Here is a 60,948-nt window from a genome sequence, read left to right as displayed (position 1 = left end):
TTCGGTCTGTCCTCGGCCCATCACCACATGCTCCTCCTGAGAAGCAGTCGCAGAGCTGCAGTCTGCGGCGAGAGGCCAGTCTTTGTTTTAAAAACAGTCGGATATATTTTAAATGTTTTCCTTTGGATAGTTAACATTAGGCCATTATTTAATAGGCCTATATACATAATATATTTCCAAATTGCCATATATATTCCTTTGTATTACAAAAATACACATTTTTAAGTTGCAGATATTCACTACAATACACAATCTTTGAAAAAAGTACAAATGCACTATTCCAGACAGAGAGCACTATAATGTTGTGACACCATTGAACAAATGGAGTGTACGAAGCGTCTAAAATGTCATTTGACCACATATAATAATGCTGTTGGCAGTATTGCTACAAAATAACTATAATCAGACTAATATTTCTTTTTTTTGTCCAAATCAAAACACTGAATACAATATATCGCAATTTTAAGCAATATTATTCAATTAAATAATCAATTAGGCTGATAAAACTTTTAAAATGTTTAAAAAATCTTCTAAAGTATTTCAACTAATCAGACATTTTAAACGTATCTTTCGTAAACTCATCTTTCTGAGGAGGGTTTCGGGTGGTTGTCCAGAGTGCTGGGGCTAGAGGTTACCCAGAATGCATAGAGAGGTTTATAGCCAAGTGTTCTTTTTGTTGCGCGCGTGAGCGAGCGCGCGTGGAAATTATTTTACAAAACATCCTGGCACATTCCAGCAGCTTGTTATGAGATATTTTATAAAAAGCTTATCATAACAAACAAAAAACTCCAAGCAGTGAACTTGACAAATCAAGTAAATATGATCAGGTATTTGCGGTTCTTCTTGTCTGTTGCAGTGTATTGATACTATCGCTTTGAAAAACTTGAAAATATCTTTATTTTTATTTCTGTGAAGTGGTGATACATGGCCTGGTACATAGGCAAACATTCAAAAAGGCTATTCAAAACTGCTGGTTTGTCTTGAGAGGCGTGGCTCTGTATAAAGCAGGTCTAGAAGCAGAAGCAGGCCTAACAAAAAAACAATGACGGAGCATTTCCAAAATGAGAGAAAGATTTGGGTAAACATGTACTCTATTCAGGGACGGGGATATTGCAGGCCCAGTCCAAGGCTAACGCAGCAGGACATACAGCACATATACACACTGCTAAAAGAGTAACCCCGAGCCACACTCCCTCTCAAAATGTGCGGTGTAAGCTCTTCTACTAAAGGAAGTGACGTGTACAAAAAGGACCACGCCAAGAATAAACGACTCTAAAAAAACAAATCTTTACACTATTTTGGCTTTGACACATCGTAAAGCGTATTATCTTAGTACTCTTTTATATCAAACGTCTTACATGTCATTGGAAAATGTATAATGAAAACAAACATATAAATAAATAAAGCCTTAGTTTTAACATATTACTGTCTTACCAGATATGTCAGACAAGGCTGTTGGTTCTGTTTAATCTTGCACTACCCGTGACTTCAGGTCTAATTGAAGTTCACGAATTCCACGTAGGTGGCGTCTCATTGCCACGCTCCGCCAACTGTGTTTTGGTCTTGCTGACCAAGACTCAAGCTACCAAGACCACCAAACAAACGGCAGCACCAGGCTTTCAAACAAGATTTGGCACCACTGTGTGCTCAGTGTATTAAAAACACTGGGCACTGCTCAACAATCACACTGACAGTTATAATAATATGAATAAAACTAATTCAAACGAATTCATATTATTCTAATAGGTTGTGTACAATATGTCAGATTGGACTTCTTTTCCATGGTCTGTCTTTATGTGGCCAACATCCCTCCCTGCATAAGTATATAGAGATACTATCAGACGTCTTTCTCTACGGAGGCCAATGTAATTTTAATAGGGCCACAGTCCAAGTTAAAAGTTTATGGACCTAAGCCATGTTTAGACCACTCGGTTTTGTGACTATATAGTTTAAGGCCGACTTAAGACAGCTTTTTCGTAGCTGTTACTCCACTACTTAAAACCCGTTGATTAAAAAATTACAATTTACATTTTATACAATAAAAATGTGCATCACAGACTATCTAGACTATATTTTTTATCGTTCTAAGCGCATTAGATTAAGTCGAATGAACTAAACGGTGCTCGACGAAAGGTAAAAACCAGTAGCCCTCGCAAATTAGTCAATATAGAAATATTACTACGTACATTATTCACCTGTATTTAAGCTATACGCGCTACCAGTAGATTCAGGTCGAAGTGCAGCAAATACATGTTTGGCGTATGCGTAATTGATTGTAATCTAAGTATGTTACAAATGCTGTTTACGTGCAAGGAACCATGTTGCTGCGTAAACATAAATGCAGATTTAGCAGCTATCTAACTGACATCACAACTAATGTAGATTTAGCATCCTTGAGTGGTTTCTCCTGAAATATACTGTGAGTAGACCAACACATATCACGTTCCAAAATAAACTGACCTTGAATAATTATTCAACTTAATTAAGTCATAAACCCAAGCAGGACGTTAGCAAACTGGAATTAATTTAATGACAAAAATGCTTTAAGCGAATCATATGCTATAGAGAAGTTGTGTCGCATTCACAAGCACAATTAAAAACGCACTAAACCGCATCATCTCATTTGAAAAGACCGAGCAATCTCGCACGTTCCTCAAACCCTTTTCAACGTGAAAAATATATACTTAAAAAATAGATGGATACGCCCAAATGAGAGACGGAGGCGAACAATTGGGAATATTTTTTCTGTTACTCTGATCCTTTCCTTCAGTGTCATTATAAAACATAACAGTCCAACGTACGTATAACATAGTAAATCTATAAATTCGCTCTCGTTGCTCTTGAACGCTCACACATGATGCCATACTAGCCTACTCTTAGAAGTAGATGTCAATTTCTGCCCGTGGTCACATGACTGGAGCTCTGTGGAATGGATGGAGATGTATCTCCACGTCACCTCGCGTCTCAAAATTTCTGCTCTGCGATTCAGCCCCAAACCCACTAGAGCTCAGCTCGACACAACGATGTGAAGCAGGACCGGTACTGTGGAGTGGCCAACAGATTATGGATTATGATGAGCGGGTGCCCGTTGGGTCTAATATGTATTTGCCTAGCTGCACTTATTACGTCTCCGGGACGGACTTCTCCAGCCTTCCTCCCTTTCTGTCCCAGACCCCGTCTTCTTGTCCCATGACATACTCTTACTCCTCAACTAATCTCCCCCAGGTTCAATCCGTGAGAGAAGTAACATTTAGAGATTATGCTATTGACACTTCCAGCAAGTGGCATCATCGGGGCAATCTGCCCCACTGCTACTCGGCAGAGGACATGGTGCACAGAGACTGCTTGTCTAATCCAGGAACTTTAGGAGAAATGTTCTCGAAGAACAACTCGGTTGTTTACCACTCCAACTCTCGCCACACGCCCAACATGTACGGCGGCGTGGGGAGGAACGGGGTGCTGCCCCAAGCCTTTGACCAGTTTTTCGAAACCGCCTACGGGAACGTGGAGAATCACAGCACCGATCCAGCACCGAGCAGGACTGCTACTACCAAGCCGCCTCCGGTTGCGGTGTCGGTGTCCGGGTCCGATCCGTGCCGCGAGACGGAGGAGACGGATCGACGTGAGGAGCCCAGCAGCCCAGAATCATCTTCCGGTAACAACGAGGAAAAATACGCCAGCACCAGTACGTATAAAGAGCAGTTACGTGAGAAAGTTTTAATCTAACGCGCCGCTGGTAAATGTTTTATATGCTGTTTTATAAGCATATAAGGTTTATGGAGGGCCCGTAGATTTACCCTAACAAAACTTTGTTATAAACGCGAGATCACGTGCTTAAGGTTGAAATTGGCCGTGAATGATAGGGCATTTCCTCTCTAAAGTCTTTGAAGTATTCCTTACAGTCATATTTAGAAGGTTCGGTGGCTAATATTAATATTATAAAAGAACATGCACAGCGCCGCTATAATGATCACTCACTGTTCTATTTCGCTTCCCTCTCGTGTGCTTAAAATTATTAAATGTGTTTTGCTTTGAAAATGAATTATGAATCAAACGACAGACCTTAGCAATTTCACCTTAGCAATTTCAAATTTTTTGTGATTTTTTTTGTGAAATAAGAAAACCAATCTAAACGTGCAAACGCGTTGTTGATTTTCAACGACAAATGCTTTGTTCACAAACGACACACATTATAGGTTATGTCTCCGAAAATAGCTCACAACAGTCAGCCACAAATATGTCTCCAGATATCGGTCCATCACTTCGCATTTAGTTTCATAATAGCCTAGTTCATTTCATTAATTTATAGGCTGATTATTTATTCATTGTTTGTTCCATATTTTGTTTTCAGCTGGACAGAAAACACGCAAAAAGAGATGTCCCTACTCCAAGTACCAAATCAGGGAACTGGAAAGAGAATTTTTTTTCAGTGTTTACATAAACAAAGAGAAACGGCTACAGCTCTCCAGGATGCTCAACCTCACCGATCGGCAAGTCAAAATCTGGTTTCAAAACAGGAGGATGAAAGAGAAGAAGTTGAACAGAGATCGTTTACAGTATTACTCCACGACCCCTCTGCTGTAGAGAAACTGCACCTCGTCCATCTGTGAAATGGACCCTGGCATGGTTAATCTCAAGTTGGGCTGTACATTCCCGGAGCGAGCGGATTTGAAGTCCTATTCACCTGAACAACTTCGCCGAACCTCATTTCACCATATAACCTATTGTCAGCATTATTATTATTATTATTACTATTATTATTATTATTGGTACTGCGTCGCCGTTCACTCCTCAGTCTCAGACAAATGTTACAGGGTTTTTGTCTTTTAGAATTATGTAATTTTATTTTTTTGATCAAGGTGTGTACTTTATACATATTTATAAATGTGGCAATATACAAGCCTACTTGTCAAAAAAATAATGTAGGTTATTTCCGGAGGAAAGTCTTCCTGGAGAACAGCAGGATTTATATGTCCAGAAAGTGTCATTTAGTCTTGTTAACATCGCTTTTTATTTTTTTGGCATTATATTGGCTACATTTGTTTAAATATTGCACGCACAATTCACTAGATGTAATTCATCAATTTAAAGTTTCTGTTTCACCAAGAAAACGGTTGGACTTATCGGATTATCTATTACTTGAATTTTTTGTATCAGGCCTTTCCACGAAGGTTTAAAATTTGATGTTGGGAAGTGTCTTGGAGTATTAATGTACACAAACGTGTAAGAACAATAAGACGTCTCTGAAGAACACCTTGACTTAAAAGCAATAGAGGACATCACTCAAAATATAAAGCAAATATAAATATATCTTTGAACTGTCATACTGTTTCACATTTTTCCATACTGCCTATGTGATCAGTAGGCTGCAGGAACATATCGTTTGTATGACTTTGACATCGTTGTATAAATCGACCTCTTAAAACACAACCTGCCCCTTTCTTGTTTTCCTTGTGTAGGATCAAATGTTTGATTGATATTTTTTATTGCGTCCGTGCTTTTAAATTGATTCGGAGATCAAATAGCTGCCATCATTAATGCCTCGTATCCATTACGGAACTGCCCAAAACACGGCCATAGATGTCTCAGTGAATCAAATCGACCCTAAACCTACTTTCTCCAGTTTCGACCTCCCAGATATCTTAATGTAAGCTGACAACACTTTGAAATCTAGAAAACAATGCAGCAAAAATGGCTGCCTCTCAGAGGAAAGCGTACATTTTGTGTTATTTTACAGTTTCAGTGTGTACCATTTAGAATATCCGTGATTGGATGATCACAACCCAGTACCGACTACTGCCACTCTCAGGTCTAATAAATAAAGACGAGCGCGAGCTAATAATGTCTGCCTCGCGCGAACGCCGTGTTTTGCGCATCCTTTGAGGCTCCGCGGAATTTCGACCTAATTGCGGCACACACACCCCACCCCCACCACTGTTGCTGTAGTAACTTGGCAATAAAACCCGTCTTAGTCTGGAGCATTTGTAGAATTGGAGAGCGGTGCAATAAACCGTCTGAGAACCAAGGTTATTAACTGTGACTAAGAGCTTGAAAACAGCGACTTGAATCATTGAAAGGCTGTGTTCACCGACTTTTCCGGCATTTGTCGCAGCAAGCACCATGGCATCATGGCTGGAATTCTCGGACGTTCGCTGTGCTGCTAAATACTGTTTTGTCCACAGGGTGGCGCCCTTCAGATCAATGTCAATGCCGAGGAATTAAAAACATACTTCCGAATGCTGTGTTCCGACGAGGGACTATGTCCTCATGAAATTGCAAAGTCTTTCAGGTAAATATCCAATAATTGTTTAAAGATTAAGAGCTACGTTAATTCTCGAATAGACTAAGTACACGAGGGTCAAGTAAAAACAACATATTCATCTCTGTTGCTAATTTTAATGAGGGTTTATCTGTCCTGTACACAGGGCCTTAGGTACATAGCTTGTTATGTTTTATCATGTAATCTAGGAGGTTTATCGAGCGTTTACACTTTAAATGGTTTATAATTAAATGGATCCATACTTAATTCATCAAAATAGTAAAAAATCTTTGGTATCAGATAAATAGAATTTGTCTTTAGCTGCAGCATAAAATGTAAGGCCTGTTAGATTACAATACATAACAGGGCAAAGAGGCGCAAAATCTTCATATGGAACATTTTCGTTTACGTTATTAGTACATTAAACACAACAGTACGTCGTTCAATGTTTAATAGCCACAAGCTGCACGTACTCTTCATCGGCCCGTGCAAAATAACAGTTTACATCACTGGCGTACAAAGAGAAAGAAAAAATATATAAATATGAAGTCGTTTCAACTGAAAATGAAAGGGGGGTGAACGTTCATGTATCAAAAACAACCCATCCCGAAAACAGCCTTTTAAAATAGGCCTATATAATCAGACAAAAATGTTTACCTTATCGTGTCGAGTACATATGATATATTTAACATTTTGATAGTTGTCTTTATATTCTTTTTTTTCTTTATAAAACAGTACACACACATTTGTCTAATATCGTGCATAGGTTTTGTTTTCCCAGTTAATATTTCATCGGATAATATTCTGAAAAATCACAACTTACTTTGTTATAGGCAAGTGAGCCTAAAATACTCTTTACGGGCGGGGAAAAGGAAAAAAACACAAGTGCCTTGGACTTTAACATCTTACTCTGAGGAAAACGTATACCCAGACATCTAGCCTACATTTAAAATACAAAAGTCCCTTATACATTTAAACAGCGCAGTCTTGAGCACACGTCGCATTAATCTCCGCATTAAAAAGTCTACAGGTCACATCCTAATGTGCTGTAAAAGAAAAATTCTATAGATGTTTCCATGTGCCATATTTCATCTGTAAGCTATACGCTCATTGATATTTTATTGAAATGAAAATGTGTTATTAGTCGGATACCATGTAGGCCTCAACACGATTTTTTAAGCATTTCAGTATTATTAGAAACTATACGTTAGTACAGTGCTGCTTTCAAGTCATTCAGGCCGAAATAATATGCATGTATTTTATTTTATTTTATGTTTTTAATTTTATTTTTTGCATAGTAATTTCGAATGTTTGGATAATACTGCCGAATATGCAATATATTTATTACATTACAAAAAGCCGGAGTCATAAACCCAAAGCTCGTTTTGAACTTGGATGCGGTTAATAGCCCTTCTTTATAGCCTCTAGAATTTGACACAATGTACTTCGTCGGTGTGCGTTGCTGGATCAATTACAGCCTACTGTATCATTACGGTTTACCATTTTATCACTAGTTGTCTTTATAAATACATTGCTGCTTATTTCTGTGTGGTTTAAAGGCTTCGAAACTCCTTGGCTGACATGCCAGAGACAACGGAGGTGCCGTGTCATATTTTCATCACTTGTGATCATACTGTAAGGAAAAGGATTCAATACGGGCGAATTTTATTCTTATTTCGCCTTCTTTTAAGAATCTGGTAGCCAGAAATGGATCTGGCACAGCGGTTACGTACGCACAATGGGTGGAGTCTTCGGCCTTGTTGCGTTTTAATTGGCTGTTAGCTCGCACTGAGTTGTACGGTTATCAGTAATTATATTCACCATGTTTTGCACAAGAAATGACATCCAGAAAGGGTTATCTTCTTCGCCCGTCAAATTATACCACGAAGATGTCATGCTCCGATAGCCCATCTGGAAATTCATTTTTAGTAGACTCTCTGATCAATGTTAGAGCCGAGGGAAGTGGTCACTACTACCAAAGCAGTGTCTACTTGCCACCGAGCTCCGACTATTCGTATGGACTATCTAACTGTGGCTATTTTCCCGGACTCAAACGAAACGAGAACCAAAATATGGTACCGCCATCCGGCCCATTTATACAAGGAATGGAATCGTGGCTGGAAACGTCGAGATCCTGTCGTATTGAGCAACATAGCAACCAAACTGGTCCTAGGTCGTTTTCCCCCGCCATAAAAGAAGAAAGCTCATACTGTTTTTACGAGTCGGAGAAGTGTCCAAAAGACACAATAACCGAGGACATCTCTTATTCGAGGGTCACGCCGAGCTCGTGTCCCGCTGGTAACGGCAGCGTTCCTGTGCCCGGTTACTTCCGATTATCTCAGACATATTCGGCGTCTAAAGGCTTCGCTAATGAGCAGTCTAATTCGATTAATTTTGCTGCGCAACGCCCGGCCCGGTTTGACAGCTCGCATTCAGCCATCCCTGCAGAGACGAGCGGGGGAGAGAGCCAAGAGCACCCCGCTTGCACACCGTGCGTCCCAGTTACAGACAAGGAGCCCCGGAGGTCACCGGCCGACCTCGCCTCATCCCCAGAATCTCCCGAAAGTGGCGCAGACAGCCCAGGAAAGTCGAATAAAGGTTAGTTTTGTTGTTCTGTGAGAATTTGTAATACTGGTTTTGTCTTAATGCAAGCGGGAACAGCAGAAGCATTGAGCGGTTGTGAGCACTAAAGCCACACAGATACTAAGGCTAACTCTAAAGTTGTAGAAGAATGATCAGTGTGGTGACTAGATTTACGTCGCTCTCTCCGTAGTACTTTATCGCTGTCGAAGGGTCGATGCTTGTTCGATAATGAGCGAAGTTGTATTAATACTATTTGACGAGAAGTAATACATTCAGCTTGCTTTGTTTCAGGCTGTACAGTACCAAGTGATTGCGTAAAAATATATCATCTGGAAATTACTCTCTTCCTTTTGAAATACAACAGAAAGGTGTATGCAGTAGCCGGGGTTCTGGACAGTAATTACGAATGTCCTAAAATATCATACATAATTATACATTATTTAAAATGATTACTATTAAAATCATGTTACAGCAGGCTACGTAGATTTCTATTGAAGGACAATTGGTAATTTTGATTGTAGGCCTTTAAGATATACAGCACAGCCTGATTTGTTTGTGATTGTTATTTGTTAACCGAAATTTATGATCGGATTAAGATTATGCAGCGCCTCTATATATCTATATACGATTGGCGCCTTGATCTTTTACACATCTGAATAACACACACACACGCTCACACACCTATATATATATATATATATATATATATATATATATATATATATATATATATATATATATATATATATATATATATATATATATATATATATATATAGCATGTATAATGCATTTTTCTTTAGATTGCTCAAAGTGCAATGTACCCTTGATAGGGAAATTCAAAAGACCCGTAATTAGTTAGCCAACAATAAATATTCCATTTATTTGTTACTTTGCATAATGCACTATTAATATATTTAAAAAAAACCCTGTGATGAAAATGAAATCTGTTTTTAGACATCTGTGTCTAAAAAAAGAAATTGCATTAAACTTAAATATTAATATCGTCTTAATATATACGAGGACAACGTAAACTGCTTTTATTCCACATAGATCTTGTGAAGTGAAACATCCTCCGAGGGTTTTCTTTCAAAATAGTAAATTAGTGTTTGTTTATACTTTCTCCATTTCCAGCAGGGGAATCCAAAAGTGAGAATACATCCAACTGGTTAACCGCAAAGAGCGGCCGGAAGAAGCGCTGTCCTTACACCAAGCACCAGACCCTGGAGCTGGAGAAGGAGTTCCTCTTCAACATGTACTTGACTCGCGAGCGGCGTCTCGAGATCAGTCGCAGTGTTCACCTCACGGACAGACAAGTCAAAATCTGGTTTCAAAACCGCCGCATGAAGCTAAAGAAAATGACTCGAGAAAACCGCATTCGCGAGCTGTCGGCAAATTTCAGTTTTTCCTAAGGCCCCTTGGAGATCTTTGGCGCCCTCCACCCGTTAAAAGTGCACCAATTACAAATCGACTCTCAAAATTGTGCATATTCAAGTTGTGCAGGATACTATTGATAACTTATTGTGCGGTATACTGTTCGGGATTTTATCTGTCAGTGTATCAGTTTTATTTCACATTTTTGTCGTGGTAACAGATCGTGATTATTTATAATCTGTCAAGTGGACTTTTACTTACTACATAAAGCGTAGAAAATAAAGATGTCTAACTGACAGCTGTAAATAGGCAGATAATAGTATAAATTAACTGTACATAGTATTGCAATATTTGCATGATGTAACATTAATTGCAATTTCAGTCATTATTCAAAAAATACTTAATTGGTTGCTTCGTTCAATCTTTTTTGGTAAACATGTAAGGGAACTCCTACAAAACTGAGTGTTGTCGGTTTGTTAGGCGTTTGCATTCTAAGCACGTCGAGACAATCCCTCTTCATGTTTCCACAGCATTTTAAAGTAACACTCCGGAGAGACAGATAGGTCATGTGGCATTGGCAAACGCTGGATCGAACTGTGAAATAATTAATATGTTTCAGAACTTGCCTAAATAAACACGAAACGTCGCAAGCCTATACCTTTAACAAGTCCAGCAGTTTAAATACTTTCTTATCGCTTGGACGGTGTGTTCCAGATTTTGCAAGATATCACGCATGTTCAAAGAAACAACATAACTGGACGAGCCAGTTATCACGAACAGTAGCCTATAGCTCACGGAGGTGCAATATTGTGATCTCCAGATTACGGGACAGCCGATCGGTTTATAATTTGCTGCCAAAGACTTGTTATCCAGTCCATTTTGTGCTAATCTTAAATAGCCTACCTCTCACTCTGCAGAATGGCTACACTTCGAATATCTGGACGGCGTATTATCTCGGACTTGTGGTATTTTAGAAATATTCTGCTGTATGTATATTTTGTGATTTCTGCTGAAAGTAGTAAGACTGAAAGCATATAAATCTCCGTTTACACCGTGATCATAACAAACGAGCTTTCAGTTGCCTGTGAAATGGAGAGAAATAAATAGGATACAAATTTGATGTTTGATGTGGTGGTTTTTTTTTAGTTCTCGCGGGAGAGAGAGGACTGCTGAGTGATTTAGGTAGTTTTATGTTGTTGGGCTCTGTTTCGTACCCCCACAACACGAAACTGTCTTAATTGCCTTGCAGTGAATTTCGGCTCGCCATCTACCTCCCCACCAAGAGACCTATTGTTGATTTAGGCATACGTTGGTACATTCATCAGCATTATACCCAAAAATATGCCAGAGATCTATGTGAACGCAGATCACTGTCTTGTGTAATTTGGCAATGGGAATTATTGGAATAATGCTAATTTTGTTTAGTGCATTGCGGTAAGCCACAGCAAGGCCTCGGTTACGATCAATGCACTTTGGCCAAAGCCGTGTGCACAGTAGAGGCTCGGGATACGCCCACATCGCCGGATGCTTCTGCTGCGCTGAAACAGCAAAACAAAAGCTTTATTGGTGATATTCAGTCCAGACAGCCAAGCAATAACCTGAAGGAAAACAGCGTAATAGCCCTATTATAAACGCAGCCTGTTATAGCGCCAAGCATTCCGTTCCCCCAGCAAGGCAAGATTAAAAGGGAAAAACGCGCGTTGCCTAAAGGACACTGATACTACGATAGAATCGTAGATATTGTACATTCCTTATTATATACAGTCCTTATGTTGTTTCGTCCTTTATTATGATAACCAATATACCATTTTTAAGTTTGTAAACTTTTACTGTCAGACATTAATGTCGCGGATTACCTTCAAAATAGCATAATATGCCATTAGGCTACATTTAATTTTCGTTCAACTTATTTTTGAATAATAAAATATTAACATCATCTTACAATGTACAGATAGTGTTCGCTCGATCTAATTGTGTATCTAATCTGTCTAATCGATCTGTGGACCTTTCAGGAGATTCACTAAAAAAATATAACTCCCTCTTCCATCGAAGGAACTATACTCAAGACATGTTTGAAAACAGACAGAGAGAAAAAGAGAGAGGGAGAGGAAATAGATGGATTATGTATATAGAAATCATCAAGAAAAGATCATTTTCTTCAGTACGTGTTTATCGAGGATTTGTGGTGCACAACCCAAGCTCCAGTTTCTGTGCTTTATAAGGTTTAGATGCGAGTTACCGCATTGCCTAAAGTCACACTAATATGCTTATTAATATACGCCTTAAAAGAGCTTCATACTGTGATGGTTCACTTAAAAATTGTTCCATAAACATAAACTAGTGCAAACAACTTTGTATTAATCTACCATAAAAGAATAAACCTTAAAATGACATATGAAACGTTTATATTGAATTATTTATGCACTGCAATAGTACGCACCTTTGGAACAAGGTTGTTGAATAACCAGTCACTGGCTAGTACATCATATCTCAAATATTCGATGGCACTTATTGCCGTATAAAGCTTACATATGACTCGCATAACGATTGTCTTTATTTCCTAAACATGCCTGTAATATTTATGTCACCTTGTGTTACTATAAACATTACACGCTAGCCAAATACATTGTAAGAAGCTTGGAACATTTTGTATTGTTTTTGTTCTGCGGCATTAGCACACCCTTGCCCTAATTTCTCTTTCAGCTTTGTTTTTGTAATAGCCTGTGTAATAAACTTGTGAAATAAACTTTTCATGTTTGATAATCCAAGTATTAATGAATGACAATGTTTATCTACAAATACATGCAGTAAGCATTCGTCTATGAATATTAAATATATGCTATTATGCTTTACAAGACGCAATCACGAATAATCTTAAATGCATGAATGAAAATGAAATCCGCAGAATTTCACAGAAGCATATGGTTCTGCCAGTAACAATTTTAAAGCAAAATGGAGGCTATGTATCTGCGAGCACTGGTTTAGGCCACCCCATTATTGTTCTCTCCCATGGTCACGTGTCTTTGTCCTCCAATCCAGTTTCTGCCATGGTTCAACTTATCAGAGGTCTGTATAGTTCACAGTGAAGTCAAGTAGTTACTAGATTTCCACAGATTCTGCTTTTGTGTCTATTCCGTAGAGGGAGTGTATACGCCCAGTTGAGGCTGTGCGTGTTTTTGTTATGTCGACATTGGGGACTCTTGGTTACTACGCTGACTCACACATTCCGCACGAGGATGACGATCATATGGCACCACGGTTCGCCACTGGACCGTCGCTCCCCCAGCCCCGAGAGCTAACGCTATCTGAATATGGCGAGCAGGAGTCGTACCCTTTCCAGGCCAAGTCAGCTATTTTTGGTGCGTCATGGAGCCCCGTGCCTGTGCAGCCGCCTGGTAGCACACCTATCGCATACCATTCTTATATACATCACCCATGTCCAACTGGGGAACCCGATGGAGCGTCCATGCGTTCTTGGGCGTTGGAGCCGCTTTCTGCATCCGTGCCTTTCACGGGATTATCAACGGATATGCACCACGACATCAAACTTGAGCCACTGGTCGGGAATGGTGAGTGTACAACGCTTCATGCGCATACACTGATCGCGCCTGATGCTGAAAACGACACGGGCCCCGCGGCGAAAAAGGTGTCCGGCGATGCGGATTTGACTCATCCAAAAGACGACAAGACGTCAACAGAGACCAAGCCAGATCTGGACCCCAGTAAGTACATCTCGGCTTATTCTGCCTTAATCGAATATCCTGGATATTGTATATTGCCAACTGCGTAATTTAAGCGCTAAACGTAATTTTAATGTTTAAGGAATTACTTATGCGGAGGTGAAAGTACGTCAAACTGAATAAAGCTAGCGCTGGGCCTGCAGACAGCACAGTGTCCCTGTCCTTAAAAGTTCCAGCATCTGCATTCTACCTTCGTAACCAAAAATTATCGAAAATTTTGATGTCTCGCTTGGAAATTATGAGTTAGAATATGCATCATCATCATTCCTCCTTTGGTTGTTGCACTGGTTTGGTTCGGTTAACATACATTTAATTAAGAAACTTAATAAAACTAATTGGTGCGCTGCATGGGACAGTTTGGCAACTGCAGCAGTGCTACGCAGTGACCGCAGAGTTCAAATGTTCCCTGTTTTCGTGTAAAGTCTACCAACCGTAACACATCATCTTATGGCGCAAAAGGGATTAAATGTAAAAACGTTAATTGTTGCCATAAGAAATCCATGGTCTCACTGGACTATCTAACAAAATGACTTGCTCTGATAGTAAAGCCCTTGTTTTCACATCTTGCTGAAAGCAAATTACAGCACTGGCAAAATGTCATGTTAAATTGACCATCTGAAAACTATTTAATTCTAAAAAAAAATAATGTACGAATTTTGGTTACTTTGACCAGACATTTTCAGGCTGCACATTTTTTTTTCCTTCGCAGGCTAGTCGCAGACCCACCATCCATAGGTCATAAAATGGCCGCAGTATAATCCTGAGGGCAATATGACTAGCTCTGTCTTTCACTTTTCGACCCTTCTTTCAGATAACCCTGCGTCCAACTGGCTACACGCGAAGTCCACCAGAAAAAAACGCTGCCCTTACACTAAGCATCAAACTCTTGAGCTGGAAAAGGAATTTCTTTTTAATATGTACCTGTCCCGTGACCGTAGATACGAAGTGGCAAGACTTCTAAATCTCACGGAGAGACAAGTCAAAATTTGGTTCCAAAATCGTAGGATGAAGATGAAGAAATGCAACAAAAATCGCCCAAAAGACAACTGAGTTTAAACTGATAAGTGCACCGCTGTGGTTTGGACCGCACACCCTTCCTGCGCACGCGGGTTTTGTATCACGCGTCTGCTCTAATGTAAAGCAACAACATATTTACTTTGCACAAACTCTCGATTCGAGAATGTGCTTGTGTAATAGTCGCGTCTTTGTATAAGGATATTTGTTAGTCTTCTTGTTAGTCTCGTGTTTGCTTGTTATGGGTCTAGGTGTTACGATTATGTACATTTTGAGCCTCTTTCAGTTTTGGGAAGCTTTCAAGTAGGCCAGTGTACTGAAATGCTCGACATTAAATAGTGGTTTGCATGAGTGTCAGTGTTTTTTATTCCAGAATGAATTCAGTCCACGATATCGATGTTTAATGTAACTACCTAGATGTATTTGAACTACCTATTTGCATTATGAATATTCGTGTTTTGTTGTCATTGAGACATCAGTGAATTTTGTATCATAAAAATGCTTGAGATCTTGTGACTAGAAAAAGCCTGTACACGTACGACAAATACCTCAAATTATCAGTTAAATTAGCCATTTTCAAATGAAAGCTCATCTGTGTAGATGACAAAATAAAGGTCTGAAAATGCGATATTTGCTCCATTTCTGACTAATAAAATATTTGCAGAAATATTTGTAAAAATATACATTGTTATATTTTTTTTAATATTGGCTCTTGACATTGTAGTGATTATTTTTGTTATCATTGTACTTATTATTCTTCCATTTCTATTCCAACTTATCATTGCCATTTTTATAGTAGGTTAGGGCTGTGATTGATGGCCAATACAGGCGTTCATTCAGCAAAACTGCATGGATATCGAACGGCCAAAGCCTTCCTGAAGTAAATATGCTAGGAAGAGGGGGAAGGTGTCATCTCTGCACGTTTTATACCCCACGCGCAGCATTTCTCCCGTTTTCTCTTTATCTTACAACGCCCTGGTTCGCCACATAAATAAAACCTTATTTTGTTGCTTGTAGACCGATCTATGCGTATTATATGTACGTGCCCCTGCAAAAGATATTGGTGACCATACGGCAATAAACCACAGTCATAGTCTTAACTGTTTATGGGGTGCAAAGCGATTGAACGTCGACCCTGAGAAAGTTTTTTGACGCCCCAATCCTTATCAACATCAGTGTAACAGGCCATTTGTGTGGTAAATATGGGGGGCGCAATTACAGTAATCGTGGTGTACATCATGCATCGTAAAAGTTTAACAAACATATATGAACACAAAATCTTGCTCCCCCGTTTACACACTCACACGCACTCACGCGCGCTCACACACAGACGCACTCACACACACGCGCGCGCACGCACACACACACACACACACACACACACACACACACACACACACACACACACACACACACACACACACACACAAATCTGGACTTTGAATGCATCTTGTATCGGAAGGTATTGGAGAAGGTTATCGTTTTAACTGCCAGTAACAGTTGTTAAAGTACAATGTTTAAGGGAAATTCACTGCAATTGTTTTGCCGCAGGCTTTTGCTTGCTCGTCTTTAAAGGTGCTGTTACAGACAGGACCATAAAATGCACGGACTGTCCCACTGTCTGGGTTTTCTCTGCTAATTACTTTATTACCACAAGAGTTAAGACGTTCCAGATCGGAGTGTCCATTTGTTATCACGTCAAGCACAAAGAAGCAGCGGAAACAAGTCATAGGTCTGTCTTGCCATTGGCTCTATGACAAATAGGCAGATTTAAAAAATACTTTTAATTAGTGATTAGATTAAAATACTTAAGTAAAGCTAATCTTTTCGATAAATTGTAGAGCGTTAAAAAAAACTAGTTGTGGACATAATGTAGGCTATGTTTTCCCTTCAGTCAAAACACGATCAAGACACAAATTTATCAGATCAGGATAATCAGAGGTGCATGGTGCATCAGATTCAGTAGCGCGAATCTCACCAACTCACTCCTCGTGGAAGAATATGAAGTATTGGTTTACAGTGCTGGTTTACAATTACCAATGAAAGGTCAGTTGTACAGTCTCCACAGAAGGCGTTGCTATCACCACTAGTGGCCAGCAGGTGGAGGCAATGTCCTGACCAAAAACAAAACAACACTCCTAGTATTCGTCATCAAACAAATCATCGATCAGTGAACTGTCGACAGAAGCTGTGTTACTTTATAACCACGAAAGTTAAGATAGGCTATTCTGTCTGGTATATATAATTAAAGTTAGCAAATTACTTCGAAGCGCAGGTGTCTTCCAACACTGGGTCTGAGAAGCACTGCTCCCCGTAGTTAGCCAACAGTAAATGTGCTTTTAGAGTAGTAGTAACAATATCATCAGTACACCAGTCATTTGCATTAGAAAATATTGAGCAAAGTTTTTTTATGAGACCAAATCAGTTACTTACCGCAGCCTACCTTGACCATGGAATACTAACCGGAAGTTACTGATGAATGAATCAGTGGCTTAAATGAATGCAGTCACATGACTTCACACGCTTGTCAAACCAGATGCTGTTTGGAAAGTGCCACACTTAAAACGAGTTTTGACTTCACCCGAGAAGGCTTCAATCAATCTTACTAGCCATTGACATAATAAGTAAATAAAACACTATTACTTTTGTTTAGAACCTTATTTAGGTTTGTTAGGTTTTTATTAATTATTTATATCAACACGCTAATGTAACGAAGTGTAAACATTTCTTTATTTCCTAAACAATGTATTACAAATATGTTCCTTTTTATTATACAATTACAGTTACAGTCTTATCGCTTAAGTATAGCCTACAGAATCTAGACTAATAAAATTTTATCAGACAATAAATCTGAGTTGATTTGATTTGATTATACAAAATGTGATATATTCTCGCTTACTGTTATGTTATTACTGTAATAGTAACTACTCAGAACTTTAAGGCAGTATACATTATTTTATTTTGAATTAAAGTATTGGTGAATGCTTCGATCAGGCAGGTCTACTAATTGTCAGTAACATGAAACGCAGAGAACTCTACTTGCGTTGTTTAAGCAATCTCAAATCTTCACATGTCGTCTCCAGAGCTTGAGGAAATACTTATAGGCTACCTCCTGACTTCAAATTAGACTCTTCAGAATTTATGTTAATATATGATAATGTCCGTTAAGCAAAACAAAGAGTCACATTTTATTTTGTAATTTTTCATACAACTACCACTAGTGGCAGCAATGAGTATTTCCAGTCCAGCTTTCATTACCTAAACTCAAAGCTGACGGGCTCCCCCTATCCAAATTTTAATCTCAACCATAAAAAAGACTTATGTGGTAGGACAGACTGATATAGGCCATAAGGGGTTCGCTGGCAGGGTCTTCATTTGTAGACTTAAGCACGGGTTTGATTTTATTTCCCTCTGCCAAAGTGGAATCGCTCGCTTGCGAATCTTGCATTTCCATGTCACACTTAAAAAAAAGAAGTTTGCACTCCCAACATACCTCCCAGCATATAAGAGACTTCCGCGAGGGCTAGTTTTCAGTGCTCTTTCCTGACCCCACGACCCGTAATACATCAAACCCGAGGTCAACTCCAGACAAGCAGGGCCATTTTCGTGTTCTGCTGCAAGACGTTGAAGTACCTCTAAGCAGCACCTGGTTTCCGTTGGTTCAGTGACACGTTCAGCGCATCACGTTGCAGGGAAATATGGCCATATATTAAAACAGTGTTATTCAGCAAAAACATGCATTCAACAGATATTGTTTTTGAATAGTTGTGCATGCTTGTATTTCCAACACGGGTCCAGTAATTAAATGACAACGCCGTTTTTGGCTGAAGGTTCACAGTGTTTAATTCATAGGTCCAAAGCGTGGAACAATCGCAGAGAGTGATTTATGTATGGATGTAGCTTTGCATGTATTTACATTATGCGAACCTCATTACAGCTGGATACACGGTTTTTTTTTTTGTAATTTAAATAGTCTATGACACACCTGAGAAATTGTGTTTATTGCACAGTTGCATGTCTGTGTTGCATACTAACGTTATGCAGGACACTAACATTAATAATCTACAACATGGAAAATCGAAAGGCTGTACTGTCAACACAGAATATGGCGACGTCTCCATTCTAGCCATCTAAACGCATAGGATCATAGCTGAAAGATATCTCTGTAGTAAAGGCTGCTTGCGGAACGTCGTATCCTGAAAAGGAATGTGCACACACAATTCTCTCTCCAGGCATTATAGCTTAGTTGATATGGCCGGAAATGACATATACCTCGTGCAGAACAATGGTAGCATGGAGCTCGTTTACAACCCAGCGCAATGTGTGTGGGTAGAGGGTCATCCATCAAACGCCGCTGCGTCTCTGCTACTGTCGGCTGCAGCCTCTGCAGACGCCATAAACACCCCATATACGCCCGCTCGCTCGCGCTCATTTACACCGCATACAACGAACAAAAAAACCCCGCCAAGAATATCGAACAACTTTTAACGACTAGAACAAATTGGATTTCAAAAGTGACAGTAATATGTAAATGTAAAATCTGTGTCAGTTGCTGGATTTTGAGACGGTTAATGACTTCATCTTGTTATTGTTTTTACCCCTTACATGTAGGGCACATGGCATTCGCGTTTGTGTTCTTACATATTACATAAACACGGACAAAGGCTGTGATGATTTTTCACAAAGTCCATGTAGATTAACCTTGTTAAAACCTTCGCCTCTCATGAAACAGACTTGATAATTAATGGTTAATGATAAATAATAGCCTTAGCATCCTATAAAAACCTTAGCATAAAAAATATTGGACAGAACCACAACAGAAATAATAACAACAACAACAATAATAATAGTAACAACAATAGTAATAATAATAATAATAATAATAATAATAATAATAATAATAATATGTAAAAACATTGGTTTGTTATATTTAATAATGACTTATTATTTCTCACGTATTTTGAAGATGATTTGTAGCTATCAGAATAGATTGATCCGCTCATTTGTCAGATGATCCAGTGAACCAAGTTTCCCCTTTTAATTCTGACGGAGTTTAGAAATGTCAACGTTCACTATTATGTCTAACAGACGGTTAGCGAGACTATCCATCGTGCCAAATACGTTCACAAAGAGATATTGCTGGAACATTTATCAGAGGGAAAGGATAATAACCCTATACAGGCTCAATATCTGATGGAAATTTATATTTTTTGATAGATGAACACAAGAGAAAAAAGATAACGTCAACACAAAATTTACAGGGAATTATGCAGCATAACGACGAAAAATAGATTCGTAATGAATCCACCCCAAATAATCATTATATAAACTCAGATACCTTCATTAAGTAACTTTTAGCGTTACTCATAATACGGATTATTTTAAATAATCTAGTACACATGAAACAATATTCACACTTGACAATTAATGATTTTTTTTCTGACAAAGTTGGTTAATTTTTTGTTAATAGGCCTATGGCGTTATTTGGCAAATATCCCACTTAGCAGTGGGTTATCAGTAAAGGGTTATTTGAATTATTTTACTTTATGCATAGAAAACAAATATTAGTATTTTAATCTAAAATTATTTACAATCTAAATACAATTCGTAATTAATAATACTAAAACAATCTAATATTAAGCTAATAGATATGAATGAATTTATACCTGTTTGATATGAGTCCCAGTAAGGTATAAACAATTTAGAAGTACAGAATTTACGTAGGCTATCCTTTAGATCCTATATTCTGTACATCTCTAATAGATATGCACTTATATTTGGCTACACATTAAAAGGCACCTGAAAATAGACACACATTTAAAAAGACAACCCGTTAATGTGGAAGAAATAAACATTTATCTCTTATATTTAACCGCACTGTGTCCACGCTATGATGCTATGCTCAAATCGTGAGAAAACACATTAGTTTTGCCGCTTCGCAGAAAATGTGTAGGAAGGAGTGGGAATTTTTGAAGAATGCCAACACCCACTTTTCTTGTACACAATAGATCCTGTGTAACTGCAGAATCGTTCAGTTTGCTTCTTCTTTTATTCTTTTCGTAATCCTATTATTTCTTAAATCCTTTCTTCCATAAAGTCCTTCTTTTCCCAAAACCGAAAAATGTCAGTGTGAACGAATATTTAATCCGAAAAAATATCGAATCTCCTTCTTCGTCATGCTCGGTCTGAAATCAATATAAAGGTCAATCCCTTATCCAATGAAATATTTTGTAAACGAATTTAAGAGCGAAAGAAACTCTCACCGTGAGTACTATGTTGTTCTCTTCTTCCTGACCACATATGATCTAAGAGAGTGTTAGATGGTTTAAATGTGTTCTTAGGGCACAGAGCTGTCAGACCTTTTGGCGAGCAAGATTGATAGCGTGCAGGCTTCCAAGGCTCTTTGTTTGGAATATAAGCAATAAAGTGCTCGTGGCCTTCTCCCGTTTTGCTGAACACTTTCTGAAGACAACGCAGGAAAAATTACATGCCGAAAAGATCTCTGAATTTATACGTTAATCATGCGTTCATAAATATAAGCGATGTGTCAACATTAGCGTGCTGTTAGCATTATGCAAATCCTCAGTGTCATTGTAAGGTCAGTTAAGGCAGCAATGTATAGCCTCATAACTGCTTATGAATGTCACTTATGGTGAGTAATTTCTTGATTAATTTTAAAATGTACATTAAAATGTAAAGGCCTTATTATTAAATGTACAGACAGAAGTAATTCTGGTAATACTATCTGGAATAATTACAGCAACAAGAGCAACAATAATGAATTTAAAAATCAGGATGCATTATACAATTTTAATGCCAAGACATGCTTGGGACAATACACATGTAAATTCACATGCATGCGCTTGTATGCGCCTGCGCGCGTCAGTGTTTCCACAGGCGTTAACTGTGGCCCCGAAACTCTCTGTGCCCCTTCCTTTGTGAATGCGCAATCACCAGTGCGCGAGCACGTGTTTCTGGACGTGCACGTGTACGCCTGAGAACGCGCATTTTCTGACAAAAGTTGTAGTAAAACTCGCCCTCAAGACGAATGGGTTTCTTTGATCATGACCGTTGGCACGTCTTATGGGGTGAGTTTTTATTGGGGTAGCCTATAATCCGGGTGCAGTCGGAAGCAGGACGTGGAAGAGTGTAGACTGCGGACAAACGCTATTTCAGATCTAGCTGTTTCAGAAATAGCTATACTGACGATCTACAGAGCAGCGGACAAACTAACCATAAATGCGCAAATAAACTAGCCCGTCCCCGAGAATGAGGCGTTCCTCTTGGACTTTTCTCGATCAATCACACAGACAGTGGCTCCTTTTGATTAAACCCCAAATTGTCATTGGACAGAGCTAATCATGTGACAAGCAATACGGTCCAATTTCAACCTTGTCTCCATGAAAGCAATAGTTTAATGGTATCGCGGTCCCCATACGGCCGTAATCAGCAAAATAGTTTTTTTTTTACACCGGGTACGATATTTCATTATTTCTTCTTGGGCCACAAATTTGTGCGTGGTGATTTTTTAAGACGTGGAGGAGATGAATTACGAATTCGAGCGAGAGACGGGTTTTATCAATAGTCAGCCGTCGCTCGCTGAGTGCCTGACATCTTTTCCCCCTGTCGGTGATGCATTTCAAAGTTCATCAATCAAGAACTCGACGCTTTCACAGTCGACACTGATTCCTCCTCCTTTTGAGCAGACCATTCCGAGCCTGAACCCGGGCAGCCACCCTCGCCACAGCCGGCCCAAGCAGAACCCAAATGCCTCATGCCCGCTGCCTGCCGCATCCTTACCGCCGGAATACCCTTGGATGAAGGAGAAAAAAGCTTCCAAGAAAAACCAGACCTCAACAGCAGCAACTACAGACCCAGGTCCACTGTACTTCTCACCTCAAGGTAAAATTTATTTACACATTTCACTTTTACGCTTTATGTTTCGGTTTGAAATCAAATTAAGTTTAAAACCTTGGAAAAAGTCGCTATTTTTCTTGTCCTCACACATACAGAAGGTGCATTATTTAATGTCTGAAAGTGTAACAAATTATTTAGTATTTAGTGTAACTCCTAAACTCTGTGTATGCTGTTTGTAGAGTAGGGCATGAATTTTAATATTTGACAGTAATGAAGAGTGATAGATTGGTATTACTCAAGTCGGCAGCTGGCGTATTCATTAATCTTCTCCCGGGCTAGTTCGCACTCACACCAGACACATCACTACATTCTGGCGTTGGGCTGAGGACACAAATTATTCTGGTGCCGTGGCTTGATTCCCACAAACAATTTATGCCCCTAAGAACCACAATATATTTGACAACTTTGTGAGGTCAGCTGTAGCCCGTTGTAAAAAATGTGTTGTAATTAGTGGCATATCAATAATATATAACGTTGTAATCCCCGTGCAGGTTCGCCGGAGATCTCTGATGGTGGCAACGGGGCGACTCGCAGGCTGAGGACAGCTTACACGAACACGCAGCTGCTGGAACTTGAGAAGGAGTTCCACTTCAACAAGTACCTCTGCAGACCACGGCGGGTGGAGATCGCTGCTCTGCTGGACCTGACGGAGAGGCAAGTTAAAGTGTGGTTTCAAAACCGAAGGATGAAACACAAACGCCAAACGCAGTGCAAGGAGAATCACCACGCCGAGGGGAAACTACCAAGCCTGGAGGAGACGGGCGATGGGAAAGCTTTTTTCGAGACGGCGGCGAACAATGTTTCTGGAGCTCTATTGGAGAGAGACAGTTATGCGTTTCAACAGAATACGTTGCCTACTCAACAGTCACAGAATGGACACAATGGAGATTCCCAAAGCTCTTCTGTTTCTCCCTTAAACAGTAATGACAAAAATCTGAAACATTTTCCCAACCCGTCACCCACTGTTCCTATCTGCCCCTCAACAATGGCTCCGGATAGCGCATCTGGCAGGGACAATGGAAGTCCTCCGGCCCTGGACGTCTCTATGCACGACTTTCACGTTTTCTCCACAGATTCTTGCTTACATCTCTCAGATGCCATATCTCCGAGTTTGTCAGAGTCGGTAGATAGCCCCATGGGTTTATCAACGGAGACTTTTGATTTCTTCTCTGAAACGCTTACCACAATCGACCTGCAACACTTGAGCTACTAACTCTAAATGAAGTTTGATCACAAGGAAGTCAGTATCTTTCTCACATTGATGGTCAGTGCGTTTTAATTATGACTTTTAAAATTAGGCCTAGACCTTTAGCCTACGACGAATTGAGTTTAATATTAATAACTGAATGATCATTTGTGTTTACAACACAAAAAAAAAACAGAAATGAAAGTGATATTTTCTCGTTTTATTTTTGTATAATTTACCGGCAAAGTGCCATATTTTCCTAGAATAAATTTTTACATGTTATTGAAGATAAAGCAGGCCGCTGTGTTTTGCATTAATTTTTGTAGCATTCGCTGTGTCAGGCCACGGGTGTTTGGTCTGCGCCAAATGTAATTATATGTCATCAAATGGAAAAAAGCATGGTCTTTAGAATATTGGATGATATTATAATACACTTGTAGTATATTATATAATAATGTATTTAAGCTATTTAGTAGGCTAACGTTAATTCAGTCCTGTGCGATGTGGAAAAACACACGTAGAAGTTTATTGAGCGGCATAATCAGGTATTTGTTGAGTTTAAAACATGCATATATAGAACTGCTGTGATCACAATTTTGCATTAGAGTATGTTTTTAAAGCTACATAAATACAAGCTTCATGTAAATATCCACTACATGGACTGGGTAGTTTTATATAAGCAATATATACAGGCTAAATAGGCTTTTTATTTATAAGCCATGCATAGGCCGATATATTGCTTGTATTGTCTGTTTTATTAAAACCTGTACAGGCCTATGCGTAAAGGGTTGCGTAGCTGGGTATGTTTGTGACATTAAATATGTATCAAAAATAATCGTAACGGAAGCGTAATGGAAGAGCTGGTTGTTCCTGTTGGAGCATAGCATACAAAAACCTCACTGTATCAGAAACTACACGAAGCTCGCTAGCCAGAGGCTCTTATGTTTAGGAGTTTAGCAATTAAATTTTATAGTCTATTAAACTTTTCTACAGAGACCTAGTGTTGATGCAGCAGTCCACCGAATTCAGTCCGCAACTGAGATTCAATTGAATTCAGCATCATAAGTAGTCAGTGTAAAAACAAGACTATATTTATTTACTTAGATTTAGATTATTTTGATTATTAGAACTTTGCAATCTGTGCTCGATTATTAAATTCGATTAGAAATTGTATTTTTGATTTAGCAATCGGGGAAGAACATACAACACATTAAAACAAATGCTAGCTATTTTATGGTATGCCCAACTGATCCAGACTTTGTTTTCATTATACCAAGATCTTTTATATACAGGAAGAACTGTTTACCAGCTTTGGTTAGGTTATGTTAAATGTATGTAAAACATCTGAACACGAGGGCCTGCATTGCTTCTTTGTCGTTGTTGTTTTAGAACACCTACGTAACGTCACTTCGCAGCCACGCGCTCACGCAGCTGCTCGAGACTTGAACAATGATCCTTGATGGATTGCTGCGTAGAGTTACAATCAAATTTCATAATTTTACGTGTCATGTTTTCTTCGTCGTTCCGTGTGTGCTGGATCTCTGGCTACAAGCAAAGATCTGAGAAGTTTTTTTTACTTACATTTAAAATGGTTGAGTGGAACTCTGTAGGCTACGGTGTGATTCGTCCCTTTAGTCAGTCGGAGTATTAATAATGTTTGAAGGCTTTTGCTAATAGTTTTGTGCATTACGTCACAGTTTATGATACATAGTTGCTTTAATACAGCTGAATCCATAACTGGCTTGAAAAGACTTCAGCCTAGCGGTTAGAATTTATAAACCTTTTTTCCCTTTCGAAAATGTGAAGTAAACGTAGCCACATGTCGGGGTTGGCCCAAGCGGAACCTATTTACCAGCTGAACCTATTAATACCATATACAAACTTATGATATATGGAGTTATTTGCATGTCATGTTCAACAGTGGGCCACTGACCTAATAATTTCCAAACAGCTGACGCGACGTTGCAGTCACGAGGTAGGTATTAAAATGGAAATGAGCTTAACCAAGCAACTCTCTGGATACACTCAGGTGACGGTAGCGTGTAATGATGTGAGATCCTTGTCTTCGTATACACTACTACTTCGACCCAACATTTCTTCAGTCTTAAAATAAATGATAAAGATGAGATTTGTGATATTATTACTGTGAAAAGTTCGAACCACGAAATGACTCTTCCAGAAGTGATGCAATCTATCAAAAACGGGTATTGTTTACTAACTAATTTCAACAGGCCTTCTCCGTATTAGTCATACCAAAAACCGTAACGTGTTTATTTTAGAAGCATTCCGAATCCTGAATGTGTGACTCACGAAGCAGGGATTGAAGTTTCCTTGGAAAGCTTTGTTTACATCCGTTAACTCACATGAACCGTCATGCTTTTGTGCCATGCACCGTGAGTGGTTCACTTGCCTGTATCGTTTGCTGTAGATGAAGTCAAGGGCACATCTATAATAGCGTGATCATGGACTGTATTCATTCAAATACTTAAAGCATTCATATATCCTGCAAAATAAGTACACTTAAATATAGTTAATTTACTTTTCTAGTGATAGACACTAACGTGTCCCACAGTGCTTTGCAGCTGATGCAATTATCCATGTGACTTTAGTGATACAGTTTATTAAAACACATGCGTTTGGACATACTACCAGTACTACTATCGCGTACTGCTTTGGCGTACTGTATAGGATGGAAGTACGCCATTTCTCACGGAGCCAATGATTGCCGCTTCAGGGTCGCCTGCGTTACCACTTCCCATAGAGTGATTTTAGTGTTGATATTCTGTGACATTTAATTATTTAATGAAAGGAGAACTATGAACACTGAATACTGAAAGCTTTTTATTAACAATTTGTCGGTCATCAGATTTGCATGCTTAAGAGTTCACTCAGTCAGCTCTCTGCCAGTGAAAAATCAAGTGCATAAAAGAGACATATAAAATACATGAATAAATAAAGTGTACCATTGCTCCCATTTTAAGTTTCATTATATGGGGAGTACACTATGATGAAAGTACAGTAAGCATACGCTTTAACCACTATGATGAAAGTACATTAAGCATACGCTTTAACCACTGTGATGAAAGTACAGTAAGCATACGCTTTAACCACTGTGCAGTGAGCCACACAAGTATCAGGTTGTTTACATCTACATTTTATTGATTACATTTATATTGTGTTGATAGTCAAATCATGGTAATTATACGAATATCTCCTTCATTTCCACATGCCAATGATTGTATTGGCTTGTAAAACTTAAAAAAACCTTCCTGATTTGTATTCTAATGGGGTTTATCTGAGCAGTGTATGTAAGTGACACACACCAAGTACAAATTAGTAAAATTGTTCAATCTAATTCTATCATACCAAGTGGTTAAGAGGGTTAGTGGGAAGTTCTCAACACTTGACTGGAACAAGGTTGATATTTCAGACTATTGGTAACTATACCACAGAGCACCGAACAACCCAAAAGCTCAGGACCAACACCAAAAGATGTGGTTAACCCCTATGAAGTAGAATCTTGCATTTGCTGATAACAACTTTCATTCTTCAGTTCAGGCTTCAAAATTAAAGTCAATACAAAGCATAATGATATCTTGTTTGCTTGTTACCTCTAATGACCAATGCCATGACCCTTACTAATCACAGTTTATCAGGTATCCTTCCAGCTACATTGTTTTCATTCATGATATTTCGTGGACATTCTTAGCTGTGTAATATATTTTTCTTATGTATTAGAGCTGAACATAAAGTTTGATGGTCAGATCTCAGGTGCAATACGCCTTGGAAGAATATGAGATGTAGTCCAAGACAGTGACATGCACAACGGTTTTTATAAGTGTAACAAATACCAGTGTTTTATCTTGGCACATTTGACCAGTGGGTGTGACATCCTCCGGTTACTTTAATGATTTGATTCTGAGAGAGCAGCTTCTTATCAGTGTAATGTCATCAGTGGCCAGTGGATGTGTGTGAGCATGTTTGATACCGAAAACAGGGCTGGTCATCATGCTTTAACACTTTCAGCCACCACATAGAAGCTCTGCAGGCCTCCAGTAGCTGATGTGAGTGGTTGTCAGAATAAGATCATTATTAAGCAGAGAGATTCTACATAGGAAGCATTTCTCGTGAATGTACAGAAATCATCGCTATAATTGTTAATTGTAGCCCTTAGGTGCCTATGTTCACACCTTCTTACCTTGGGAATTTTCATAAAAACAAACCATGTGACTTATTGCATTGTTCAAGTTATGCATTGTTCTGCACAATGTCACTGATTTAGATTAACATTATTGTATACACTGTGTTTAATATGAGAGAATTCATGTCTGGGACCTCAGAGAGCATCAACTGGGTGGAAGTGTATCTCTGCAGCAGTGAAGTTCCTCAGGAGCCTCCAGAGATACACCAATTAAATGAGACTGTGTGTGTGTGTGTGTGTGTGTGTGTGTAAAGCCCAAAGTACTGCAGAGCAATGAGTCGAGACGCATTTGTGTCAGTTCAGATTTGACCTAAAGTGATTCACTTGATCTCACCGAAGACAAATATGAAGACCATTAAAGGTCAATTTTTGTCTCTCTTCAACTGGCTTTTCTCGCTGTTTCTTTTAAAACGTTGACATCAAAAGAAAGGTGTGACATTTCTATGTAAGCTAATTCTAAGCTATTTGAAAACAACACCTGAGCAGCCTAATCTTTTAAAGGCCAAGGGGCAAAGAATGCCCTGAAAAAGAGTTTTCCACTGTACCCTCCAGGCAGGAGCCTTTACAGTGGTAAGTGTTGGTCGTCTCTTGGTCCCTTCAGGCTGCTCAGATGTTCAGATGCTGGGCTGAGCTGTCTGTCTCACACCCCAGCTCAGGTTCACACCTACATCTATCCCCACTAAGTGTTCTGCAGTCTAACTGCTTTTGATGTCTATACACATAAAGAAATCTTGAACTTGTCGGTCTGCAGCTATTTAAACATGCAAAACCTTCATTCCTCTTTAAATGCTCTTCTCCATGCTTAAATGGCTCTTTTCAGTCGTGTGCAAATATTTTGGTCGTTATGTAACGTGCTGCAAAGTTGTGGTAATGGGAAAATGCTTCATTTTGCATTGGTCACAGGTTCAAATCTCATCATGGTACACCCAAGCGAAGTCAAGTGAATGTCAGAGGCCTGAAAGCTATAATATTACAGCAGGCTTTCAGGTAAGGTATGAAAAGGTATGACAAACTCTGTAGTTGTGCTCACGGTTTAGAAGACTTCAACATTACATACATGCTGTGCTGTTCTTTATATGAGGTCTTTGAAGGAGCTTTATCTGACACCAAGAAGAATTCCCCCTACAGGGCCAAGCTCAAGAAGCTCTTTTGAGCCTGCAGTGTACACTTACCAGCCATTTTCCTTCTTACCACCCTACCTACATTCACCATTTCATTAGGTCATTCCTACATGTCCATTTCATAGGTGTACAAATGAGAGACTGTAGTCCATCTGTCACAGTGCAGGCAACATCTATCCCATTCATAACTGCTTGGATTTGGCCTGACGGATCACTGCTGACCATGGACACTGGGGCAGCAGCAGTATCATGGCAACAGGAGGCGTAGTGATATGAACGAGCCACCGCAGGGATGCTGGGGTTTCTGCATGCAGCTGTCACAGTGTACGCTTGAGAACTGGCCTGTCCCCCAAAACACCCACCCAGCTGTGATCCTGCACTTACAACTGGCCATTGATGGAGAGTCGGACAATGGATAACACAAACTCTGCATGGCAACATGACTGTGGTCTTCAGCTATACATAACAGGACTGTGGTCTTCAGCTATACACAACATCACTGTGGTCTTCAGCTATACACAACAGGACTGTAGTCTTCAGCTATACACAACATCACTGTGGTCTTCAGCTTTACACAACATCACTGTGGTCTTCAGCTATACACAACAGGATTACGGTCTCCAACTATACACAATACAAGCTATTTCTGTATCTTGTAAGATGTTTTCTAAATAAATGGTTCAAATATTTTGCAACTGATATGTTGACATTATGCATGTTGCATTAATCAGCTTTCAGAAGATTCAAACACCAAAGCAATGTTTTGAAGCATTATTTAAAATATGTATTTTTCAGCCAGTCAGCTAAGAAACACATTATCAGTCATATCACAGTATCAGTCATATTATTATAGTCAATGAAGACTTTAGAATTTAGAATTTGTGTCATTGTTGTATGAAATCTGCTTGGCATAACATTGTACATAAACTGCATTTGAGTCTTTCTACCTATTCTAGTAGAACACATGCATTGAAGTGAAAGTGTTGTTTTGGGGTAAACAGGGCAAGAAAGGATGTTTTCCTGCAATGAAACTGTTGCACCTCAATGATGAAAATCCTAATGAATTCTATTTACACACAAACACATGTACCCCCCCCCCCCCCCACTCCACACACACACACAAACACACACACACACATGCATGCACACACACACACACACACTCATACACACACACACACACACACACACACACACACACACACACACACACACACACACACACACATTCCTTCCCTGTAGGTTGGTGCCAGAAACTAAGATGCATGAACTGAGGTGAGTCCAGATCAAACAGGGCTGTTTCACAGGGGATGAGATACGAGTGCTCTGCCCTCTTCTTCTCAAGGTCAAAGGTCACTCCGCCTCTCCTCTCCCCCTGCGTGCCGGATGGATCTGTGGTCAGGTCAACTGAGGTTCATGCACTACTGAGTGCTGCTTGTGCAGAGAGAGCTACAACTCTCAGTACATATGGCGCGAGAGCACTTTGAACATTGCATTAACTCTGTAAGTTAATAGTTTTATCCACCTTGGAAGGGGTTATATTTCTGATACAGTGCAGGTTTCTTCATAACCATGTGCCTGGTATGCAAATTAAGATCCAAGTCCTTTCTCTCTGCTATCAGGCTTAACAGTGATGAGTGAAATGTGATTATGTTTCATGGTGTTTTTATCTCATAATAAATGTATCTGCACAGAATCACATTCTAATTTAATTATTTTGCTTTCCTGAGAGAGAGAGAGAGAGAGAGAGAGAGAGAGAGAGAGAGAGAGAGAGAGAGAGAGAGAGAGTGCTGGGACTGGGTAGTGACACAGAGCAGGGCTCCTGGCAGCTCATCAGGGGGCCTGTACACTGCAGTAATCTCTCTGAAAGACTGCAGGACCAGAGGCAGAGAGAGAGAGAGAGAGAGAGAGAGAGAGAGAGAGAGAGAGAGAGAGAGAGAGAGAGCCAGGGCCAGATGGAGCTGGAAGACTGTGTGTTTTGCTATGGAGGCCCCCACATCACTCTCAGTCTTCACCTGCCTCTCTGCTTGGGATAAGAGGGCCCCTCTGAAAACAACAAGCCATCAGCTCTTTGACCAGGCTATTCAAAATGCTGTAATGCAGAATATATGGAGCAACGGTTTAAACACATGCCAGGCAGTACTATAATAATCATTCTTGTAATGATCAAATAAATGATCTTCTCGTAGTTTTAAATAAACACTTAAATATTTATTTTTAAACATTTATTTTCCTCGTACCCTTTACTCGTTTCTGTCAGGGGAAATCACTTGATAGTCACTGACACCGAAGGAGATTTTGCAGATATATTAATATGAATCATCCCCATGAATATATTGTACAGACAGCTCAATTATCCAGTCACGCACAAATCATAAATTATAGTTCCCCGAGGGCAGGCTGCGGATTTCCGAGCATGGTTGTGTGTGCATTCAGAGAACGTAACCAAAAGCTTACATGAGCGTTCCTGTTCTGGATATTTTAACTAATCTGTTAGTTTAAACTCATGGCTACTTCCGTGTCCTTCAGTCAGTCGAAACTTCCGTGTTTCGAGGGCTATTGTGGCCGGAGAACGAGCATCGCGTAAGAATCACAATGCGGTCCGTCCCGGAGGATTTAACGACACTCGTCTCAGGTATCGGTCGGTCACGGTGAACAAGACCACGGCGACATATTTATCAGATTTCTAGTCTTCTTAATTGTAATGATATAGACGCCTGCTTACGTTTATTCGTTTTGGGAGGGAGAGGAGGGGGGGGGCAGAAAAGAGGAAGTTGAAAACATTGATGGATGATGTGTTGAAGTACTGTTAGAACACAAAACACACATGCCCGAGAGAATTAGAAAGTGCTTCATGCGAGCAGGAGGGCCCTGTACGTTTTATTTGCTCTGGCTCCTAAATTAATTGTTATAGCGCAATAAGCGAGTTAACTGGTCAACATATTTTCATAGCACTTGACTTTTAAATCGAGTTTATGTATTTGAGGGTACCCTAACCAGTGGTTCGTGACCAACTTTGCTTACAGCTCCAGGGTGTCAGCTAAGAAAGGGATATGGTATATAGTGCTATGAGGCACTTTCTGGATGTCATAGATTATTCCTTTTAATGGTCTGGGGCTGCACAACCACTTAGCACAAGCAAATGAAGGAACGTTAAAAGGAAACAGCTATATTTAAAGGTTAATCTGTGCCCTCAGATTTGGAAACCTTTCTGACAGAAGTTCTGAAAGGTGAGAATTTGAGTAAGAAGGCTAAGGAGAAAAAAGATGCTTTTGTCAAGAGGATAAAGGAGGTGAAATTAAGGTATGGGTGTCTGTTTTGACGTCTCAACAGTTTATAGGTCAGTTTCTAAAGAACTGTATGTTTATGTGTTGTAAATAACTACGACGTTGACACTGTAATCATCACATTTCCAAATATCTTCTCCCTCCCTCTCATGTCCATCCCACCACTAGGTATTCACAGGACTTCAAGGGTAAGTTTTCTTTTGTTTGAGTTTGATAGATTGAAGAGGGGGAGGGGCAGTATTACAGGAATAGAGAAGTAGAGCAGAGACATCACATCTCCACAGCGCTTGTTCAAGTAGAAGCACAATACAGATACATGTAAAGAAATTTGCATTACGCATGATACAAACCATATGAATACTGTTAGTAAACTATACTTGTTAATTTATGGACTTACTTAGTACCCCTACTTAGCAGAGGTATATTTTCATCCTTCAGTAAGGTCATATGTTATCTTAGATGTTTAGAGAAAGCTGATAATAATACAGGCTGCACATGAAACCCACTGAGTTGTGTTCGAGAAATATACCTGTTTCTAAACACAGGGGTCTGCTTACAAAAAATTGTAGGCTGAATATTTTTTATAAACTTCCTTATAAACTATAAGTTGGCAGAATGCTGGCAGTAAGATGGCGGCTTTAATCAGCTCCTAAGGCATTGTGCTGTTTTGCACATATTTCCATAAACAGGTTACCATAGCTTCCTGAAATATTCTTACTTCTCACAGCATGAAAAGGCTGGTGTAACAGGTGCACAATTTCCTCTCCGCTTACATTTCACTATTCAAAGTATATGCAAAGTGTTGTGTCTGTTGTATGTCAAAGTGTTGTCAGTGGATCCCCGTTCTCTATGAAATATCAGTGTAAGAAAATGAACACCATGGGCCCTTCAGCATGGCATTACCTCTGAAACGCCATCAGTTATAATGGCTGCCAGCTTGAGCTTGCAGTGGTGATGGGCCGAGCTCGTCACGGTGGGCTCCACCACCCGCCAGGCGGGCTGCTCCCGTCCCGCTCAACAGGGTGCTGATCGGGACTTTGTCATGTAGGGGAGGAGGAGGGGGACGAGCCGGATGACACGGACAGCATCAACGATGGCGGCTCGCTACAGTCGGAGCGCACCGACCGGGACGAGGAGGCAGCGTACGACGGTGGGTGACGCTCTAGCTGTACATGTGTGGAGGGGAGTGCGGCTCTGAGGGAATAACGATAAAAGTATTCAAAACCAATGAGGTTATTGCATAGTTTTGCATAGTTTCCCATATGATCTTCATCTTGTGCCCCTGGCCATTGGTAGCAAATTGCTCAGCTGTGATTCAAACACTTTTGGAGGCTTTCCCCTTTTAGTGTTTTCCTTTGGCAAACACTGTTGTCCATCCAGTCAAAAGGATTGGCTGTCAAAAGCAGTGTAAACCTGAGGCACCAGCTTCATTTTATGCCAATGGAAAACCTTCAAATCCATAGTCCATTGGGTGTCCTCTGGTGTAGCACCCTGTTAACTACAATGCTTGTCCTCTGTTGTAGCACCCTGTTAACTACGATGCCTGTCCTCTGGTGTAACACCCTGTTAACTATGATACCTGTCCTCAGGTGTAGCACCCTGTTATCTACGATGCCTGTCCTCTGGTGTAGCACCCTGTTAACTATGATACCTGTCCTCTGGTGTAGCACCCTGTTATCTACGATGCCTGTCCTCTGGTGTAGCACCCTGTTAACTACGATGCCTGTCCTCTGGTGTAGCACCCTGTTAACTACGATGCCTGTCCTCTGGTGTAGCACCCTGTTAACTACGGATGCCTGTCCTCTGGTGTAGCACCCTGTTAACTACGATGCCTGTTCTCTGGTGTAGCACCCCGTTAACTACGATGCCTGTCCTCTGGTGTAGCACCCCGTTAACTACGATGCCTGTCCTCTGGTGTAGCACCCCGTTAACTACGATGCCTGTCCTCTGGTGTAGCACCCTGTTAACTACGATGCCTGTCCTCTGGTGTAGCACCCTGTTAACTACGATGCCTGTCCTCTGGTTTAGCACCTTGTTAACTACGATGCCTGTCCTCAGGTGTAGCACCCCGTTAACTATGATGCCTGTCCTCTGGTGTAGCACCCCGTTAACTATGATGCCTGTCCTCTGGTGTAGCACCCCGTTAACTAAGATGCCTGTCCCCTGGTGTAGCACCCCGTTACCTACGATGCCTGTCCTCTGATGTAGCACCCTGTTATCTACGATACCTGTCCTCTGGTGTAGCACCCTGTTAACTACGATGCCTGTCCTCTGGTTTAGCACCTTGTTAACTACGATGCCTGTCCTCAGGTGTAGCACCCTGTTAATTACGATGCCTGTCCTCTGGTGTAGCACCCCGTTAACTATGATGCCTGTCCTCTGGTGTAGCACCCCGTTAACTAAGATGCCTGTCCCCTGGTGTAGCACCCCGTTAACTACGATGCCTGTCCTCTGATGTAGCACCCTGTTAACTACGATGCCTGTCCTCTGGCGTAACACCCCGTTAACTAAGATGCCTGTCCTCTGGTGTAACACCCCGTTAACTAAGATGCCTGTCCTCTGGTGTAACACCCCGTTAACTAAGATGCCTGTCCTCTGGTGTAACACCCCGTTAACTAAGATGCCTGTCCTCTGGTGTAGCACCCCGTTAACTAAGATGCCTGTCCTCTGGTGTAGCACCCCGTTAACTAAGATGCCTGTCCTCTGGTGTAGCACCCCGTTAACTAAGATGCCTGTCCTCTGGTGTAGCACCCCGTTAACTACGATGCCTGTCCTCTGGTGTAGCACCCCGTTAACTACGATGCCTGTCCTCTGGTGTAGCACCCTGTTAACTACGATGCCTGTCCTCTGGTGTAGCACCCTGTTAACTACGATGCCTGTCCTCTGGTGTAGCGCCCTGTTAACTACGATGCCTGTCCTCTGGTGTAGCGCCCTGTTAACTACGATGCCTGTCCTCTGGTGTAGCACCCTTTTAACTACGATGCCTGTCATCTGGTGTAGCACCCTGTTAACTACGATGCCTGTCATCTGGTGTAGCACCCTGTTAACTACGATGCCTGTCCTCTGGTGTAGCACCCTGTTAACTACGATGTCTGTCCTCTGGGGTAGCACCCTGTTAACTACGATGCCTGTCCTCTGGTGTAGCACCCTGTTAACTACGATGTCTGTCCTCTGGTGTAGCACCCTGTTAACTATAATGCCTGTCCTTTTCATTAACGTGTGCTTACTGCTTTTCCTCTGTCTTCTGAGAGCTGTACATGAGCTGAAGCAACTGTGTGAATGGGCACTGTAGCCCGGCAACAGCAGGAGGAATGGCTAAAAAGGCCCGGCGTCAGAGGCTGAACATTCCTTTTGTCCAGGCACCAAAGCTTTATGACATGAACCTTAGACAATGCCGCCCACAGCCAATGTCATTTCAGACACCCCCCTCACCCCCCTTCCTTCCTGTGTTTTTTTTTTTTTTTACATTTTTTTTATTAGTCAGCTAAGAAACCCTCTTGTATGAGGCTTAACCAAGAAAACCCAACCAGTGCATGTAACGTGCAGTTCTTATCAAGTGAGCCATTTGTAGACTTAGTCATTGCTGCTGTAGCATGCCGACATTACTGTATATGCATGTGTCTTTGTGCGCCTGTCTGAATGTCGTGTGTGTGTGCGCGCGCGTGCGGACGTGTGTGTGTGTGTGTGTGTGTGTGTGTGTGTGTGTGTGTGTTAGTGCACCACTGGTTTTACTGCCCTGAAGTGCTGGGGTGTTTTATAGTTCTTTTGCCCTCGGTGTGCTGATAGCACAGCTGCTCCTGCAGTGGGAGGAAATGCCCAGAGCCAGTGTTGCTTTTCAGGAATGAGCTTAAGCAAATGTGGACAACACGCTGGGGAGAAGCAGCAGTAGACCAATCACAGTGCTCCTCACAATGGACATGCATCCTGATTCAGTGTAGGCGGACTAGAAGATCTCCCTTTGTGGAGAACCTCACTTCTCAGTCTCTGATATAAGACTGTGCTACTGTAGTCCTGTCATGATCATCTTTGGCCAAGATCCAGCGCTCTTCTGCGTTTCGTTTGGCGGGTTGTTGCATTGTTGTCGGCTTCTGTCACGTCCGCGGCTGAGCGCAAACTCGTGTTGACGCTGCTCGTTGTTCACGTCTGTAGAATCAGCTACTGATCGGATGTGGCTGACCGTGGACTCACTGAGCACTGCTCACACGTGTTATCAGGACTGAAGAATGACACCTGCTTCATTTAAATTTCTGGCGAAACATGATGGTCATGAGATGAACAGAAATGAATTGTGCATGTAAATTAGCCAGATTTATGTTAAATAAACATTGTATGGATAGTAATATGTAAATCACTCAATTTTCATATGGATCTGGTATGTTTGGTTCTGTGGCTTATTGTCTGTTTGGATTGATTTCTAGTATAATTATCACAGCTGAAGACCTGTTTGTCCCATTCATTGTCTGTATATCTCGTGCATCTTTCAACAGCAGTGAAGAAGGTATAAAGTATTTTTCGTAAATAAGCCCATTCATAACTTATCTGTTATCTCATGCATGAAAGTATACAACACGGATTGGTGCACTTCATAGTCTTGCAATGCAAACAAAGGATCCGTATTTGCTGCGTTCTGGTGTGTGATGCCTCTCTGCGGTGTGTATCCATATCTAATCCATTCAAATAGGACACAACAGTAAGCCGGATTGAATATTTTTATTTCTGCATGTCCCTTCATTTAAAAGACTTCATAACAGAAGAAGTTTTCATAATGCACGCACAGGATTTGCCAGATTTCGGTGCTAAAATCTGTGTGGCCAGCTCAGTGTCCTGCGCTCTTCCCTAAATTCTCTGGGTTGGGTTTCCTCAGGTGTTCAACAGGCTCCTGCTGTGTCTGCCCAGGACCTGCAAGCGGTCTTCAAGAGTGGCTACTTGGAGAAGCGTCGTAAAGGTGCTCGTCTCCTTTTACATGTGCTGCTTTTTTTTTTTGTGAGCTGTTGTCTTCACGGTTCGTCTGGAGCTGTTGTCTTCATGGTCATCTGGAACTGTTGTCTTCACGGTTCGTCTGGAACTGTTGTCTTCATGGTCATCTGGAACTGTTGTCTTCGCGGTTTGTCTGTAATTGCTGTCTTCTCTGTTTGTCTGTAATGGTTGTCTCCTCAGTTTGTATGTCACATGTAATCGTCTGTTTGTAACTTGCAACTGTTTGTAACCATTTGCCAGACCACAGCTTCTTTGGCCCAGAGTGGCAGAAGAGATGGTGTGCTCTTAGCAACCGCACATTCTATTATTATGGCAGTGAGAAAGGTATGATCATAATCGTCTTTATTCATTCCTCTCCAGTAATGTCAAACAGTTTTAACATTTACATATCAAATGTTCAGTTTGGACAAAATCACATTGTATCACTCAGATTTAACCGAGTATGTCAACAGTTAAAGTATACTTTCCACACTGACGTATACTTCATGATTCTGATCTGTCTCATCAGATAAACAGCAGAAGGGAGACTTTAATATCGATGGCTACACAATCAAAATGAACAACACCTTGCGCAAAGATTCCAAGAAAGACTGCTGCTTTGAGATATCCGCGCCTGACAAACGTGTTTACCAGGTACGCCTCGTCTCCCGTGACTGGGTTAAGCGTTCTTTCACCCTGTCCGTTTAAACGTAGCATGGAGCTGCTGTTACTCCAGGTAACCATCACCTGTCCTGGTTCTCTTCCTAGTTCTGCGCCTCCTCTCAGAGGGAGGCGGAGGAGTGGGTGGAGCAGATCGGCTTCGTGATGAAAGGTGGGGCTGTTGATACCGTCGCTGAACCCATTTTTAGTTCCAGTAGGAGAGACGTTGAACCAACTCATGTCCTCATGTCCTCGTCTGTGTTGGTATATAGACTTGGAGGGCTTCATTCCACTGGAGGATGAGGAAGAGATGTACGATGACTGCTTACCCATGAGCTCGGCAGTCCAGTCTGAACCCATCAACGATGACATCTATGAGGAACTTCCTGGTTTGCTGTTTCACTTGTTAGCTCTGTTAAAGCTAATGGTTCAACTAGGATGGATGGAAGATAAAGAAAAGCTCTAAGTGTCCTAGAACAGTGTAATATGACTGTATGTAGAAGAAAAGGATGATGAGATCATGACCAAATGACAAATACTCGTTTGTTGTTGCGCTGTATGATTTATATGGTCCCCCTTTGTTTAAAGACCCCCGTGACCTGCACGGAAAACGTGGGTGACGGATTTGTGTTTAACTGACACACATTTCTTGCCCTTTCTGTCTCAGAGGATGAGATGCCCCAACCGAGTAAACCGGCACCTGAGCCGGTCAGCAAGCCGCCCCTTCCGGCTCCAGTGACAGGTAATCCACGGGAGGCCGGGTGGAGGGGCGAAGATGAACCGAGAGGTTGTGCAAGTAGGTGGAGAAGCAGGGAAAGCTGGAGTGACTGGGTGGAGTGAAGCTGGTGACGTTGGGGGTGGAGGGGCGGGCGGAGGGAAGTTGGATCACGGTATCCAGCTGGAAGAAGACGAGGACGGTGTTTCTGGACAGCACCAGTCTGCTGCCAGCACTACAGATGATACTCGCACATTTTAAGCATTTACATTGCCGTATATTATCAGTGCTATATCTTATCAGTCCATTACTACCCGCCTTTCTGTCCCCTTTATCACTTTCACGCCGACCTGGTTTACTACGAAGTGGTTTTGAATTAAGTTTGGCACCTAAAACACGCGATCTTGATCTTGTGGGCGTGACGTCGAGCTGTTTGCGCGGTTTCCTCGGGCCCGGCGGCCAGGCGGGCGGGAGTGACGCGTGCCCTGCCGAGCGTTGGCCCGGCGGACCCCGGCCCACCAGGTTCTGGCAGCCAGTGGAGAGAGGGGCCTGCCAGTGGCGCGCGGGGGCCCTCCCTGGCCCTCTGCACTCGGCTCCCAGCACAGGAAGTCCTGCTGACAGGGAGCCGTGGCTCAGGCAGGATCTCGTGACAGATGCTTCGGAAGAGAGGCCAGGCTACGCGGCAGAGCTGAGCGCGGTGTCGGGGGAGGGAAACAAAAGGGGCTTACAGCCGCTGCCATAAACAGCGCTCGACCGGCGAAGCGGGGGGCTCCTGTCAGGCAACGTGACGCGGATCCGAAATTGACAGCCAGGCGTCTTCGAGGTCTGGGCGTCGGGAGGTGATTTGTTTTAGGAACAGTTTGATCTTGAGCGCAGGTGCCAGTAAGTCTTCATGGCTGTCTTAACGCCGTTTCAAAACACAAGGTGCAGCAAGTTGGCTTCCTTGGGGTGAAACATCGCAAGACCTGTACCGTCATGTTCACTGTTGCTGTTGAGCACATTTTGCAGTCCGTTGGTCTTCAACAGTTGCATTTTTATGCTCACTTGTTAATAGAAAATGTTTGTATTCCAAACATTCTCAACGCATTCTCTGTATACTTTGAAATATCAATGTTTATATCCATTGATCCATATAACTGTTAAATATTTAATGTGGGGTTTGAAGTTATTCTTTGCCTCATCGTTTTAGGATGCATAAATCAGTGTAATATAAATGTTAAATAGGCCATTTTAGTAGACAGCAATGATGACAGTGAGTTGCTCTGCTAAGTCCTGGAACCTTTCTTGCAGTCGCTTCCTCAGCTTCGGTTTTTGCTCTCTGCTGCCCACTGCTGGACATTTTACTTGATTTGGCAGAAATAAACACTACCAGTACTGTCACATACTGTATCTGCAAGTTCCTTTCTTTCTGGTTAACTGTCCTGGACCTTAAAAATAATATTTAGGTCTCATAACATGTTTCCACCTTTGAGCATATGACATAATGGTTCATGTGTGCTTTCTAGGACTCAGATCTCTAATTACATCTTTCATTAATGTTTCATATCTGAGCTGCAGAAATGATTCTGTGTAAACGTTTTCTTTCTTTTCTTTTGCCATCCAGCCGTGAATAAAAACACGGACTATGAGAACTACTTCCAGGGACTGTGGGACTGCAATGGGGACCAGCCTGATGAGTTGTCCTTCAAGAGAGGAGATGCCATCCATATTCTCAGCAGGGTAGGGAAGCATCAAGAACATCACACAGCTCTGCAGGGATTGGAAGCCTTACGGTCTACAAGCCTTACAGTGTAGAAGAGCATGAAATATTACAGGAAGGGAAAGGGTTTTAACCTTAAGCAAAGTTCTGTGAAAATCATTTGATAGGGAAAGTAGTAGATTTGTAACAGTGGAGACTGGTCAGGTGTGTGTGTGTGTGTGTGTGTGTGTGTGTGTGTGTGTGTGTGGGACTTGGTAATGGCAAATGTGCTGCGTAATGACCTGTTTGACCTGCCAGGCTGGAGTTGAGTGCCCGGTGCCAGGGTCATGGGCAGGGGCGGGGTCGTGGGCGGGGTCACTGAGATGAACCTTTTCCCAGTGTGCAGTGATGGGATTAGTCTTGTCACTACGGAAACTGTTTTAGTGTTTTTGGCCCACAGCGCAAAGGGCTGGCAGCCTGTAGCATTCTGCCCCCTTCACTTCTCCCTCCGTCAGCTATGCACAAGTGTGTGTGTGTGTGTGTGTGTGTGTGTGTGTGTGTGTGTGTGTGTGTGTGTGTGTGTGTGTGTGTGTGTGTGTGTGTGTGTGTGTGTGTGTGTGTGTGTGTGTGTGTGTGTGTGTGTTCACACACATGAACAGTGTCCTGCAGGAAGCCATGGTGCCATGTTCGGTTAGTTCTACAGTCCACAGACCTTCAGTACAGCTCTGTCCCTCCTGCTCACTGGCTGTGCTGGTAATGCCGCTCTGTGTTCTCAGGAAGCCATGAAATCCACCTTAAGATTTGCACCAGGTGTGCTGTATGATGACTTCCCATACCTGTCAGTTGTAATGTGCAGGCCAGCTGTGTAGAGCCCCGCTGTGGGGTTTGGACCTGGCTAAAATGATTATTATTATCATCTTTATCATTATCATATTATTGTCATCGTCATCTAAAGTAAGACTGGGTCCTCTGCTCCTAGAAACTTGTTTGTGTGAAAGCTATTTATATATAAAGTTATATAAAAGTTGTTAAATATAGCTCTGAGTACCTAGCAAAGTATTTTTAATGATCTCTTTTTTTCGATTCTCTTTCTCTCTCATTCCTCTAAAAAGGTTAAAAGGCATTGTGGAAAGTTAATGCGCTGGACTGATTGCAGATTTAAAGCCTTTTAGATGTGTGGGAGGAGGGGAGGAGGGTTAGGAGACCTCGGACATGCTTTATGAAAGCTTCCCAACTCTTCCCAGCTCATTCCCATATTCACATAGCGCTGCTGCAGGAGAGACAGACGGCATGCATTAGCCCTCTCTCTAAAACAAGATAATGTATCATCACGAGAAGGGCAGATGACAACCCATTTTCAGAAATGTCGAAAAATCCATAATTCTAGGTGTGTGTGTGTGTGTGTGCAAACATACATATGTGTGTGTGTGTGTGTGTGTGTGTGTGTGTGGGGGGGGGGGGGGGGGGGGCAAACATACGTGTGTGTGTGTGTGAGAGAGAGAGAGAGAGAGGGAGAGAGATCATGCATGCCAATGGGAAAATCATTCCAGTGGGGAAATCATCCCATTCCTTAGAAGTCAGGAAGCTGCCAGAAAGTGTCAGAATGTAAAGACCGAATGAGCTGCACGATCTGCCTTTTCAAGACCAAGTCTGCCACCTGGTGGCTGCAAATGGTAACGAGGCATTTGACAGAATGAAAAACCTTCAAGCGCATATTTAGTTATTTGATGTAGTCTACATAAACATTTGCTTCCTTCCATGAGGATATAAAATTAAATGTAATTGTTTTTCATTTGTTTCATTGTTTTTTATTTTTGCATTACATGTATTCTGATTACACATGGTAGAGATCATAAGTCTCTCCTCTTTGATTCCTTCAGCCAGAGCGCAGGAGAAAGGTGTGGTTGTTTGCCGATGTGCTTGGTCTCTGCTGTTTCCCGTCGGCCTGTGGTGGTTGCTGTGGCTCTTTGTCCCGCGGCCCCTTCCCCCAGCTCCGGCCCTGCGACCATAAAGCTGCTCTGGCTTTAGTGTCCAGCTGTGCCTTATAGCCATTTCAGGGCAGTCTGGAGAGCAGACTAGTGGGGCTATTAGTGGCCAGGCTCCTTCCCCTTGGCCATGCAGCAGCTGTGGGTCTCCCCTGCCCCCCCCTCACTATTAGCCAAGCAGACCACAGCCCCTCTGAAAGGGTATTGACCATCAGACCATGGGGAGGTGTCCAGGCCCTAAATCACACAGACAGACATGACTTTTACACACACACACACACACACACACACACACACACACACACACACACACACACACACACACACACACACCTGGCTCTGCATATTCATCATCAGCCTTTTAAGTTGCAACATCTATATACGTGAGCAGCGAATAAGATTTATTGTTCATTAGATATTAAGATTTTGTATTTCAAAATGATGCTTTTAAAACGTTTGTCTTAATTTTATCTTGCCTACCTATTTAAGCATGTATGAAATGTGCATTAGTTTATTGGTGTGGATCCATACCTATAGCATTTTGTACTGTGCAGCAACCATTAGACACAGACCCCTGTGCATTAACCAAACCATGTGGTCCAGAACCATAAATGTTCCATGAGCTGCAAAATTATGGATACACTCTTTGCACTGGCCATAAGCCATGGACCCACACATTACAGACGGAAATTAAAATAATTGGTCTTCTTCACACCTTTTCTGTGTGTGTGCGTGTGCCTGCGCGTGTTTGAGTTTGTGTAAATGTGAGACACGGCTTATGAAGATGTGTGGTTGGTGTGTGTGTCTGCTGAGTGTGAGGTCTGCTGTTCCTTTGCGCTGTCATTGTCTCACTCGTCACACGCGCCTGCTAAACCGTGCGGCCCCTCCCGTATGCTCACACGCCCGGGCTCACACACACCCCAGCCGGCCTTGATCAGCGGGGCCGCCCCACGACACCGGCAAGGCCCCTGTCAATGAGGTGTGTGTGTTTGAAAGGGCAGCCACAGGAAGCTTCTCCTTCACGCGGCCCACTCTTACTTCCTGAGGTGCCCCGGCGTGGCCCGGACAACGAGGCTGTTCTGTTTACGCTGCTCTGTGTGGGGTCTGTCACCCGGCCCTCAGTCTGGGCTGGCCAGTCGCCCGAACCCAAGCCCGGCCCAAGGTTGTCACTCAGATCTACACCTCTTGATTTGGTTAGATACATGTGCATGGCTAGAAACAATCAAAGAATGTCGTATGATCTTGGAGGAAGGATGGGTTTTCTCCCGGTCCAAGCTGAACCAGGACCACAGGGGGCCTGTGTCTGCTCCTCCTTTGCAGTGCACAACTGAGCAACCATGTGTGTTGCAGGCAGATATGTGCGCAGACACAGCAAGGCTTCCACTCCACACGCCCAGAATCGCTCGGGTCCATCCGGGTCAGGCCCGAGAGCCGCGAGCCTCCTCCAAACGACCCCCTGCTCGCTGCTGGGTGGAGAGGAGGTCGGATGGAGGAGCGGATGGAGGAGCGCACGCCACGTGCTGCACCGAGATCAAAGCCAGATGAGAGACCAGGGCTCAGAGACGTCAGGCGGCGCCACAGGGGACCGGCTGCCGGGGGGGGCGGAGCCAGACGGAGACGTTCAGGGCCGTTTCGCCTCTCCGGTTCACCTCCTCCCGCAGTGCTCCAGTTCCAGCCTGCACTGCCGTTATTCTCCCGGCTGACGTATTCTGTTTGGAGCGTCTAACGGAAAGCTTAACTCGATATCTGCTAAACTTCTTTCTTTGCTTAGAATGTGGAAGCTCTGGCCAAAAATGTGAGGCTCTCCACGCCAAATATATTTTACCAGTAGCCCGAATCCTCTTGAGTAGAGGTGCTTAGAATATTAGATTAGATTCGACCATGGTCTGGCTCACGAGAGTAATTAAAGGTTTCCTGCACACTGACTGTGCTGGTTGCGAAGTCCCTGATTGGCTGGCTGTCTTCTCTCTGTCTGCTTTATGTGACTGATGCTGAGCAGCCCTGCTGGGAGATGAAATCCTGGATCTACAGATAAGCAGACCTAGTTTGGGTGCTCCGACCCTGTGAGGAGGCTGAGACGGTCCTCTTAGCTCTTCCTTGGCCAGCCAGGCATGCTATCTCCCCATCAAATATCAACCCCCTCCCCGGCCCCCGCTGGAGTGTCTCTCATTTCTAGCATCTTTGGCTTTTATCGGCTCTCGTTTCTGCCTTGATCTCCTTCCTCGGTTGACAAGGCGTCTGGTTTTGGTGAAAGCGAGATCTTTATGCTGCTGGGCGCTCTGAGATTCTACCGTGCCACACGTTCATCTTAATGGCGCGTCTCCGGTGGAAGAGCCCCATTCCACCCCCGAGTTGTTCACAACGTCTTTGCTAGTATAAAGTAGTTTTCTAGAGCAGTTGGGGATATGTCTGCCAGACAAGTGTCCTTGAGTGGTTCTGGGAGAGGCGGAGGCGGAGGGGAGCTCACGCCAGGGGAGATGACCGGAATGGCGGGCGACCTGAGCGGGCGTGCTGTGAGACGGTGCGGGTCGCCGTCCGCAGGGCTCGCCCTGGCCTGGTGCCACGGCTCTGACTCACAACCCTGGCAGGGGAACAGATCTCAGGGCTGGAGGAGGTGATTGTTGCTTTATTGATTTTTCTTTTGTCCTGTGTTCTCTCCTTTAGGAGTACGACACGTTCGGCTGGTGGGTTGGGGAGATGAAGGGCATGATTGGGATAGTGCCCAAAACGTACCTGACAGAGATGTACATTCTGTGACCTGCTTGAAGTGTGTGGCAGCAGGTTGCTGTGGCCTTCTTCTAAACTTCTTACAGCTTCTAAACAACAGCACTGGAATCACAAAGTGGCCACACTCTTACACACAGCTGAGGTAGTGAGATATATATATATATATATATATAATATCGATTGGCCTCGTGTTCCCTCTTTAACAGTGTTGTATCATGTGTTAGCTCATCGTTTCTAAGGGCTTTTGAATAACCCATCTCACATTTCACACCACTTCCGGTGGGTTTCTCAACCCAGCGGGTTTCATTCTGTGAATTCTCCACCAGTGAGACTGTATCACAGGCATATTTAAAATGTGTGCATGTCAAAAAAATGTTTGCATTAATGTATTCATTTCTGTTGATTAAAAGCTATACATAAATTTAATAAGAATATATATTTTGTGTTGTAATTGTTTTGTACAAGAATATTGTATTAAGTCCCATTAGCAAAAAGAAAAGTAAGGGTTGTTAAATAAAGCTTTGTGAAATATACATATTTAGTCATACTTTTTTCTGCTCGAGAAGTAGCAGGTGTCCGTAAAGTGAATATTTGAAGTTGAGCCACGAGGTGGCAGTAGTGATTTATTTTTTATATGTCTCATACTTAGGCGAGACCCTTTACCTACATTTCATATGCATAAATTACATTTGACATAATCTAATGTAGATATTAGATTATTTAAAAACACCACTAAAATGCTCAGTGACTACTCCTTTTCCTCTGATGCATGAAATTAAATTTTATCAAACGTTATACTGCTATCCATTCATGCTTTTGATATATATGCTAAAATTAACACACAATAAAGAAAGCTGACCTTTTTATGCTAAAACATACAAACAAATCAAATAGCAGTTATTTAGCTGCGGGATTGATCCTCTTGTGTGGGAGAGACTGGCTTGGAGTGCTGGTTTGTGTCTTCATGGTCCGTGCGTACCGCCGCACTGACATCCACAGAATGTCTGGGCACTGAAGTGAAAAACTTAATTAAAAACACGAGTCAGACCGTTACCTTCTCAGAATGCTCCCAAATGAATTGTTTCTATTAGCATATTAATTCATTCAGCCGAGATGCCCACAATAAATACTGAAGACATTTTAATTTGCTGATTACATAACGCCGCGATGTATACTAATGCAAACTCGACGTGCCACTCTAGGTAGGCGGCAGACCTTGCACCTCAGTAGCGGCTTGACTTCAGCAGCAGTAAACAATAGTACAACAAAAAGTCAGTTGTACTGAAATGTTGGACTTATTTTAAATACACATTTTAATGGTGGCTTTCTAATTTTACGGCTCCACCTGTGTAGACGGTCCAGACTCCGTTAACGTGTGCTGTTACCCATTTGCTACAGATGGCGCCTCGGAGTTCCTCCGGTCCGCCATTTGCTTGTAAACGGCAGCAGTTACGTCGTACTGAACATGCTCCTCAGAGCTTACGTCTCAGAACTGATCTCGGATCAGTTGCCCTCTGGCTATGCAGTCAGATTAATTAGCACAAGAGATCCCGTCGCTGAATGTCGTTCAGGTGTATGTGACTTTTGAGGTGTAGGCATTCGCTGTATTCGTTCTCAAGGTTGTCTGTGTGTAGGTTAAACAAGTTGGCCACAGGTACAGCACACATTAGACACGCAGGTACAACACGTAGCAAAATGTGATCAATACTCTAAAACACTTTGCACATTCTAAAGCACCGAAAACTGGTTTATACTTTATTCATAAGAATCAGTAAAGTGAAATATTTTAATAGGTTTTGTCCCGATTCTCAATAAATAATGATTAATTTTGGAGTAGCATATAATTTGCTGGCTGCAATCTTCTCAGTGGAGATCAACAGGGCTTTTTAACTGGGATGGGCTAAAACTTCATTGTTTTTGGTTGACCATCAAACTCACCATTTTTCTGTGTAACACCAAATATGTGTTATAGGCCCTTCGACCACCTTCTGGATTAAATCAGGAGATTAACTGACACGAAACATGTGCCTCTGCCCTTTATGAATGGTTCAGATACCAAATCAGGGTATTTTATTCCTAGTCAAGATGTTTCTGCACTTTTGAGCAGTGTTGTTTGCCGTGTTTTATTGCTCCATCACTAATGTCGACCGTGAACACCTTGGTCAGCGTTGTGGACCTTCTCCGCCACAACCACCAGGGTCTCTCTGTAAGGATAGCGCACGAGCTATCGGAGAGTGTCCGTAGAAGAAACACGAGCACACAGATTCTGTGGAATCACTGATCACAGTATTCACATTTCTTTTACACATTCATGGTCGGCTATCACGACAAATCAGGATACTGTGTGTACCAGTGAGGGGTCAGCAGGTCATGTGTTGTCTGGACACCCCATCTTCACCAGTACCTTCACAGAGGTTTATTTCTATCTCATCTGTCCATAATCTCGCCATCTTGGCCTTCTGCCCCACTGGCCCTTTTGTTAGGATTCCATCTTGTGGTAAAGGCTCCATAACTCTGCTTCTGAAGGCAAGTTCAGTTCAGTCCAGTTGTTTATGAGCGTTCTCCCTGCCTTCTCCCTTGGTCAGTCTGGTTGTTGCAGATTTTCCAGCCTATTCCAAATTGTTTTTCCCTTGGGCCTATTTTGTGTTTTGTTTTGATATAAATTATTTTTTTCTAAAGCAGTTCTAAAATCACTTTAATTTATGACCAGACTCCAAAGGCCAAATGCAATGGTTTGGTCATAACTTATTGTATATCTGCAGAAATACTGTTTTATATCTCTTTTCTAAGAATGTTTCTTTTCTTACTTAGAATTCTTCACTGTTCTTAGAATGTAAGTACTGTAAATTATACAGTATCAAACAAAACTTCTACCTCAGCTTGTAGAAAATATTCTCTGAAACAGACATGTAGCCAGAATTTCCATTGCATTAAACATTCCGGCTGCAGTGAAGTTTGGAGATCCCACATGTGCTTAGTCAGCTAAAGGAGACTGAATGTCATCTGTCAGGAGCCTATCTGAGTGTCGGAGAAAGTGAAAGAACAGGAGAGAAGAAGAAGAAGACAGGTGGCGTGAACAGAGTGGATGTAAGAAACCTGTGCTGTGAGGTGGGGGTTCATTAGTATTCATTATACATATCTCTCCAGTTCCTGGAGACAGACGAGGTGGGGGTGTGTGTGTGTGTGTGTGTGTGTGTGTGTGTGTGTGTGTGTGTGTGTGTGTGTGTGTGTGTGTTAGTCATTATCTGCCCTACCCTTTTCCCTGCTCCCCAGTCTCTCATAAGATACGCAGAGGAGAGAACAATGCCATTAGGTAGTCTTAAAGAGAAGCCGAATGTCCAAACATAATATTCAGTTATGAGTAGACTTATCACACACACACACATTATGTGAGTAGGCAGGAACATGCCCTTTTTTTTTACCCTTTTTAATTCAGAGCCTCTTGCTTTAGTGAAGGTTAGAATAATTACTTGTATTCAACATTCTCTGGGAGCTGGAGAGAGCATTAGTTCTTCCTCTGAACTGCTCACCGTGGCCTTCTTTATACGACCTGGGAGAGCTGAGACGGCAGATGGGCTGCCCCGCTGCGTGCCTGATTGAAATGCTGGAGCTGGAGCGTGCTTGTTGCACGTTCCCCAGCTCCTGTCAGCACTGGGCCAGCCGGGGGACCCGAGTCAGCCTCGCAGGTGCTCTGCCCCACAGAGCCGGACCCTGCGAGGAGGGAGCGGGGGGGGGGAGGGGGGACCAAGGGCCAGTGCCGTCTGGGGCTCCCGCCGTCTTCAACACGTGGTCCTTCGAGTGGTGTCGACGGCTGGCCAGTCTCTGGAAAGACCATTGTGAGAAAGCTTTCATTCTTTTCTCCCCACGTAGAGAACAATGTTATAGCAACGGAGACAAGTGGGGATTGGTCGGTCCGATATATGGCAACCACGTGGTGGAATAGGTATGTCAGGTACACGTGCGGGTAAGTGTGCGACGCCCCGGTGGAATGGGAGTGTCATGTATACCTGTAGGTTGGTATGAGAATGTGTAGCCATTTATTGCACATAGAGGTCTGCTATATATCCTATTCTGAGCTGTTGGTACTAGCCTTGATGTGTAAGGCTGTATTTATGGCTGCGGCAGGGCTGGGGACGGGTACGTTTGGGGTTAAGAGGAGCGGGATAGGGTGTCTTCATGTCTGCTTGTGATAATATACTGAGCTCCCGGCTGGGGACTGAGTGATGAGAAACTGGCCAGCTCTCCTCTGGGTGACATTCAAAGCTGCTATAAATCCCGTCCTTTATGGTACCAGCTTTGTCGTAAATCCCCTGGCCTAATTGGAGGTGTAATGAATTACCATAATTAGTCATAGGCAATGTTACATTAAAAGCAGACTGTGTGTGCTGCAGGGGCCAGTCCATCATGGCAGAGGCTGTCTGAATAATCGGGGGTGTTGGGAGAGGTTAGGCCAACCTGCTGATCTCATATCAGCTTTGTTTTTTTCCAATGATGGATTAAGTTAGCATTAGGACTAACCTACAACATTCATTATAGGATGGATTCAGACTGATGGAGATTATGAATCATGTCATTGGAAGTCTGGTATGAACTTCAGACCCTGAATGCAAATCACTAATTAGACATGCACCCCTCACACCTCCACCCTCTGCCCTCCACCCTCCGCCCTAGACTCCAGCCCAGCCTCCATCCCCACGGTTGGCTGTATCTGCAACATAGTGTTGAAACATATATTTAGAGAATTTATTTGATGAAAATGACAACTGGTTCAAAATACAGAAACACGCACTTTTCAGACCTTGAATAATTCAAAGCAAGTAACTTCATATTCATTGTTAAACAGCACAAGACTAGTGTGAAAAACAAATTCAGTTTAACATTATGAAGAGTTCAGAAATGAATATTTGGGGAATAACCCCAATTTCCAGCCACAGCTTTATCTTAGCGTGTGCTCCGCCTTGTAATGTGGCTGAAGAGTGAAATGAAGTCATTACAAATGCCCTTTCTTCTTGCTCCTCGGTTCAGGTGATCTCCTGTTTAGTACCTCATTAAGGCCCTGCCTGAATTCAACAGCCACTGGAATAGAATGGCTGCTATACAAGTAGAGAAGTGACCTTTTTATTTTTTTTACAGAGCTGTATGTAAACCCTGTGTGAACCTTTTAGTGCCATGTATTAGTTATGAATACCTCCTGCAGACAGGGGGCAGTGTGGTCTGCCTTTTGTTTAGCCCCTCAGCAAACTGTTTGGTACAGGGAGAACTATACTGGGGCATCAAAGGCTGTTTGGCTAAGTGTTGCCCCTGAGTTTTATGACACCAATAAATGATTTTGTTAATGGATCCGCTCCCTGTCCCGCGGCTAGCTTTCGGCAGCTCCATTTCTGACTTTTTTATTACAATTTGATCTGAAAATATAAGGCTTTATAGATAAATGCCATTAAATAATTAATCTTGTGGGCACTAAATTCCATTAATGATTCTGAAACACCACTAATTAAAAGCGGCAACTATAAAAGGATAAGTCTGATCAGTCAGGAGAAAAACGAGTCATAGAGGAAAGACAGAAGGGTAAAAGCAAAAGCTAAGAACGGCACACTCAGTCCAGGTGATCATTCAGACCAGGTGACCACTCAGACCAGGTGATCACTCAGGCCAGATGGGGGGGGGGGGGGGGGTGTGGGGGGGGGGGGGGGGGGGGGGGTTGAATGAAAATTGTTGAGCGCTGTGAACAAAAATTGTTGAGCGGGGGGGGGGGGGGGGGGGAGCTCGGAGCTGCATGATCCTAGTGCTAGATTTGTCGCTATTTGGATATTGTTTTTTTAACCGTTAAAAAGTGGGGGGGACATGACTTCGTCGCTACTTAAATATTTGGTTTTAACTGTAAAAACTGGGGGGGACCAAAACCGGCTTTTGAAAAAGTGGGGGGGACATGTCCCCCCCGTCCCCCCCCAAAACTACGTCCGTGATTCAGGCCAGGTGATCATTCAGACCAGGTGATCACTCAGGCCAGGTGATCATTCAAACCAGGTGATCACTCAGGCCTGGTGATCACTCAGGCCAGTTGATCATTCAGACCAGGTGACCACTCAGGCCAGGTGATCACACAGACCACGTGATCACTCAGGCCACGTGATCACTCAGGCCAGGTGATCACTCAGACCAGGTGATCACTTTTTGGACTGTGTAAGTTGATTGGTTAAGCTGGGTTAATGAGCCTATGATGGGAGATAACAGTATAATTATGGAAGTCACAGATCTATTCTTCTGTTGTAAGACTGCAATAAAACTGATATACAGTGGTATTAAACAGAGCTTCACTCATGCAACAAGGATCATGGTTTAAAGCCCTGATATATGGACCAGCAGACCCGTCACTCCTCTCTGTGCCGAGGCTTCAGCCTTATATGGAGGATGAACTGATCAATGCACACACATTTACTCCACATTAATATGTATATATGAATGAAATAAACATATCAATACATATGTACTTACAGTTCAAATGTGTTTGACCATAACAGAGCACACACACACATAAATCATCAAAATCAACAGCTTATTTGAATGTGATTTGTATGTGATTTTGCACATCAAAAATGCGAAGGTGCATTTATTACACACACACACACACACACACACACACACACACACACACACACACACACACACACACACACACACACACACACACACACACACACACACACACACTCTCTAGAATACCAGCAGTGTGTTTATGGGGTTTCCTCAGGCGTTCCTCAGGGGAAATATATGACTTATCTGTCAGTGCACCATTAAATGCGCTTCTTCGTTTTTTTCCACTAAATCTGCGACAGACGCTGCTGAAATGTAAGCAGATCTTAATTGGGGTCTTTGTCCTCAGACGCAGCTCACATGGGAGGCTGGCAGAGAGCATCAGTGCGGGGCCGGAGAGAGTGGGCGGGGCCGGAGAAAATGGGGCCCGAGCGCCAGGCATTGCTCTTCTCGCGAATGTTGCGTGCGGCCTCTGTGATTCATCGTGACCACTGGCCTCTGCCTTCATATTTTAGCTGCTGAGTGTTTTATCAATTAGGAAGAAACGTAGGGGATGGTGTCCTTACGCTCTGAAACGTTTCACTTTAGACTTATGTAACTGACTTGCCGTGACCTGTCTGCCTCTTTACGCGCTCATATTAAAACGGATCAATTGCACTTAAAAAAAAAAAAAACATAGTCAGATTGGGGGGGGGGGGGCGGCTCTGGGGGGTGGGGCTGGGCTTTAAGCTACAATTGCTGAACACAGCTCGGCATCATTATTCTTCTTTTGTGACTCAAAATGCTGTTGGATATGAGGAAGGGAGAGATTTTCAGATTCTCTGAGGAGCAAACATGATCTGAGCCAGTGTCCGTCCTGAGATCTTTTGTTTCGGATTGGATGTCGCTCCTTCTGTGAGGCCGGTGTTGCTGAGAGAATGGAGGAGCGATTTGTTAAAAGCGCAGTGCCCATTGGTCTCCAGCCATCTTTAATCGCTGATCATAAAGGCAGCAGCAGACCACCAGCTATCAGCCATACCGACCACAGGAACCTGGAGCCACATGGACCCAAGGGCCTCAGACCAGGGTCTCAGCGTCTGGGACAGCTCCTGGTTCAGAAACCATAATCGAAGTCTGAGTTTTGAAGCCGAGACGAGAGTTTTTTTAAAAGAGAAGCGTCAAATTATTGCAAAGGAGCACATAATGATGCTCAATCTGCAATCTGTCAATCAGGGTGTGAAGGGTCTTTCCACAGGCCACCGGTTGAAACGTACACTAGAGGAGAATCCCCTGACCTCAGTTTTTCAGAAGGTTCCTCTCATTAATCTCACACGTCGAGGTCTCTCAACACAGACTCGCCTTGGAGGGAGGGAGAATATGGTGAGAGAGAATGAAGTCGGTCCAGCAGTCAGAGGAGACATATGTGCTGAAATTTCTCCCAGAATAAATCAGCGGTGTAAGTATGACAGGTGTTTGTCCACCTGCTATAAACATCTTGTCCATGCTCCTGGCCGTGCCTTCCTGACAGGATTATTTACTGGGCCACGATCCTGTTTACTCTCATGGTGTCCCCGATTAGGATTTCATGCCAGCTGTCCAGCATGGAGGGCTGGTGCCAGTTAGCGGATAACTGATGGTCCTGCTCGCCCGTGGTGTGAGCTCGCCAGCGCGAGGAGTGTCCCGGGGTGAAAGACGACCCCTGCGCTCTCCGCGCTCTGCCTCGGTTCCTGGCTGCTGGGCGCACACCTACACACACGCCTGATGGTGTCAACCCCCCCCCCCACGGATGCACTGTCCCGCATCGAGCTCAGGGTCACAGCGGATCTCGATACAGGCATGCGGAAATGCGTGAGGGAGGGGTGAGGGGGAGATATGGGTGTTAGCGGCTTAGCAGCGTTTGCTCATTGAGCTTCCAAGTGCCACAAGGGTAGTATAGCACCACTGACGGCAGCAAACGCTACTATCTGCCAGAGGTCACCGCAAAGACGCCGGACACTGACTTGGACTATGGCCATGGCCAGACTTCACCCAGGCCAGAGGCTGCGGTGTCTGTTTTGGTCAGACCGTGGGGCGATCGGTCAAACACCCCTGAGTTCCCTTCTATCTTATTCTAACCATGTGAACGTATGAACATTCCCTCATGGTCCAGCACCCACAACAACGGGAACACAGTACAACATTTAGTTTAATCAAAGCTATCCCGTGAATATAATGTAACCATCATTTCCTCCTAGAAATACAATGCCACGATTCGACACTAAATGTATGACTGTACTTCTTGTGCGAACGTGTGCCATATTAACATTAGGCTGTCCTTTAGGAATTTCAGCCTACCCAGCTCCCTGAGTGTAAAGTACTCAGAGTAAGAGTATTATACAAGTAGCAGGTGTGGTAATTTGAGTCATTCATGCCAGTGCTATGATGAATGGCGTCTGGAGTAAACAATCAGACTGGGGCGGTGGATCTATTGCAGAGTGAGGAGAATTTAGCTTCGTCATAAAAGAATTCTCCCTCCCTCTATTTCACTCTGACACTTTTATGTTTTTTTTATTTTCTAGCTCATTGCGGCGGCGAGCTGCATGCTGATTTATATGAAATGGCCGGGATACGAGGGGCCCTCGAGAGACGAAGCCCTCTGCCCAGTACCTCCTCCCCTGTACACACCTATACACACACACACACTCTCACGGGGCTCGCCCAGTGAAAATCACCCTCCCCCCTCCCCCCCACACCCTGGCCCCTTCCATATTTCCCGTTTCTAACAAGATATTCGTTTAGCTGTGTTGTTCGGCCCGGTGTGAGGACCTCAGGAAACCCCTCTCCCTAAATGGCAGCACGCAGACCCCATTTAAAATGTGTCTGCGGAAATCGGGGCCACCCGCTGACTCAGCCATACAGTTTAATGAAGCCATTCCCTTTGGGTGTGTGTGTGTGTGTGTGTGTGTGTGTGTGTGTGTGTGTGTTCGTGTGTGTGGGTTGCATTGTGCTTGCACAAAGTTGCATTCTCTTCCTTCTGAAGAGAACTTTGTCCCTGTCCCAGCTCACCGTGTGCATGATCCAAACGCGTGTGGATTCATGGCCCCAGGTTAGGAGTCAGTAGAGATGGCTCTCTGATAACAGATGTGATTCAGGGCAGGATTCAGGGAGGCTGACTGCACATCTGTTGATAAGGCAGCAAGGCAGCTGTGTGCAATTCAGCTTAATCCTTATCATATAAGGAGGACAGAGCATAAAGGTGAAGAGTTTTAGGTTTATGACTCGCTTAAGAGTTTGTGCAGTAGATGTGACCCCGGGACAAACTATCCGGTAACGTCTCTTTGTTGACTCATCAGCAAACAAGAGCCCAGTGAGAGCAACAGTTTTTTAAAATAATCCACAGACGTCATTGTTAGATCAACTTCAGATCCTTCAGCATCTATAAGAAGGACTTCAAAGTATAGTATAATGCACTTCAGTGAAACGGGCTGTATCTGTAGGCTCTAGAAAGTGTCTCCTGCCAATGATGTTTAACACCCACAGCGCCTGCATTCGGCCCTCGCATCATTTCTCCATCATTTCTCCATAATTTCTCCATCTTGGGTGGAAACGTGGCATCGCTGTCTGCTCCGCGCTGGCGGCCCTGCCCATGCAGAACCGGGCAAAGGTAGCCTGTCATGGCTTGATGAATGAGGGACAAGCTACATCCAGATTCATTTCCCGCCCGACGTGTGATTGACAGCAGGGACATGTCTGGCTGGGGACGCGGTGGCAGAGGGAGCCGTTGCTCAGAGACAGGACACGAAGAGACGTGTCACCCCACCCCTGTCTCCACCCTCATCTCCACCCCCACCTGAGCACTGGAGTTTCACTTACGCGGAGAGACAAATGAGTTAGTGGCACGGCCCGTGTGCAGGGAGGACAGGGAGCGTGTTCTGTGGTTCCTTATAGATCATGTTTCCCTTGAGTTTACATCACTGTAGATCTGTGTGTGTGTGTGTGTGTGTGCGTGTGTGTGCGTGCATTAATTTAAACGCAAATATCCTCATAATCCTCATGATGATTCTTCCAGCACACCGGCAGAACTGGGTTTAATTAGCCCGGATATTTGAATTACTGCTCTATAGATATTTGAATTACTGCTTGATATGTCTCCATTCTTATTGATGCTTTTCAATTTAGGGTATTAGGGACTTTCTAACAAATGTGCAATTATTTGAAGGATTTAAATGCAGAGATGTCTGGATACTGATTGAAATAGACATTTAGTTTTACGCTTTCTTTATAGCTTAAGCTTACGTTTGTGTGTGTGTGTGTGTGTGTGTGTGTGCGTGCACGTGTGTGCGTGTGTGTGTGTGTGTGCGTGTGTGTGCGTGCGTGCGTGTGTGTGTGTGTGTGCGCATGTGTGTGTGCGCGCGCGCGTGTGTGTGTGTGCGCTTGTGTGTGTGTGTTCGTGCGTGTGTGTGTGTTCGTGCGTGTGTGTGTGTGTGTGTGTGTGCAAGCGTGTGTGCATGTGCGTGTGTGTGTGTGTGCGTATGTGTGTGTGTGTGTGTGTGTGTGTGCGTGTGTGTGTGTGTGTGCACGTGTGTGTGTGTGTTTGTGCGTGTGTGTGCGTGTGTGTGTGTGTGTGCGCGTGTGTGCGTATGTGTGTGTGTGTGTGTGTGTGTGTCTGGAGTGTGTGTGTGTGTGTGTGTGTGTGTGTGTGTGTGTGTGTGTGTGTGTGTGTGTGCATGCTGATTTGTGATTGGAGTGGACTGCAGTGCTGATGTGCCCTGCAGCAGATGGTAGTGTCCCCTGTGGAGCTGTTCCCTTCCCTCTCACCTTCTGCAGCTTCTGTTTGGGGAGGGCTGCGCTCGTTCAGCACCACCTGACCGCCTCCACCCACACTCCCATTCCTGACCGCCTCCACCCACGCTCCCAACGCCCTTTTACGTCTTTTTCCACCCGTGCCTGTTCCAAACGGCGCAGTAACCTCTCAGTCCGCCGAGTCGCACGGAGCCGTAGTTGCGGCCGCTCGATCTGGCATCCGCTGCGGCCGTCTGATCCCTGATTGGTGGAGGAGGCCGGGCGTGGCCTTGGCCGCTGACCAACCAGGTCTCAGATGCTCTCTCTCCTCTTCACTTGAGTCAAGGTTAACTGTCTATAGACAAGTCAAGCAATTACGGAGCATCCGATAGTTCGCCGCCGTCCTGTGAAATCTACCGCGAGAGTCAAAGTGCAAAATCCTTTTGGAAGAAACGGACATTTTGTGAACTAAAGGTGCGACCAGATTCTCGGCCCCACTGAACTTTGAATGTTTGTGCTTGTAGCAACGCTGTTAGTTATCAAGAAACATAATGACCAGTTAGTCCTGGCACCTGACCAGAATACCTCTTTATGTTCAAACTGGAAATAATTCCCTCGTTCCATATTACAGCCTTTGGCACTTTTCTGCAACCATATGTCCATACACGTGTGTCCTAGGGTGTGTGTCTCGGCTCGGAGACAGATACAACCGTCCCCAGCAGGTAGCGGCTAGCGGTAGCCGTACATCCTCCGTAGCGCAGGGAAGCATTACCGCAGCTCCTGTCAGCCATGGGCCACGGTGTAGGCCCACGGTGAACCCCGGGACGCCCACCAGCCACGTACGCTGTCCTGGGTGATGGTGCGGTGGCATGGAGACTCGCCCTGGTCTCTGCCCTCGGCCTCTAATTGGACGCCGTTGTCATCAGCAGGTGAAGGCTCTTTCCCGTCTGAATACCGGCCCTGTCCACACAGCGGCCGCGGCCGTGACAGCTTCATTACCGCTGTGTGTGAAAGGGGTAATGTAAGCAGTGCACGCACACACACACACACTCGCTTTATGAGCGAGTCGACAGACCCTGGGAGGATTAATAAGACAGCTTCAGTAGAGAGTCCTCCCGTTTCCAATTTGGCAAGCACGGTCCTGCCCTGCGGGTCCGTGGCGAGTGGAGGAGGAGCCAAAGGTGCCTTTACCTGTCCGTCACGCAACCAGGGGCCCTTTGTTTCTCCTCATTATGAATTTATAATGAATATCACCATCACTTCAGGAGGACATGATAATCTAATTAATGTACCAAAAGTGTCAGACATGTTAGAGCTTGTGACGTATGACATTAGAATAGCGTAGAACAGTGTAGTCTCTGCTGCACACACACACACACACACGGAGCTTTCAAAAATGATGCAGGACCTTAAAAATAGTCTAAAAATATTTATTAAACTGCTTGAGATGTCAGTGACATTAATGGACAATAATAATAATAATAATAATAAGCTTCCTTTGTTCATATAAAATTTTTGTTTATCATATTTCAATTCAAAGTCACTTGCAATGGAATAATAAATACAGGTGAGGTAGATTAAGAAAGTGATGATAAATGATTATAAATGTGATTTTATAGTAAGAAGGTGCTTAATCAGCTGTGTATTGAAAGAGCACAAAGAACATCTGTAGTCTGATTCTGTGGATTAGTTTCAGAGACCAGAATAGCATTTAGTGTCTAGCCCATAGCACCCGATGGTCTGCACCAGTTCCTCCAGAGGCCAGAGCACCATTAGACCAGTACTGGAGGAACTGGGTGTGTGTGCTGGAGTGTGTGAGTGTAAGGGTGTGAGATAAGGAAGCACTACGCAGTGCTTTAATAATTAAGGAGAAGGAATTTATAATTTAATTTGTCAGGATGAAGCAGGCAACCAGTGTAAACAAGGTACTGTTGGTATAAATAGCTTGAATGTTGAGTGAGCGATTACCCTAGCATCTGAATACTGGATTAGGTGAAGTATATTTAGGGTTTACCAGGGATAACAAGAGTGAATTGCCGTAGTCTTAATGGTAGCTCCATAAGTATGATGGAGGGTTTGGTCATCGTGTAGACTGTGTGTTCACGGTGGTTTATGCTGTGAACCTGTAAAAAGGGAACTGAGAACTCTTCTAGTCCAGTAGTCCACAATTCTAGTCCAGAGGATCATTTACTGAGTTCCTTATTCATAATACCAGAAACTTCAAATATGTAGCTAAATATCACACACACACACACACACATGGTGGAGCATTATTTATTATTATTATTATTATTAATAATAATAATAATAATAATAATAATAATAGAAAACTTTGTTTATATTACTTTTATTGCACTTAAATTCAAAATCACTTGCAATGGAATTACAATACAAGTGAGGTAGATTAAGAAAGTGATGATAAATGATTGTGATTTTATAGTAAGAAGGTGCTTAATCAGCTGTGTATTGAAAGAGCACAAAGAACATCTGTAGTCTGATTCTGTGGATTAGTTTTAGAGAGGTCAAAAAGAAAATATTAAAATAAGGATCATAAAAGAATTAGAGATGAAATTATTGACACAAAAATGGTGGTGATTTTTAGGCTAATGAAACTTAAACAGAGCATAAAAGAGTAAAACTGCAAATGAATGAGCAAATGTAATTATGATTCAGATCAGCAGGAGGTCCTGCTGCACTGCCTCTAAAACTGGTCTGAGGTGAATCAAAAATTCCAAACATTGCTTCCATAAAACTAATTACTTCCCCACTTTTTTGTGCTCTGGAATATTCAATAAGTGCCGACTTGATGGCCTTCATTCACAATATGGAATTTCTTTGAGGTGCTCAGATGTTTATAAATGTAGGAGATCTCTGGGAGCTTTAAATCCCAAATGGAAAGCAGGAAGTGAATACTCCATTTTTTGAGCTGAAGCTGTTATTCTAGCAGTTCTAGAAACCTGGAGTCTGTCAGTGTTTTCAGGTCATCCAATAAAAGGTGTGTTATGTAGTGGTGCTAAAAAGCAAGAGTATGAGTCAAGCTCTCAGCATCTTTCAGTGTGAGAATGGTCCTAACTCATGCAAAGTGCCCTGTAAACTAACCATCGGACTTAAAAAAAAAAAAGTTATTCTGTCCTCACACCGGTGTGAGTTATAACTGCACTGAACGGTAGAAGAAGTCAGCCCATGGGAAAGCACAAGCAGTATGTTGCAGTATGACTCAAATGTCACCTGCTCTGACGGGGCCACTGAATGTCTAATCCAGCATGAGAAGAAGTCGGTGGAGGGGCCGACTGTGTCAGGCCGGTAGGTGGACAGAATGACAGCTTAATGACATTAACCAACGCACCAGAGCGCACTGGGACCAGCCCTGTCGACACGGTGGGCTGTTCACCCTGCAGCGAGACCTGCTCATCTGTCTGATAATACACACACACATTTACCTACGTACGGAGACAAATCACACACATACACTTCATGCTCTCTTTCTCCTCCTCTCATACGCACACTCTCTCTCTCTCACACACACACACACACACACTCTCACACACACACACACTAAACTCAGTGTGTGTGTGTGTGTCCTGTAGCACTCCACTGGGAGCTCCTTGATCCCAGAGCTGCCAGCTCTGTTAAGAGGCAGCTGACTGCGAGCGGAGCCTATTAAGATGCCCTCCATCGTTAGAGAGGCAGTGGCAGGCAGCTGACATGGTCCTCACACATACGCTGCGAGCTGCGCCGGTGTTCAGGGGCGGCGATTAGTGGAACATCTCAAGCTTCAGGGTGAGCATGAGCATACGAGTCTTTAATGGGACAGGAAAGGAACGAGGGAGAGGCTACAGGGTGAGACAACACAGCGCGCTCTCTCTCTCTCTCCCGCTGCCAGACTTACAACAGAAGCGGAACAGGTTTGGCTTTGATCGTCTTTCTTTGACCTTAAAGGTCCGTAATACAGCGTTGCATCAGAGACACCATATAGGTTCTGCACATTGCCCTGGTTCACATTTCATAAATAGGATTCACAAAAGGTTTGTGACAACATCCCCAACCAATCACCTATACCCCCACCCCAACTACATTCCGGGTCATTCAAAATATCAAAGCTTTCAATAGTTACCCAGTTAAAACCCACATTCGTATATCTCATGTGCCAGTGTGGGTCCAGTATGATAAGGCTGCAGCACCAGAGCTCTCAACAGTGTCTGGCTCCACCAAGACACCAAGCAAAGTAGAAGTGCCATCTGCTGGCAAAAACACACAGAGCATCTTAAAAA

General features: G+C 43.0%; 5 protein-coding genes across 8 annotated transcripts in view; 4 read left to right on the top strand and 1 right to left on the bottom strand.

Moving 5' to 3' along the window:
• The first annotated feature begins 2,865 nt into the window (after positions 1-2,865).
• On the top strand, positions 2,866-5,430 carry hoxa11b (homeobox A11b). Its single transcript, XM_076970480.1, has 2 exons — positions 2,866-3,685; positions 4,352-5,430. The coding sequence occupies exons 1-2, from the start codon at positions 2,887-2,889 to the stop codon at positions 4,582-4,584; spliced, it is 1,032 nt and encodes a 343-aa protein (XP_076826595.1). The 5' UTR covers positions 2,866-2,886; the 3' UTR covers positions 4,585-5,430.
• Positions 5,431-6,119: 689 nt separating this feature from the next.
• On the top strand, positions 6,120-12,979 carry hoxa10b (homeobox A10b). Its single transcript, XM_076970722.1, has 3 exons — positions 6,120-6,289; positions 7,819-8,857; positions 9,977-12,979. Exons 2-3 carry the CDS (start codon positions 8,098-8,100, stop codon positions 10,252-10,254), a joined length of 1,038 nt encoding a protein of 345 aa, XP_076826837.1. The 5' UTR covers positions 6,120-6,289; positions 7,819-8,097; the 3' UTR covers positions 10,255-12,979.
• Positions 12,980-13,275: 296 nt separating this feature from the next.
• Positions 13,276-30,094, top strand: LOC143473636 (homeobox protein Hox-A2b). 3 transcript variants are annotated; one of them, XM_076970721.1, is made up of 3 exons: positions 13,276-13,938; positions 22,677-22,872; positions 23,379-23,620. In XM_076970721.1, the coding sequence occupies exons 1-3, from the start codon at positions 13,398-13,400 to the stop codon at positions 23,395-23,397; spliced, it is 756 nt and encodes a 251-aa protein (XP_076826836.1). In that variant the 5' UTR covers positions 13,276-13,397; the 3' UTR covers positions 23,398-23,620. The 3 variants fall into 3 exon arrangements, 2 of the variants coding, with proteins under 2 accessions (XP_076826836.1, XP_076826835.1); XR_013120590.1 differs by lacking the exon at positions 13,276-13,938 and adding an exon at positions 29,178-30,094 and having other exon boundaries at positions 21,401-22,872; positions 23,379-24,151; XM_076970720.1 differs by lacking the exon at positions 13,276-13,938 and having other exon boundaries at positions 21,401-22,872; positions 23,379-30,094.
• A 1,710-nt stretch (positions 30,095-31,804) lies between these two features.
• On the top strand, positions 31,805-45,936 carry skap2 (src kinase associated phosphoprotein 2). 2 transcript variants are annotated; one of them, XM_076970718.1, is made up of 12 exons: positions 31,805-32,030; positions 32,593-32,698; positions 32,851-32,870; positions 33,731-33,832; positions 37,547-37,627; positions 37,900-37,983; positions 38,168-38,292; positions 38,407-38,470; positions 38,571-38,687; positions 38,966-39,094; positions 40,617-40,732; positions 45,341-45,936. In XM_076970718.1, the coding sequence occupies exons 1-12, from the start codon at positions 31,991-31,993 to the stop codon at positions 45,431-45,433; spliced, it is 1,077 nt and encodes a 358-aa protein (XP_076826833.1). In that variant the 5' UTR covers positions 31,805-31,990; the 3' UTR covers positions 45,434-45,936. The 2 variants fall into 2 exon arrangements, with proteins under 2 accessions (XP_076826833.1, XP_076826834.1); XM_076970719.1 differs by having other exon boundaries at positions 31,813-32,030; positions 38,966-39,040.
• Positions 45,937-60,458: 14,522 nt separating this feature from the next.
• Positions 60,459-60,948, bottom strand: part of snx10b (sorting nexin 10b) — a 2,217-nt gene continuing 1,727 nt past the window's right edge. The window contains exon 4 of the mRNA XM_076970715.1: positions 60,459-60,948. This exon is cut by the window's right edge and continues 830 nt beyond it. The gene's annotated coding sequence lies outside the window, so the exon portion shown is untranslated.

This window comes from Brachyhypopomus gauderio, chromosome 13 (genome assembly GCF_052324685.1).
Source record: "Brachyhypopomus gauderio isolate BG-103 chromosome 13, BGAUD_0.2, whole genome shotgun sequence".
Classification (NCBI taxonomy): Eukaryota; Metazoa; Chordata; class Actinopteri; order Gymnotiformes; family Hypopomidae; genus Brachyhypopomus; species Brachyhypopomus gauderio.
The sequence above is the reverse complement of the archived record's forward strand: the minus strand, read 5'-3'. Positions and strand labels throughout refer to the sequence as shown.

Excerpts from the sequence above, each read along its gene's own strand:
- hoxa11b (XM_076970480.1), top strand. The coding sequence starts at position 2,887 with ATGTCAATTTCTGCCCGTGGTCACATGACTGGAGCTCTGTGGAATGGA. Across the intron at positions 3,686-4,351 it reads GGAAAAATACGCCAGCACCA|CTGGACAGAAAACACGCAAA; the intron begins GTACGTATAAAG and ends TTTTGTTTTCAG.
- skap2 (XM_076970718.1), top strand. The coding sequence starts at position 31,991 with ATGCGGTCCGTCCCGGAGGATTTAACGACACTCGTCTCAG. Across the intron at positions 32,031-32,592 it reads TTTAACGACACTCGTCTCAG|ATTTGGAAACCTTTCTGACA; the intron begins GTATCGGTCGGT and ends CTGTGCCCTCAG. Across the intron at positions 33,833-37,546 it reads CGAGGAGGCAGCGTACGACG|GTGTTCAACAGGCTCCTGCT; the intron begins GTGGGTGACGCT and ends GGGTTTCCTCAG.
- hoxa10b (XM_076970722.1), top strand. The coding sequence starts at position 8,098 with ATGACATCCAGAAAGGGTTATCTTCTTCGCCCGTCAAATTATACCACG. Across the intron at positions 8,858-9,976 it reads CCCAGGAAAGTCGAATAAAG|CAGGGGAATCCAAAAGTGAG; the intron begins GTTAGTTTTGTT and ends CTCCATTTCCAG.
- LOC143473636 (XM_076970720.1), top strand. The coding sequence starts at position 22,515 with ATGAATTACGAATTCGAGCGAGAGACGGGTTTTATCAATAGTCAGCCG. Across the intron at positions 22,873-23,378 it reads ACTGTACTTCTCACCTCAAG|GTTCGCCGGAGATCTCTGAT; the intron begins GTAAAATTTATT and ends ATCCCCGTGCAG.